The sequence below is a fragment of the Notamacropus eugenii genome, chromosome 5 (genome assembly GCF_028372415.1).
Source record: "Notamacropus eugenii isolate mMacEug1 chromosome 5, mMacEug1.pri_v2, whole genome shotgun sequence".
Classification (NCBI taxonomy): domain Eukaryota; kingdom Metazoa; phylum Chordata; class Mammalia; order Diprotodontia; family Macropodidae; genus Notamacropus; species Notamacropus eugenii.
The window spans coordinates 27,031,695-27,103,783 of record NC_092876.1 but is presented as its reverse complement, the minus strand read 5'-3'; the positions used below and the strand labels follow the sequence as shown (position 1 = coordinate 27,103,783).

General features: G+C 41.8%; 2 protein-coding genes across 3 annotated transcripts in view; one reads left to right on the top strand and one right to left on the bottom strand.

Moving 5' to 3' along the window:
* The window catches only part of LOC140503741 (cell adhesion molecule CEACAM21-like), a 14,762-nt gene extending 5,876 nt beyond the window's left edge, over positions 1-8,886 (bottom strand). The window contains exons 1-4 of one of the 2 annotated variants that reach the window (XM_072607974.1): positions 8,650-8,886; positions 7,399-7,755; positions 3,834-3,945; positions 2,079-2,143 (exon numbers count right to left, since the gene is read on the bottom strand). In XM_072607974.1, the coding sequence (XP_072464075.1) occupies positions 2,079-2,143; positions 3,834-3,945; positions 7,399-7,755; positions 8,650-8,713 (598 nt within the window). In that variant the 5' untranslated portion in view covers positions 8,714-8,886. The remainder of the gene's footprint in view (positions 1-2,078; positions 2,144-3,833; positions 3,946-7,398; positions 7,756-8,649) is intronic. The other variant, XM_072607975.1, reaches the window with a different exon arrangement.
* A 16,993-nt stretch (positions 8,887-25,879) lies between these two features.
* LOC140503739 (cell adhesion molecule CEACAM21-like) lies at positions 25,880-42,035 on the top strand. Its single transcript, XM_072607973.1, has 8 exons — positions 25,880-26,137; positions 26,975-27,346; positions 31,364-31,475; positions 32,139-32,203; positions 35,171-35,223; positions 38,434-38,487; positions 38,699-38,822; positions 39,081-42,035. Exons 1-7 carry the CDS (start codon positions 26,074-26,076, stop codon positions 38,783-38,785), a joined length of 807 nt encoding a protein of 268 aa, XP_072464074.1. The 5' UTR covers positions 25,880-26,073; the 3' UTR covers positions 38,786-38,822; positions 39,081-42,035.
* The last annotated feature ends 30,054 nt before the right edge of the window (positions 42,036-72,089 follow it).

Sequence of the window (72,089 nt, the reverse complement as noted above, 5' to 3'; positions counted from 1 at the left end):
GGCTTGTTACCTCCCTTCTGTCTTTCCTCAAATTCCCCGCAGCTACCAGTTCCAACAAGATTTCTATGTCTATGGTTCTAGGAATCTCTGGTTGCAGAGTTCATAGTTATAGGGTCTGAGATTCCATGGTGGCCCCTTCCTGAGCAGCTCCTCTCAGTTCTTAGTCCTCTTTCCAATGAAACTCCAGGAAAATGGGCAAGGACTAGATCTCACTTTGATCATAAAGTTCTATTCTGATGGGTGCCTCATCATGGCATGGAGGGAACCCCAAGTCCTCCAAGGCTGTGCCCATAAAAAGAGATTTCCAATACAGTTCCAGTGAAAATCTGTATCTGTTTTCTGATAACCACCCTTGCTAAATAAGCATTTCCAAAGAAATTATCAGGGGGATAATGACCATTTCTGTATTTTCAGTAGTTGTAAAGAATGAGGAACAAAAGAAATTCTACTAAGAACTTAATAAAGTCTACCAAATTAAGTTAATATCCACTTTCCAACTCAGTGACTTCAATGCCAACAGCAGGATGAAGGAGGAAAACATGGCTCAGAAATAAGAAATAAAGAGACCATTTCTACATTTCAAGAAGGGAATTGGGAAGTGCCCAAGCACCGAAAAACACCACAAACCTGGAAACTGGTTATATTCTAACAGAAAGGAAATGATTGGTTACTCATGTGGTCAGTGTAGAGCCAGACCATGAAAATCAAAAGCAGATGAAAATAAAAGTTGAAAGACATGGTATGCAAAGGAGACAACTCTAACCTGACCTTTTTAATACACCTGTTGATGCTGAAACATGGGAAATGGATAAAGGAACTAACATCAACATCAACACAGAATATTGCCATTTTTAATGGAATTTAAATGAAACAAATCAGTTGCTACAAGGAGGAGGCTAAAGGTACCTAGAAACCCTAGAGGCAAACACTTATCAAAAAGAAAATTAAGACAATAGCAACTGACAATGAAGTCTTAAAAAAAAAGAAGTGGAGTTTAATGATAAAAAAGGGATTTGAAATGTTAGAGAGAAACAACTTCTGTCAGGAAAAAGAAAAAAATGGAAGGAAAATAAAGAAAACACAAGTTTGCACTTGAACTTAGATGGATGTTGACTGCCAGAGATGAGTAGTAGTATTAACCAATAAATTCAATGTGCACTATCAGCCAGGGAGGTGAAGATACTCTATCTTATAGACCCTAAGTTTGCATGGCCATGGTGGTACCCATGGAAGGGGTGAAGGCCATCTGTGCCACATAGGCAGCTAGACTCCTATACCCTGAGAGTGAAGCTGGGTCTGGAACTTCTTCAGGAGAAGACATCAGAGGGAGTAAAATTTGTAGCCCTTGCTCAGTCTCTGCCATGTTTGATCTTAAATGACTGGTGACAGGAGTGGCTGCAAAATGAAAGTCTATGTGAAGAGATATAGACCAAGAAAAGGAGGAATTATCCCCAGAAACTTTGACTTCATTCCCCAGAGATCATCCTACTGTTGAAAGAGAAAGATAGAAGTTGGAGCAAAGTAATGAAGCCCTGGACTGGGCTGCAAGCATTCTAACTAAGGAAAGAGAAAATAGTTGATGAGATCCAAGGCAGACTCTTCCATGTCCATGACAATATTTAGTGTAAACAGATTCTATTGATTCAAGATAGTGGCAGGAAGTGTGAGACCTAAGTTCACTTCTCCAAAGGCTGCTAACTTATACTGCTAGCACTGGCCTGTGAAAGCACTCATTTTACACATGGGGAAGCTGAGGCCCAGGGAGCTGAAGTGCTTCCCCAAAGGTCACATAGTTACTAAATAGAAACACTGTGTTACCTCTTTTGTGAAGGAGAAGCTCCAAGAAGCTTCAGTGATGTGAGGATGAGAATGTAGGTCCTCCTGGTACATCATATATTCATAAAATATTGGGGTGAAAAGGGCCCCAAGAGATTGTCTAGTCTAACTGCTTAATTTTACATTTGATTTAATTGAAACCTAGAGAAGGGTCTTACCCAAAGTCACAGGATCAATCGACGGCCAGATGCTATTTCCCTATTTTTTCTGTGGTATCACACTACCTGTTGGGGCATACTCACCTTCTTTCTGGGTTGTAAGAATTCTCCTTCCTAGACTTGTATCTCCTAGAATACCTCGAGAGACCCTAAAACAGCAGGACAGGAGAGTCATGAGTGGTCATTTTCCTTGGGGAACCCCTGACTTGGGGGTAAGTGAAAGGGAGGTCCCTGGATACCTGGCATTGGGAAGGTCCAGTAACCATGGGGATAAGATGTTTACAGTTATCCCTTAACACTGTGACCTGTCCTTCAACAATCTGCTTGTCATATCCTCCTAGATGAAGGTGCCATGGGACTCTCAGCCTCCATAGTTCATATCTGAACTCACTATTTCCCACTCCATGCACATTCTTTCCCCTTCAACTTCCTTATTTCTGCTGAAAATACTATCACCCAGGCTAGGAACTGCAGGGCAGATCTTCTCTCCCCCTCACACCCCAGTCAGTCAGTTACCTCGATTTGCCAATTCTCTCTCAATGAGGTTCTGCTTTCCATTTGTGCTGTCCCTGCCCTACTTTGGAGTCTCATCTCCCCATTTAGACTTCTGTCTTTCTACTTCCTGAGTCTCTTCTTTCCAGACCATGCTTCCCATAGCTGATCAAAATCCTTCTAAGGTCCAAGTCTGACCTCCTCACTCCCTTGCTCAAGTACCTTCCAGGAGTGCTAACCTCTAGAATAAAATATAATCCCCTGAGACCAGCATTCAAAGCCCTTTCCTTTTGGATTCTGACCGTGAAACTGGTGATTCACTTCCTAGGTGCTTCTCTTCATACAGCTCAAGAACACTGCAGATTTTTCAGCTACCATGTCAAACTGTTGATTCCTACTGAGCTTTCAAAGGATGAAAACCCCCAGATTTTTTCACATGAACCCCTGTTTACCCATACCTACACCAGCTTTTTCACCTGTGAGATTAACTTTATGAACTGAATTGTAAGATTTTACATTCAACCATATTAAAATTATTTCTGCCTCCCTCCCTTCCTTCTTCCCTCCCCCTCTCCTTTCCTCTTTTCCTTCCTTCCTTCCTTCCTTCCTTCCTTCCTTCCTTCCTTCCTTCCTTCCTTCCTTCCTTCCTTCCTTCCTTCCTTCCTTCCTTTATTCTTTCCTTCCCTCCCTCCTTTCCTCCCTCCCTCCTTCCTTCTTATCTCTGCCTTACTGAACCTTGACTCCTTTGTTTTGGTGAGTAGGATGGAGCTGGGTTGATAACTGGTTCTCCTTCCCTGCCTTCCTCCTTTGAGGAATTGAGAGACTGTTTCTAAGAGATGATTAAATGTGGGGGAGGAGAGGGAAATGAAAAACCTAGAAAGGAGGAGGAGACCCCAGAAGTAGGCAATAGTGCATAGAAACAGTAGTTTGGGAAGGAAGTGAAGCCAGCACATAGAAGCTATTGCACGGCGCTGGAAGTGCTGATGCAGGCCTCTCACTTGGGTTACTAGGGAGGCTGAGGCTGATGGATGGCTTGAGCTTGGGAGTTTGAAATGACAGCACCCTAAGGTGATTTCTTACATTTGTTTTCAGCATTGTCCAGAAATGATGTGGAAGGCCCTTGGGGAATGAGTGTCCTTCAGCTTATGAATGAGTGTCCCAGGTGGAAAATGGAGTTGGTGTCTAGGTGATCAGCCCATGCATTGGCACTTCCAGCCAGGGTAAAGTAGGGAGACCCAGCTTAAAAAAATAAATGAGTGGAAGGAGTGGAAGACAGTTCTGGGTTCTCTCCATCAATTTTGGGAGAAGATCTTGGAGAGAGGGAAAACCAAGGAAATCCCATCCTACCGTCTGGCCTTTCTGAGGCACAGAATATAGATGAAGACCCCAACCATGGCCACCTCGGTCACAACACCAACCAAAATGCCGGCTTTGATACCTCCTCTGGACCGCAGATCTGCTATGGAGAGGGACAGAGTGAATAAGCATTTACTATGCACCTGCTTACTATGTGTCAGGCTTTGGGCTAAGCCCTTTTACAAATACTATATCATTTCAGTTTCACAACAGCCCTGGGAGGTAGGTGCTATTGTGATCCTTATCTTAGGTGAGGGGAAAAAACTGAGGTAGACAGGTTCAGTGACTTGTCCAGGGTCATACTGCTAGTAAGTATCTGAGTCTGGATTTGAACTCAGGTCTTCCTGACTCCAAGACCAGTGCTCTGTCTACTTTTTTACCTTGAGAAAGAGAAAAGAAGCCTATACTGATATTTTGTGGGTGTGAGTGTGGTGAATGGGTGGAGCCTGGGCAAATATTCCCTCTCACAGTAGTGAGTGTTCCTTGCTAGGGCTGTATCGTGAATGTCTGGAAAACATTCAGAGACAACCGAGTGTTGTGCAGCACATTAGAACCAACAAGCTCAACCTCAAGTCTCCTTTTCATTCCCCTCTCTTATTTTTCTATCCCTGAAGTTTGAACTAGAATTCTCTTTGGATTTCTCTCTCTGCCCTGTCTCTTCACTCCCACATCCAACCAATGGCTGTGATGTTCTCCCTAACGTCATCGGTATTTGTGCTGATTTTTCTCCCTTGTCTCTACTTCTATGATGGGTCTCCATCTCTTTTTCCCTTGTGATAATAATTTCCCCCATCTTCCGGCTCCTGGGCACTTGACTCTCTCCATTGCAACCTTCTCACCCCTTCCTAAATAATCTTTCCCACTCCCTATTAGGACTATGTGACTCATCTTAACCCCCTGAATCCTTCAATGGCTCCCAACCTGTACAGAGTACATGACAAATTCTGGTATTCAAGCACCTTCACAACCAGGCTCCCACCAACCAGCTGGATCCTTTGGTGTATTTCCATCCGTAGCCTCATTATCAAGCAACCTTATGTCGCTATGCCCTTGCTTAATCCAATCCCTATGTCTTGAACGGACTTCTCCTCTCCTTCCCCCAACACTTCCTTCAAGGTTAAACCCTGGTGGCTGCTGCCTCTTGCAAGAAGTCTTCCTTGGCTCCCAGACCTTCCCCACTTAATTGAATTGAAAGCGCTAATGGAGGAACAGTAATCACTCACATATCCTTGGATTTCCTACAGCGTTTCTCTGTGAAGCAGAGAATACCAGGATTAGTTTTCCCACTTTACAAAGAAGCAAACTGAGGTTCTGGGAGGCGAGGTGACTTGCTTGTTGAATGTCAGAGCTGAGATTCGAGTGCTGGATTCCTGAGCCCAAGTCTAGAACTGTTCCCATTATATTATGCAGCCTGTTCTAGCATGAAGTTAGAATCAGAACCTGGGACAGCTGCTAATTCTTTTTCTTGGCAAAGGGTCCCAGACATTTGGTTGCTTCTGGTCTTCCCTTTGCTAGTTATTTATCTTCTATACCTCGCTTGTACATAATTGGTGGCAGGTTATTTCTCCTACTAGAGTGTAAGCTTCTTGAAGGCAGGGACCATCTTTTGCCTCACAGCAGGCCCTTAATAAATGCTTATCTATTGACTGACTGGTGAGAAGCCCGTTGAGAGGAAGGGGCAGGATAGGTTCCATTTCTCAGACTCTTCTCCTCCCTTGGTCTCCCTCATCGTCTCCTTTCTGGCCCCTGAAGGAGTCTGGGAGCCTCAATTTCTTTTCCCCATCCCCCCTCCTGCAATGTTGTGCCGTATACTCATGAGGTGCCCAGTAAGGGCTTGTGAAAGGCAGTCTGGTAGGGCCCTCTCCCAGCTGTGATGTGCTCTGGCCCCCTTCCCACCACAATTTAACCAGAGAATTGTGAGTGCTACTTCTCAAGATGCGGAAGCAAGCCTGAGGACACCTGTAGCTTCTAGCTATAACTGCTCCCCACCCCTCAGATACCAAAATCTCAAGTGACCTCTGTAGCACCTTCCACTTCTGAGTTTCTATGACTCTGTGACTCAGAAGTAATCTAGTTTAAACCATAGCAGTAGGAATCCCCTCTCCATTTTCCCCGACAAATCAGCTAGTGTTTCCTTGAATACCTCTAAAAATGGGGAACTCACTACCTATGGAGCGAGTCCATTCCCTGATGGATGGCTCTCATTGTTGTGGTCTTGATCTGGAGCCCAGATCTGGACTGGAGTCCAGTTTCTCTGGAACTTTCCTCTGCTGCATAGTCTACTCAACTATAAGCACACCATCTCTTCCAGCTGAGGTTCAGTGGGTCCCCTCTTTGAGAAGCCTGGCTGTTTCTCTGGAAGATGGAATCAACCTGGTGTATAACTCACCCCAAAACACACAAGTATTCACCCCACCTCATCCTGACTGAGATCCAGCTTCTCCCCCTCAGGGCACTGGGAGTCCAGGCATGGGACTGGATCTGGCTGATCTCCGGTCCCAGGCAGCCAGTCTACTCTGACCCCTGGGGAAGAAAGTAGTCTGGGTCTGAACCCCACTAGGCCAAGCAGGCCAGTGAATCCCCCAAGAAATGCTCCTGTCCTTGTGGCCTTTGACATACCTGGGAGGGATCAATCCAGTTCCCTCTCCTGGCCAAGGAGAATTGGGGAGAGGAAGACAATTGATTACCTCCCAACTACTGGCCGCCCCTCATGGTGCTCAAACCCAGCTGTGCCACTTACTGCCTATGTCCCCTGGGGCAATTTTTCCTTTACCATCTCTGGGCCTCAGTTTCCTCCTCTGTAAAATTAGACCCTTGAGTTAGGTGGCTTAGTGGATAGAGCATGGTCCTGGAGTCAAGACCTGAGTTTAAATCCAGCCTCAGATGCTTATTAGCTGTGTTATGTTGGGCAAGTCACTTCCTCCCTGTTTGCTTCAGTTTCCTCATCTATTAAATGGGGATCATAATAGCTTCTACCTCCCAGGGTTCAAATAAAAGAACTGGAAAGTGCTTAGTGTAATTCCTGGCACATAGTAGGAACTTTATAGGAATGTTAACTACTGTTATTTCTAAGCTTCCTCCTACCTTTAAATGAATGATTCCATTGAACCATTTTTACCCACAGAGGACTTGTGTCCTATCTGACTGTCTCAGGTTTTCTAGTGGGACCAAGGCAGGACCTGGAAGCCTGTGTCCAGACCTGGGGTGGCTCCTATCTCTCTAACATAGGAAAGATTTGTCAGTGTCAAAGTGATTTCACTTTGGATGGCATGTGGAGGGGGCAGCTCCTGAGTCACTTCTCAGGGTTCCAGAGAGCAATCCGCAAGTCTGCTCTCCTGATGTACTTCCAGAAACTTGTCCAAGCCCTCTGGCCCCTGTGAGCCCTTCCCCAGGGAGATCTAGGCTTGGGGGATCTCCACTCTCAGGACTCCTCTCCCTGGGACAGGTCCTGGCTTCTCCTTGCTTCTGGGAGGAGAAGCTTAGGGAGGTCTCTTGCCCCACACAGAGGAAGGCTATCTCTGAACTGTGGCAGCCAGGGAAGGGTGGTGGCACTTACCATACACCTGTAAATGTGTGCGAACTGTTGTGACTTCATGTTCCGAGTGAACAACTTGTATAATGTAGTCATCATTGTCACTGAGGGTGAGGTTGGGAATGAGCAGAGAGCCATTGAGGAATATCATCTCCCGGCTATTTTTTGGTGTCTGCTCTTTGGACAGGACGTGGTAGCTAATGATCAGGTTGGAGGATTCTGCTGATTTTCTGTACCAGGTATACCTGTAGGCAACCTTTGAGAACCCCTGGATGGACAAGGTGACTTCGCTGCCCACCATCCCATAGGGTGGGTTTGGCACTACACTGATGGGATCAGCTTGAGTAGACATTGACTGAATCAAGCAGCTGAGGATGGAGGCTGAGAAGGAAGGAAGGAGGCAGAGGTCAGCAGGGTCTCCTTATCTTCCTGAGGGACCTGGGTTACTGAGAGATGTGAGGGTGTGAGTGTCTGTCTGTCTCCATTCCCGCAGAAGAGCCAAGCATTTGGTCTTTAACAAAAAATCATTTCCAAGTTTTACCTAAATTGGCTACCCTCCATTAGGAGGGAACTTGATTCAGAAAGTGACTGATAGAATATTAGTCCAAACATGGCAGGGAGAAATTGGTCAGCAAAATGGTAGGGCTGAGGCTGAAATGGGCTCTTAAATGACAGGATCCAGGGTTGGATGTGTCCTTAAAGACACCATGGATGGAGTCCAATACCATTTTGCAGATTAGGAAACTGAGGCTCAGAAACTTTTATCTGATCTGCCTGATGTCCCACAGAGCAGCATTTGAACTCAGACCTTCTGGCTCCCAATTCAAAGTCTTTTCCTCTACACCTTGTGCATACATTAGGGCTGTCAGCGTTTTACTCCTAAATGGCCTTGGGAGGGAGGTTGGGCTGGTATAATTCTCCCCACTTTGCCAGTGAAGAAATGGGTTCAGAGAAAGTCAGAGTCATACAATTAATTGGTAAATATTAGAGCTGGACTTTGAACCCAAATCTCCTCCGACTCTATATCCATTCCTTTGCCTCTGTAAAGATGCCCTGAGTCTTGTCTCAGACAAGGGGTATGGCCCTAAGCTGCTAGTTCCACCTCTGCCCCAGATCAAGAAAGGCTCCCAGGCCTCCATTTGGAGAGACTGTTTCTGGGATAAGCCCCCAAGGACTAGTCTGGAGCTTGGGTTAATTCTCTTATCTGGACAGAATCTGCCAGCCTCTGTCTCTCTCTTCTTGTCACCCCCTCATCCCCCAGAGTTGGTCTCTCACCTGTGATCAGGAGCCTTTTATAGGGACTGTCTCTCCTGTGGGGAGCTTCTGAGAGGGGATCCATAGGTCTGTGTAATTACGCTTGTCACTCCCAGGAGTCTCTGCTTCCCTGTCCTGAACCGCAGAACAGACTCTGGATGTGTCCTTGCAGGCTTAGAGCTGCCTTTGCCTGGGAGCCCAGAGTAGTCTCTGCTTTATCTCCCTCTCCTTCTCTACGGGACTGAGCCCTCTGTCTCTCCAGGCCAAAGCTCTACTCTCTGCAGGGATCACATGGGCTTTACAGGGCAGGGACTAGGTCTCTGACTTTCTCCTCCCTTGCCAGTGACTGTGGTTTCCTGTCTTCACCAGACAGCCCCTCCCCTGCTCAGATCCCACCCACTGTCCATGGAGAAGGAGTTCCCCCTCCCAGGGAAACAGGTATCGCTCGGTGTTTCCTACTGCTCATTTTTGGTCATACTTATTTCCCTAGACCTGCTCAATTATCTTTTTCTCATCTAGGACAGGGAAGCTTTGACTGATCCCAGAGCCCTAGGAGAGCTGGATTCTTGTTTTGTCTTCTCTCAGGACCTGCCTGTGAAGCCTCCCTATATCAGGCCATGCCAGGGTACCCTGGCACTCCAGGAAACTCTTTGCCGTGGCTTCTGTGATAGTCCAGTAGGGCAGAGTTGTAGGGTAAGATTGTTGTCAGAATATTATGGAGTGCCAAATAGGGCTACCCTGCTCTATAGTGGGGGACAGATGCATGATTTTCTCCCTCCTAGAGTATAAAAGGAGCTTCTCTGGTGAAAATGGAAGGGCCCCAAAGGGTTGATACTAACTCCTTGGATGTCCATAGGACTCAGGGTGTCTCTGGATGCTCTCCCCATGCATGACCTTCATTCTTGGGCTTCTCCCTAAATTTGGAACTGAGTGCAAAATATAATAAGTTAACATTTAGATAACGCCTTAAAGTTTGTTAATCTCTTTACAAATATCTCATTTTATCCTTACAACATACCTGGCAGATAGGTGTTAACATTATCCCCATTTTGCAAATAAGGAAACAGGTAGGAAGAGATTAAATGACTTTGCCCAAGGTACTAAGTGTCTCAGGCATTTGAACTCAGGTCTTTCTAACTTAATGATCTACAAACTGTGGTGCCTCCTAACTGCTGCAATGCAAATGAGAATTAATGCTGGAGCCCTAAGTGGTGACGTGACTTTAACAGCAGCTGGCATTGATAGTCACTCCCTGGAGAGGTGCATACTCACCTTGGAGGTCTGCTCATGCCCTACTATGCAGAAATGCTGAGTTAGTGCAAAGCTGTCTGTGGTCCCCATGGAGTCTTCAGTTATCTACCTCTCATCTCCATTCCTCTCCATGAAAACAGCATAGACTTACTGTCAAAGATTGTATGAATTTGAATTTAGCTCTGAGCCCCCACCCAGGCACAGGTTAACCACACCACTACTCTGAATGGAAGCTGATAATGTAACAGGAAAGGTCAATAATCAATGCCTTGAGTGCTTTACTTGCTTTGCTTATCATTTATCAGCTACAATCACCTTGATAGGATAAGAAATATAGTCCCAGATAAAAACCTGTGTATAACTGAAACCAGGATGTAGCCCCTGATGAACACCGGTGTTAGTTATCCTTAGAAGTGTAACTGAATCATTATAAAGTGTGTATCTTAAGTATGTGACCATAATAATCATACCTATGTATTAATATTTATATTAAAATGAAGAAGTAAGAAAGCCCTGTCAAGAGCTAATTGAAACATCATGAAAAGAGCAAAGTTAGGACATCATAAAGTTAGAACATATAGACTGCAAAATGTAACTGATTCATGTATGGATCTATAAATAACTATGAATTTTGGATCTCAGAATCTCAGACTGTACTGGGTGGATTGTAGAGCTCACCTTTGTTTCTCTCAAAAAAAGGTTGGTTTCTTTGCCCAGAAAGGCTTCCCAATCCCTTCCCTTCCCTTCCCTTCCCTTCCCTTCCCTTCCCTTCCCTTCCCTTCCCTTCCCTTCCCTTCCCTTCTTTTCCTTCCCTTCCTTTCCCTTCTTTTCCTTCCCTTCCTTTCCTTTTTCCTTTCTTTTCCTTCCTTTCCTTTTTCCATTCCTTCTTCCATTTTTTTACAGTAGAGAAGCTTCAATTCTGAGTAAGTTTTAAAAAAACTTCAACATAAGACTCATAAGCTAATAAGAGGCATTCATTATCAAGAGAATAAGGCATAATAGTCAAACATTGTGAGCTTGCCTGTCTTTTTACTCCAGGGGAAGCCTGCCAGATACATGGGAACCCAGGAATCCTTAGAAAAGATAGTTTGAATGTGCCCCTGAGCTAGTAAAGGAATGTAACAACTCGTCTCCCTCAGCTCATTTCTCATCTCTGCTCTCCATTAAGTCGGTCAGTCAACAAGCCCCACCATTCAGCAGATCAATCAAGCGATAAACTTTAAAATTTCTACTGTGAAAAAAATATAAAATGTCCACTGTGTACCAGACACTGTGTTAGACACTGGGGATGCAAAAATAAAGAAAGAAACAAGCCACACTCTCAAGGAGAAGACATTCTAGAGGGGGAGGTGAAATAAATACATGTAAAATATACACAGCATCAATTTAAAGTTAATAAAGGCATACATGGGTGATGCATAGTTAATGACTTTGTATACATATGTATGTGTATATATGTATACAAAGTAGCTGAGAAGGAAGGGCACTAGTTGTAGGGGGACCAGCAAAATATAGTACCTGGGTTACGTCTAAAAAGAAGAGAGGGTTTCTATGAGACAGAGGTAAGAGCGGATGCCAGTGCAAAGTCACAGAGACAGCAGATGGAGTGTCGTGTGTGAAGAATGGAGAGAGGGCCCATTTGGCTAGACTGGAAAGTAATAAAAATAATAAATTAGCATTTTTATAGCATTTTAAGGTTTGCAAAGTACTTTGTAAACACCATCTTTATCATTATAATAACTCTGGAAGGTAGGTACTATTATTAACCTCATTTTACCAGTGAGGAAACTGAGGCTAAGAGAAGTTAAGTGTCTTGCCCAGGGCTACTCAGCTATTATAGATTTAAGGCAGGATTTCACCTTGGCTCTTCTTCCATCACTGCTCCACCTGACTGTGTATAGGAGGGGAAAAAGGGAAAAATAGCCAGTGAGGTTGGAAAGACAGTGTAGAGTCAGGTTGTATAGGGCTTTTAAAGCTAGGCAGAGAACTTTATATCTTATTCTGGAGGCAATAGGAAGCTACTGGAGTTGGTTGAATGGGGAGTAGAGGTGGGGAGGGTGTCACATTTACTCTTAAGGAAAGATATTTGGGTTTGTAGAATTGATTGGGATGGGGAGAAACTCAAGGCAGAGAGACTAATTAGGAGACTGTTGCAATAAGCTAGATGAGAAGTGATGACGGTTTGAATTAATGGGAGCAACATGTGTCGAGAGAAGGGGCTGGATATCAGAGATGTAGTAAAGGTAGAAGTCCAACATGACAATTGTTTGGAAATGTGGGTTGAGGGAGAGTGAGGAGTTTTTGATAATACTCAGATTACGAAACTGAGAACGTTTTCCATCTCCTCACAGTAAAATATTTTTGGTCCCTTGCAAATACACAGGTATTTTCATGACATATGATGAATATCTCTGAATATACACTATGAATATCACAGATTAGCCTATAGTCATAAGCAAACTAACCCAACTGCGAAGCAGCTTGTACATGGTATATATACAAGTGCACACACATGCACAACATTCACAGTAGGATCACATGGAACCAATATTGGTGTGTGCATACAACATAACACAAAACATCAGACTAATCTTTGTTTACACTGACCAAATCAATGTATGGAAACATACAGCAGAATAATGTACTTATATTCTACCATGAAGAGCAAAGAATCCTAACACCACAATAATGTCCTATGGCTTGCTCTGGCCCCATCCTCTCTAGGTCAGATTTGCTATATCTTGTCAGGTTGCTCAGTTACTTGAGGAAGTTGGGGTCTCTGCCATCAGTTGAACCCCTGCTGTAACATATGTTCCACTCATTTTGGAAAGTCCAGTGACTGGGACCTTAGTTTTGTATAACCACTTAATAGTTGGCTTTTTACAAAGTGATATTTATTTCACAGATAAAATAAGAATAGACATACATTTTCCCTACATCTTGATAGCATCCTCTGCCCCTACCCCACCTTGTGTGGGATGGGGAGATTCAACTCAAAATTTAGCTCAGTTCCTACATAGCTTTGGTCCCAAGTCCAAGTCCAAAGCCAACACTGTGACCATCTTCGGTTGGGTCAGAGTTCTTGATCTTTGCTCCTCAGGATAATAAAGTTGGACTGGCTGCATCACCTACCCTGAATTTTGGACTCCTTGGTCTTTGTGGTTTTTCTCTGAGCCCTCTCTACACACCCTCCACACTCTCCACAGTTTCTGGCACATCACTTAATAGGAACTTAACAAACGCTTTTTTCACTGTATCCACCTTCTGAGACACCAAAGCACAAGTCAATGAATAGACCCAGTTTTCATTTGAAAATTAGCAGGGATGGTGGAAAACTCTTGGTGTGACCTCTGGTAGCATTGTATGCCTATACTAGAAATGTCACTTGGTAAGTCTTTTGCTCAGTGAGGAGTTGAATGTCTCAGGCTTGTGGGCGTCCTTGAAGGTGCTAATGATAATAATAAGAGCTAACATTTACATGGCACTTTAAGGTTTGTAAATCACTTTTTGTGCTATCTCATTTGATCCTCATAACAACCTTAGTGCTATTATTATTCCCATTTTACAGACAAGTAAACTGAGGCAGAAGCAGGTTAAGGGACTTGGGTCACACAGCTAAGTAGGTGCCTGATGCTGGATTTGAACTCTTCCTAAGTCATCCAGCCACCTCTGGTAAGATCTAGTTCTCGACTTCTTGGTTTTTGTTCTTAATAGGTTTGCTTTTAATATCTCTGCCTTGGTCACAGTAGATGCTGGCAGGGAAACCATTTACAAATTTAACCACCAGGTAGAATTGATCATACTCATTGGGCAGTGCCAAGCTCCCCCTTAGAATGTGTGGCACTGTGAGAGGCAGAAGTGTGGGCTAGATGCTGGTTTCTCTTGGTACTCAGAGAGTCCATGACCATCCATCTCTCATCTCTGCCTCTGCCTGTGGGAAACACCAATTCCTTGTCAAAGGATGGGTATGCATTGAGTTTTATCCAACTGGAACTTAGTGCTAGGTACCCACTGTCAACTTCTGTCTACTTTATTTTTGAGTCACTTAGGTGGTATTATGGAGAGAGGGCTTGGACTTGGAGTCAGGAGGACCTGAGTTTGAATCTTGATTTAGACATTTGCTAGCTGTGTGACCCTGGACAAGTCACTTTACCTCTCAACCTCAGTTTCATCATCTATATAATGGGGATAACCATGTCATCTACCTTCCAGGGGCATTGTGAGTATTTAATGAGATAACCCACGTACAGAACATGGCAAACCTTAAAATGCTGTACAAATGCTAGTCATTATTCTTTATTTTGAGTTTATCATATGTCAGTGAGCTCAAGTCTTGGAGTAGGGAATAAGGGAATCCGAGGGGACAGTCTGCATAGAAGTGGACAAGCATGACAGCTAACAGAATACAGCTCAAAGATGGCCCAGTGACCAGAAAACAATAAACAGCTGTACAGGAGTTGCAAGCTGACATCTTTCTTGGATCCTTCTTTCAAACGTAGGCTCAATGGGAACTGAGGAATGCGAGGCAATGGACAGTTGGAAACCTCCCTTGAGCCCTCAGAAGACTGTAACACTAGCATTCTCCCAGAATATTTGGCTCCCATTTTCAGGAGAACTAATCATCAGGTTGCAATGTCAAAACTCTGAGGTGACACTATGTCTTGGACTCACACCATGGGGATGGACTCAGCGGATCATGTTCTTCAATCTATGATGTAAAACCTGTCTTTGATGCCTTGTCTGACCTCATTCAGGAGCAGCTAGCTCATTATGGAGTGAGATAAGTGAACTTGGTGACTGGTTCCAGGAAAAGGAAATCTAGCACCACCACTGTGCCCTAGAGTGCTATGGGACCTTGCTCCTGATTGAAGAGGAGAGGGAGGGAGGTGAGAGCTGGGTGGGATGCCAATCAGGTGGGATGGGGTCTGTCAGGTGTGCTACCTGATTCATGGAGGGTACCAAAGAGCTCTCAGTCAGCCAGCCCATCTTATCTCACTTCCTTCTTTTCCCTTACCCTAGCCAGAGGACAGATATGGTTGAGGGGCAGGGCCTAGTACTGTCTTGCCTAAGAGGATTTCTTCACTCACTATTTCCCCTGTGATGTGGTTGATGATCTTTGTCTCCCTGGTACCTCAAAGAATCTTAGAATACTGGGATGGGAACTAGACAAATCACCCATTTTTCCATATGGGAAAACAGAGCTCCAGAGAATGGAAGGAGCTAGTCCAAAGTCCTACAATCAGTCAGTGGTAGAATCAGGGCCAGATCGCAGCTTTCTTGACATCTGGTCCATGTTCTCTTTACTGGATGGCGCTACTTCTCAAGGGACATACTCACTGGGTTCTTTGGCTGAACCTGGACCTAACAACCTTTATGAGACTGTTAGAAAGAACTGGGCAGCTAGGTGGTGCAGTGGATGCAGCCCTGGAGTCAGGAGGATCTGAGTTCAAATCTAGCCTCAGACACTTACCGGCTTCATGACCATGTCACTTAACCCCAATTTCCTCTGGGAAAAAAAAAGAACTTATGATGAAAAATGCTGTCCACCTCCAGAGAAAGAACTGATGGCATCTGAATGCAGATGGAAGCATCCTATTTTTCATTTTTCACATTTTTTCCCCTTCAGATCTGTGTCTTCTTTTGCAACACGACTAATATGGTAACATGTTTTGCATGATTGATTATGTATAACCTATATCAAATTGCTTACTGTCTCAGGGAAGGGGGAGGTGAGGGAGGGAGAGAAAAAATTTAGAACTCAAAAATTTAAAAAATGAATGTTAAATTGTCTTTACATGTAATTGGGGAAAAACACAATATTCTTTTTCAAAAAGGTCAGGAGAGTCATAAACCTCCTTTGGGACCATCTGACCTGGGGGCAAATAGAAGGGAGGTCTCCCAACACTCTGCATTCAGTATCTAAGAGCCACAGAGAGGGGACCATGACAGCTATCATTCAAGACCCTGTCCAGCATCTCACACTGCCTGATGGGCATCTCTGCCTGGATTAATATTCCAGTGGCACCTTAAACTCCATATATTCAAAGCAGAACACTCAGTAAGCCTGTCTTTGACTTCCCTATTCTGTTGGAGATACCATCACTTTCATTTACGGAAGCTTCAAATCTCAGATGACATATTTTTTTCCTCTCTGCACCCCCTTCCCCCCAATCGTTTGTTGATTCCACATTCATGCCATCTCTCTTATCCATCCCCACCTTTTCACCAACATGGTCACTATCTTGGTTCAGCACTTCATCACTGTTCTTGTCTAGATTTTTATAAGAACTCTTAATTGGTCTTTCTGCCTTCTACTTTAGTCTCTTTCCTGTCTATCCATGCAGCCAATAAAGAGAACTTCCTAATGCCCACAACTGGCTATACCACTACTGTGCTCAAAGTTCTTCACTAAGATGTTATTGTCTCTGTATTAAAATACCAGCTTCAAAGATTGACATTCAAAGCCTTCATTATTTGGTGCCAGTTTGATGCAGAATACAGACATACATCCAGTCGCTTCTTTCCAACGCTATGCTTTCTTCATGCAGCCCATGATTCCTGAAGCCTTTTTTGACCATCATGTACTTAGGTGATTCATATTGAGCTTGCATTTCTTTCACTAACCCCCCACCCCTATTAAAAACTCCCTAGCTGTGCCCTCTCCACCTTGTACTTAAAAAATTGATTTTTGAACCTGTTGAAGTGTTTCCACTTATCTACGTTCAAGTTCTTTTTTCCCCCTGCCTTGCTTATTTTCCTTCCCTCTGTATCTCACTCCTTTCATTCTTTTTGCCCTCAAGTCCTCCGAATCTCCTTGGTGTTTCTTCTCTTTCATGTTCAATGCTCTAAATCTATGATCCTCTCATCTCATTTTCCTTTCCTTCTTTTCTTAACTCCTCCCTCCTCCCCAAACTCAGGCTACGTCCTCCAGGGAGCCTGTCTTGACCCTTCATCCTTTCATTTCTGAAATCCCTTCACTTTTCACCTGTCTTCTAGGTCTTGCTTTCCCCTGCAGACTCTCCATTCTTCTAGGGTATTTCTCAGAGATAGGCTCTGCCCTTTTTCCCTGAGTTCCCACCTATAATCTCTCCACTTTTCTTGTTGATTTCTCAGTGATTTGCCTCTCATGATATTCTGCACTGGGGAGGGTAGGAAACCTATGTTTTGTCTCAACTCAATAGGGGAAGTGAGACAACTATTTTTAAGACAAAATAAATGGATGAAAAGGAAAAGGCAGAACTTGTGGTGAGAACAGGATTTTGAGAAGGAAGTAAAATCAGGGTCAGGAGTGGATGTAGATGGTGATCAGTTCTAGTTTCTCTGCCCCATTTGATGATTCAGACTGAGAGGGAAGAGAGAGATGCCAGAGGACAATTTCCTAATGAAGAAGAAATAGATGAGGCCATTGCCAGTCCTACCAACTGCTATGCTCATGGTGGCCTCTCCAGAGAAGCCTCTGATGATGGAGACAGAAGAAAAAAGGACCCTAAGCACTTAGTGCTGGGGCTAGTTCTCTCTGGCACTCTTAGAAGGGTTGGGTCACCCCCATTTTGCCCTAACACTTCTGTAGAATAGAGGCATCAGTTGCTGCTGAGCATAGTGAGGTAGCTGATATGATAGCTCATTCACTACCTCCCATCCCTGGCTCCTGACTCAGTGTCCTGGTTACCTCCTGTGAGGTTCTGACCTCGGACAGTTTCTGTTTTCTTGCACGATCTCCATTCAAGAGCTGATCCCATCCTCTGCTGTGGTCTGGACGTTGCTCAGTGGGATCCTGGTTGCCTTAGACCTCCTGCACAGCCCCTTTGTGCTGGCTCTCTCAGTTGACCCTGTCTCATGTGGTTCTCAATACTCTGGGGAGTACCTAACTGGGTCCTAATCTAGACCTCCTTATTCAGGCTTTCATCTTTTTCCTAGGCTATGATGATTGTCTTCTGGCTGATTTTCTTCTTGTCCCTGGTCCCTTAGCACTCCCATGCATCCCTCTTACCCCAGACCAAAGACATCTTTCTAACATATCATTCTGACCCTCAAAAATCTTCTGTGACTCCCATTGTCCCCAGAGTAAAGTATAAAGTCCTCATCCTGGTATTTCAGGTGCTCCACAATTTGACACCATCCTGCTTTTCTAGTCCTATCATACTTTCCCCTCCCCATACTTTCCATGCCACACAGCTTTTGGCATAGACAGCTCTATCTATCTTCTTTGGGTATTTGCTCACATTATATCCTATGCATGTGATGCCTCTCCTCTCTCTTTGCCTCTTGAATCTCTATCCATCCTCAACTATGATGTCAATCATCTCCAAGAAGTCTTCCCTGGCCATTCCCTGCATTCTTATCAGTGAGTTCCTTTGCCCTCATGTCTCATGTGACACTTTTGTATCATTTACCATATAATTTTGATTCTTTCACCCTATCATTTGTGTAGTATGGATATGGGGATCTATGTCTAATCCCTTCACTAGCCTATAGCCTCAGCTGAAAGTTCTATTTACCCCAGTGGCATGCACACTCCTCCCATGAAGCATTCAATTAGTCATTGAGTGAATGAAATTTAGAGAATTCACTCCAAATAGTCACATAGACTATTTGTGCCTGTAGAATATTCTGAGCTCATACTGGTCTGATCAGCCACAGTTGGGCACACATAACTTGACTCTAGCATAGTGAAGCCATTTTGGTCCTCTGCTAGAAGGGAGGACAGCAAGCAACCAAAGAGTGAATGAATGAGATTGTAATGTAGTCTAGGCCAGTGGTGTCAAACTCAAATACAAAACAGGGACCACTAAACTATACGTAAGGATCCTTACAGGTCACATATTGACTTCGAAAACATTAACATTATCTATGCTTGATTGTATTTTTGTTAAGTACCTCCTAATTACATTTTAATCTAGCTTGGATCACGCTTGTGGGTGTTGTTGTCAACACATGGCCCCATGTATTGAACACTTCTGGTCTAGAATGTCTAAGCTTATAACAAGAGCTGGAGTGGGTGGCTATCTGGCCTCTATTTCTACTGAGGACAAATTGCATTTCCTGCAGTTCGTATGTTTCTACATGTCTCTGCTGTAAAAAAATCTGCCCTCTCCCCACAGTGGGCCTGAGAGTTACATTTTTCAGACTCTTTATTTATTTATTTATTTTCTATATTTAGCCTTCTTATTCTACCCCAGGTCACTTTTCTAGATAGTCCCCTGGCATTGCATGGCCAACACAAGCCAGAAGACCAGGTCCTTATATGGGTCTTTCAGTGGAAAACTTTATTGATCTCCAGTAGAAGAGGCTCTGTCTAAGGACCAATGTACTTATTACTATCCTATACTTTTACCATCTTGTACTAAGGGTTTGAATTCTGGCCTGTTAACAGTGGCCCCTGGACTCTCCCAGTAAGGCTGGTCATGTGAGACTGGATGAAGATCTCTACAAAGGCATGAGGGACTGTGTGAAGATGCAAGACCCATCTAGGGACACAAACTAGGGGAAGGGTATTATACCCTGGAGTGAGGAGACTAGCCACTGTTCATGTTTACAGGACAAGATGCAAGGACCATATTTCCCTTCTGCCTACCTAATATCCCTTGTGTTTTTAACTTCTATGCTCTGGAGAGCAGCTAGTTTGTATTGCGACACAAAAGGTGGCCTTTCCTATTCCCTCTCATCAATTCTACCCATCATGCAACTGTTTCTTATTCTAGTTGTTCTCCGTTTAACTTGCTCTCTTCAAAACCCTGAAAGATGACCCAACAGTCCTAGGGGGTCAGTCTTCAGAACCCAGAGCAGATCAGGGAGCAGTTACCCTCATGGCTGTCCATATGTCAACTGGTCTGTTCCCACTGAGACTAATATTGATCAGATCTCCAAAATTATGGTCCTCCATTAGACTTCAGAAAAGACCTCAAGGCTGGTTCCCTTAATTGGGACTCTTGGTCCTGGATGATCCCATCACCAGAAGAGGGAAGTTCATTCTTCATGGACTTTTTAGAGGGAGGGGAGAAATCCTGGCAGATGGCCTTGGTCCAGAAATCCTTCGGAGAGGATCAGTTGAACTTCTTTGCCATTTCACAGGGTATCCTTTGCCTTTTACAGGACAAAAAGAGAGATATTGGAGAACCAAGCATAGCATACATTCTTCCATCTTTATAAAATGTCTTGGAGGCAGAATCACAATAAGCCCATTTTTCTCTCCTTCCTTAATAATTGCAAGCTATTTCACTTCTCTTTGTGCAGAAAAGTATTCACCACATCATCCTGTTCCTGCTGATAGAAACTCACTTGCCCTTCCTCTGAAACTATTTAGATATTCTCTGAAAATAGAGGCCATCTCCCACCTGTTTATTAAACTTTTAGCAATCTCACCCACCAGCCAGAGAATGGTTGATGTTCTACAACATCTGCAAGCAGAAGCATCTGGAAGAACTCACTAGCCACAGTCAATCAGTCAAATAGCTTTTGTTAAATACCTACTGTTTGCCAAGCACTGTGTGAAAACAGTCACTGTCCTTAAAAATCTTCCAGTCTAACTGGGATATCTCTTCAACAAGGACTATGTGCTGGACCCTTCCGCCGATACCTTTGGCCCCATTCATCTCCCAATTTTACGTCTCATGTGGTATTTTTGATTAGTAAGGTCTTTGAGCAGAATATTTCTATTGTTAACTCTTCCAAGGAATTTTGAATGATTTGGATGTTTGGATGGGAGACATTTTGTAACAAAAGAGCCTGGAAGGAGATCTTTTGTTTGAGTAAGTCGAATGTTTTTTCACAATTAACAAACGATAAGCACAATGTAATATTATGTTCTCTACAATGTTAAATTGATTGTGAAATGGTAAAGATGCTGTAGGGGGCAGTAAGGTGGTGCAGTGGATAGAGCATTGAGCTGGGAATCATCTTCCCGAGTTAAATAGAAAAGAGAAATGAAAAGATATTCAAGAAGGTTAAACTGTTTGCATTCCTACGTGGGAAAGTGATACTTGTTAACTCCTGGAACTTTCTCTTTACTAAGATAGTTAGAAGGAGTATACATAGACAGAAGGCATGGGTGTGACTTGACTATGGTAGGATGATATTCAAAAAATAACATTAAGGGATGAGATACAGGATTGCATTGGGAGAAAGGGAGAAGTAGAATAGGGTAAATTATCTCACGTAAAAGAGGAACAAAAGAGCTTTTACAGTAGAGGGGAAGTTGGGGGGTGGGCAACACTTTAGCCTTATTGTCATTGGTATTGGCTCAAACATTCACACTCAGGTATAAAGGTCTACATTGCCCTACAGGGAAATGGGAAGGTAAAGGAAGGGAAAACAGGAGGGGAGATTATTAGAAGGGAGGGTGAATTAGGGGAGGTGTTGATCAGAAGCAAAATACTTTTGAGGAGGGACAGGGTGAAAGGACATAGAAAGAAGAATGAACAAGGGGAAAATAGGATGAAAAGAAATACAAAGTTAATAGTTGCAATTGTGAATATGAATGGATGAACTCATCCATAAAATGGAAATGACTAACAGAGTGGATTGCATGATTTAGACATAAAGAATGCTACCACAAGTAAATTACAGGATTGTGGAATTCTTTACCTCTCAGATCTATAGATAAGGGAAAAATTTATGACCAAATGAGGGATAGAGAGTATTACAGGGTGTAAAATGGATACTTTTGATTACATTAAATTAAAAAATTCTTGCACCAACAAAACCAACACAGCCAAGATTAGAAGGAAAGCAGGAAATGGGGAAAATACTACAGTAAGTTTCTCTTCTATCAAATGTACAGACAACTGAGTCAAATTTATAAGAAATCAAGTCATTCCCCAGTTGGTAAATAGTCAAAGGATGTGAACAGGTGGTTTTCAGATGAAGGAATCAAAGCTATCTATAGTCATTTAAAAAAAATGTTCTAAATCACTATTGACTAAAGAAATGCAAATTAAAACAACTCTGAAGTACTACCTTACACTTATCATATTGGTTAATATGACAGAAAAGAAAGATGATAAATGTTGGAGGGGATGTAGAAAATTGGGACACTAATGAATTGTTGTTGGAGTTGTGAACTCATCCAACCTTTCTGGAGAGCAATTTGGAACTGTACCCAAAGGGCATATGTATACCCTTTGACCCAGTAATATCACTACTAGGTCTGTAACCCAAAGAGTTAAAAAAAGAGAAAAGGACTTATATGTAAAAAGATATTTATAACAGCTCTTTTTGTGTTGGCAAAGAATTGGAAATTGAGGGGATGCCCATCCATTGAGGGAATGGATGAACAAGTTGTAGTATACGATTTGTGATGGAATATTTTTGTACTATAAGAAACAGGATGCTTTCAGGAAAATCTGGAAAGACTTACATGAACTGATGCAAAGTGAAGTGAGAAGAACCAGGAGAACATTGTATACAGTAATAGCAGTATTATATGATGATCATCTGTGAATGACATAACTATTCTCAGAAATACAATGATATAAGACAATTCCAAAAGACTCATGACAAAAATTATTATCCAATTCCAGAGAAAGAATGGATGAAGTCTGAATGTAGATTAAAGCATACCTTTTTTTTAAAGTTCATTTTTCTTGTTTTGGTCTATGTTCTTTTTCGCAATATGACTAGTATGGGAATACCTTTTGCGAGACTGTACATGTATAACCTATATTGAATTGCCTTTTAATGAAAGGGGAGAGGAGAGAGGGGGGAGAAAAATTGGAAAATTTTAAAAATAAGTGTAAAAATTGCTTTTACATGTAATTAGAAAAAATAAAATATTAAACTAAAAACGGAATAACTATATTTCTGAAACATGACTGTACCCAATTCATTGGGATTCCACCTAGTTTTTTATATTTATGAAGGTGATAAGCACCTGATCTGGGCTATCAATCAAGGAACTATCACTCAAGTTTTGAATGAAATATACCTAAGACAGATCTTATGGAGTTATTCTACTAGGCATTCCTGAATGACCAAGTTTGTGAGATGTTGAATGTCCCTAGTTGGAATTGTGTTTAGACCATTAAGTCTATTTGAGGATTATTTTCTAAAGCCAAAGGTGAAGAAGAGGGACTAGTCTACTCTTACAGAGTGTCTGAGAGTTTAGATTGATATATAACCAAAGCCTGAAACAAAGATTTGATGGAGAAACTATCTGATATAGTTTTGGTGTGGTTAAAAAAAAAAAAGACAGTTCAAAGTTTAGGGCACCAGTAAGTAAGAAAAGTTTTATTGACGTTACAAACCATGGCAGGGAGAAATGCCACTTGGTTTGGCTCTCCCTCATACAATTTCTAGTCAGGTCTCAGTGCAAGCAACAAATCTGTGAAGCATTCAAATCTGCATTATTCAAAGTTATAATAATATAAAGATCAGTGGAAATATGCAGTGTGAACTAGAGAATGAAAAAGTAACTCTCAGTTATGTTGGGCTACAACATAACGTGCTAAGCATCAAGAAAAGACAAAATGTTTAATTCTCCATCTCCCACTTCCATGCCTTTGTATTAACTAGGACTGACCCACATGCGTGGAATTCATTTCCTTCTTACCTGCACATCATGGAATTCCTCTCTTCCTTCAAGATTTAAAAGGAATAGCAAGTTATACATAATAGATTTGTAGTTTTCTAGGCAATTATCTTTTTTATTCTAATATGTTATGGAAATGGTTGTTTTAGTTTATAAATTAAAAAAAAGATGTAGTTCAAGCTGTTCTTTGAATTCTTTCTTAGTTCCTCCTCCCCACAAATGTTGGTGTCCTTCCTTCCTAACTACCTTATATTTAATTGCCTTGTATCTTGTCTCTTCATATTTACTCTTGCATGCATTTATTTGTCTGATTCTTTATCTCTATCTCCATCCATCCATCCATCCATCCATCCATCCATCCATCCATCCATCCATCTCTCTCTCTCTCTCTCTCTCTCTCTCTCTCTCTCTCTCTCTCTCTCTCTCTCTCTCTCTCTCTCTCTCTCTCTCGGAGATTGTCTCCCTATTTAGTCCAGGCTAGAAGCTCATCAGCTACTCATGCTCTGATCCCTCTTTTGACTGACATGGAAGCTTAGACTGGCTCTCCCTTCCTAGCCAGGCTGTTTCATCCATCCTTAGGCATTCTGATGCCCAACACTACCTCCTGGAGATTCGGTGCATTGCAGCTCAACTTAGTGCTGACAACCAATGGTTTAATCCTTCTGTAGCTCAAAACTTCTGGCTCAAGAGATTCATCAGTCTCAACCTTCCCATACTGAGGATTATAGATGAGTGTCACCATGACTCTCTCTCTCTCTCCCTCCACATGTTTATGACAAATATATACACACAACATATATGGATGTGTGTCCACACACATACAGGTACAAGCACGTATATTGGTACCCACCTGTATATGTATGTATGTACACAAATAGTTATATATGTACTTGTGTGTATACATACACATTCACACATTTGTGTTCCCCATTGGAGAGTAGGGATTATTTCATTTTTTGTCACATACTGTCAGCGTTGAGCACACTATCCTTCCTCCTAAACCCTGTTCCCCTACCTTTCTTATTGTTGTTGATGGTATCACCATCTTCCCAGTCCCTTCAGCTTCCAGTCCAGGAGTCATCCTAGACTCCTCACTCTCTCTACTCCCTCCTCCCCCCCCCATATCCAATATGGTGCCAAAGCTTCTTAATGTCACCTTTGTAACATCTATCCAATACAGCTCCTTCTGTCCTCTGACACAGTCACCCCCGATGACCCTGGTACAGGACCTAATCACCTCATCTAATTTCTATCCATTTCTTCCAGAAACTCTTTTAGTGACAGTAATGAAATCTGATAATTGGTGCCAGGAGTAGGATGTTTGCATAGAACAAGTATAGATCGCATGTTTAGCCAAGAAGGTATCATTCTTTCTCTTTCTCCTCCTGCACTTCTCCCTTCATCTCTAGCTGGCATGGTGGCTAGAACACTGAGCGCAGATTTAGGAAGACTTGAGTTCAAATATGGTCCCAGACACTTACTAACTTTATGACCCTGAGCAGTTCACTTAACCTCAGTCTGCCTCAATTTTATCAACTATAAAATGGGGATAATAACAGCGCCCACTTCCCAGGGTTATTGTGAGTTTCCATTGAGGTCATATTTATGAAGCACCAAGCATAGTGCCTGGCACACAGTAGATATTTAATAAGTGCTGATTCTCCCCATTCTCTCTTACACACATGTGCATACGCACCTTCCCTCCTTCTGCTTTTTTCGACTCTGAAGTTTATTGTAGTTTTACTGTTGTAAGAGAGGGAAAAATGATGTTACAGGCTCTATACCTGACTGGTCCACATTTTGGAATTGCCTGATGCAGTATGAGTCTTTCCCCTAGGATTCCCTTGGAACCAGATAAGATCCCTTTAGATACTGAAAAACCGCCTGAGCCAATGATCCTAGTGGCCCAGTATGGAAATGCAGCTAACTGAAAGGCTCTTGGATCAAGTGGGTTGTTATCAACTGACCTCAGGGTGTTGAAAGAGGAAGACACTGCTTCCAAGCCCACAGCAAGGACCCTGCAAGGATTCATGCCCCCTCTTGGCTCCCTGCTTACATTCACCTCAGAAAATAAATGTGCAAACCTGAAACTGTTGGAGAAGGTATTTGGAGAGAGGGAGACAGTATCCTCTTCTGACTCACAGCACCTTTGGGCTGTGTGTCAGCAACGCAGTAGGTCACTAGGGACCCAAAGATAACCAATCTCTTTCTGCCCCCTGGGACCTTACATTCTTCATTACATTCTCCACCAGGCAAGTAAATGCTGAGAGTATATAAAGGAATTCAAAACAATCTGAAGCAGGAGGGAACATTAGCAGTCAAGGTTACGGTGCTGGAGACTGTGAAGACCTCATGGAGGAAATGGTGCAAAGCCCATGGACAGGGGAGGGGCTCCTTGGGGAGGCAGGAAACCACCGTAGCTGCGAGGAGAAGAGAGGGAAGGAGAGTCAGACGTTCACTTCCTGCCCTCTCTTCAGTCCTGATGAGAGAGGACTTAATCCTCTAGGGAAGGACAGGGAGATAGGCTGCATGCGGGCACAGCTCGGAACCTGGAGACCACTTCCAGGCTTTGCATGTGGGCTCCATATTGGGAAGACCCAGCTCAGGAGGGCGAGACAGAGCTTCCTGGGAGGGCAGAGGCTCTCACACCTTGTGGATGACACGGACACATGGAGAGCCCCTCACAAGCCACCCACAGTGGGGGCAGCTCCTGGAAGGGGCTCCTGCTCACAGGTGAGCTCATCGGTTCTCCTAGGGAGGTAGGGAAGGGAATGAGAGGGAAAAACATAAAGTCTAGGGAATTCTTCGCAGACAAGTGAATCAGCCCAAGGACCCAGAGTAATTTCTTCCAGAGACAGTCTCTGCAGAGCCAGTTAATGGGAGGATGAACATAGTTCAGGCCAGGACAATGTCCTGGAGCCAAGGAATCTCTGGAGAGGCAAAGGAAGGAGGCTTGGGCTGGGATCCCAGCTCTGACATTTACTGAGTGTGTTCTTTGGGCTCCTCTCCTATTAAATAGAATCCTATTTGCAGTTTTCCCTCAAAGGGTTGTTTGGGATCCACGTGCTCTGTGAAGGTTTAAACATGTGTGTGGCATGTTGGAAAAGGCATCAATTAGGCTAGAGTCGGACACTCAGAGGTGTAATCATATTTCTGCTTGTTACCTGCTTAGGCATGCCAGGTAACTCCCTCAGGTCTCAGTTTCCTTCCCTGCAAAAATGAGTGCACTAGACTTGGGGATCTGTAGGGTTCTGTCTGACTCAGAATCCTGTGATATCTGATCTAATCTTTAACTTCAGCAGCACCCCTTTATACAATCGTTATACACTGGTATACACTGCCTCAGAGTCCTGCCCACCACAACACGATGTCAGACAATAGATCGTGTTACTGAAAAAATTCTCAGACTCTGCAGTGCCCAGGACAGAGATATAAACAAGCTCCACTGAAACATGCCACACCAAACACCCAGCAGGCTTAAATCAGGCTTAGCAGCTCCCATCCTCCCTTTTTAAACCACCCTGGTTCCTGACAGACAGGCTGATCTATTCTTTCTTCCTCTGGTCTCAGCTGCTATCCTCAGCACCTGGATCCAGTTGGTGTCTACTCAATCTCCTAAAATGAAACTGGAGACCATCCCACCCTATGGGGTGGTGGGGGGCAACATCACCTTTTCCATTGTGGGGTTCTCTAAGGAATCTCGAAGATACACTTGGTTCAGAAAGAAGGCAGATGAGTCCAACAGGATTGTGACCTACAATGTTCAGACAAGACAGCAGACACCAGCCCATGGTCGACAGACTGTGTTCCCAAATGGCTCTCTGCTCATGACCAACCTTACCCTTAGTGACAGCGGTGAATACATAGTGGAGATTTTTTCTATAGTTGATGTTCCGAGAAACTATCAATTATCTTTTCTAAGTGCACATCTGGAAGTCTATGGTAAGTTCTCATCTCCCTTGGCCACCATACCACTAAGACCATTCCCCCAACATTTCCTCTTCATCTGGGGGTGACAGACTTCCCAAAGACAGCAGGGAAAATCAGAGACGTGCCCCACGGAGAGAAGGCCTGGGAGCTAAGAACTCCCAAACTCAGGTTTGCCTGGGGATGGGTCACAGAGGTGAGATGGCATGGGGATCTACATACTTTCCTTCTCTGTGGACCCTAGATGTGAGATGTGGGAATGAGACCTGAGGTTTGTGCCCTGGGGGAAACTCTCTCTCAGACTCTGGATAGCAGAAAGATCAGGATGACTGTTTTCTGGAAGTGAAGGGAAAGGCACAGATGATAGACCACAGGAGTAATTTTAGGGAACCACCCCAGGGTCCAGTTCAGATAGGGCCAAGAACAAGACCCTGTTTGCCTCACACTTACCTAAAGGATCCTTAGTTCTCATGGTACCACCAATACCTTCAGTTCTTGGGGAGAGACAGGATGAGCTTGGAGCCCCTGAAATAATTCTCATTAATTCCAGGAAGCCTAGCAGGAAAAGAGTAAGGAAAGGTCTAAGGGAGGGGGTCTGGGCTGAATCAATGCATGTTTCCTACATGGGTTATCCAAACTCTTGGGGGGCAGTTTGTCACAGACTTTCTCAGAAGCTAAGAAATCATCCCAGACAGGAAAAGTCAAAGAGAGAGGGGGCGTTTGAACTTGCCTTGGTTCCATTAAAAAATCCAGGGACAGACAAGGATCCTGGAGATTTTGGTGCATAAAAAGGATTTATAGGGATCATATATTTTTAGAATGGAAAGTAACCTTATAAGGCATGTAGTCCAACCTTCTTATAACTGGGGGCCAGAGAGGTTAGTAACTTGCTAGGGGCCACACAGGGAGTAAGTAGCAGAGACACATTCGAACTGAACTGAGCTGAATCCTCTCATATCCTCCCCAATCCAACACCCTGGAACAAGTAATTGATGTTTCTCTTTCTTCCTCCACCCTCCCAATTTTCCTTGGTCAGGCTGAGGATTAGACTGACCCCTCCGGGGCTCAGAGAGGTCTCTGATCTCTCCCATCCTGCTCAGGCAAACAAGCTGGTCTGATCCAGGACACATCAAAGACAGCACCAGGTGGTAAGAACAGAGTGGCTACCTGGGGACTGTGACCAATGCTATCCAGACCCATATATGGGTTCCAGGTGCCCTAAGGGGAAGGAAACTAAGCTAGGTAGGGAGAACTAGAGTGTGTCTACAGGTGATAGGGTCTAGACCAACCCACTCTATCATTCCAGGGAATGTCCAGGAGGGACTCAAATTTTGCTTTCAGCTGGAGGAGGGATAAACATGGAGGTCAAGGGGTGACGCAATAGGTGGAAACTGCAAAGAGGCTCCTTTGGTCTCCAAATAAGGACACTTTTCCTATCAGAGAAAGTTATCTGATGGGAGATGGGCTGCCTCAAGAGGTGGTAAGCTCCCAATCTCTGGAACTATTCAAGGAAAATCTAGACCACTTGTCAGGGAAGTTGGAGAGAGGATGCCTATTCAGATCTGGGTCCTATTAGATGATGTCTGAGATAGAAAACCATAGAACATGGAGTCCGAAGAGAGTTGAGAGGTCTTCTGCCTTCCTTTTGAAGTCTGAGAGTCTGCTAGATTTGATGTTGGAGCTGGGCTAGTGGGAAGGCTGGGAGCAGCTACTGAGGCTTGCAGTGTGCTCCCCCATGCTCTCTCCTATAGTCCATGTAATGGGAGGCATCCCTAGCCTTCTGTGGCTAGCTGGGGCAAATTTCAGCTTGGAGAGAGCCTTGTTGGGTATCCCACACCATTGCTTCTGCCCCTCACAAGCACTCAACAGAGCACAAGGAATGATGGACATTCACTGTGGCAAGGGGAAGGACTCTCAGTCTTCCAACTTTTTGAAAAGTCTAAAAAAATGAAGACAGAAAGAGATCCCCAGGAACTCCTGAAGCTGAATCTGTGACAAAACAGATCTTTAGGACTGAGACTAAACAACTTTCTCCACATGTGGGTTTATGCCTTGTTGTTCAGTCATTTTCAGTTATTTCCAATCTGTGACCCCATTTTGGGGTTTTCTTGGTAGAGATACAAGAGTAGATTGCCATTTACTTCTCATTTTACATATGAGGAAATTGAGGCAAACAGGGTGAAGTGACTTGTCCAGGGTCACTCAGCTAATAAGTGTCTGAGGCCAGATTTGAACTCAGGAAGCTGAGTCTTCTGGTGCCCATTGACTGCGCCATCTAGCTGCCCTTCTTATTCCCAGAGGCAGCCTGAAGTTTGCCCAACAGAAGCTGAGCTGGACTCCTCTGACTTCCAACTACAGCAACCTGGGCAGCCCCATGAGATGGCGAGAACACCAGAGTGGAAGTCTGGAGGCCCAGAAGGAGATCCAACTTCTGACATTAATCTGTGGTTTGGAGCACGTTGTACCACCTTGGAGTCTCTGTTGCCTCACCTTAGAGTGGGGATATTATTCCTGGCTTTACCTCAGAATAACCTTGTTGTCATTCAGCATGATCCGCTGCATTGGATGTAAGCCTCTTCAGTAGGACTAGGATTGTTTCATTCTTTGTGTGTATCCCTAGAACTTAGCACAGGGCCTCTCACCAAGGAGGTGCTTGGTAAATGCTTGTCAATTTATTGGTTACCTGCCTCAAAATTGTTATGAGGGAAGCACCTTAGAATGCTATAGGAAGGTGAGTTGTTTGCACCTCCTAGATTCTTTCAAGTTAATCCAATTCAACAATTTTATAAGGACCAGGGAAGCATCAAGGTTGCCTTCACAGAAGAAGGTGAATATGAATTCAACCTTTAAGGATAAGAGAGACAGAGAGAGAGAGAGAAAGAGAGAGGGAGAGAGAGAGAGAGAAGAAGAGAGAGAGAGGGAGAAAGGAAGAAGAAGAAGAAGATGGAGGAGGAGGAGGTGGTATAAAAATAGGAGACAGACAATGATCCAATTTGGATGGAATGTAAAATATCACACTCAGGAGTTACTGCATTATTCCGTTGGCAATGAGGAACCACTGGAGGTCTTTTAGCATGGGAGAGTCATGGTCAAAATAGTGCATTAGGAAGCTTACTTGGGCCGGGATTTAAAGGATGGATTGGAGAAGTGAGATAACCCAGAGTCAGGAAGACTGGCTGGAGGTTATTGCCATGGTAAGTGGGGAAAGAGCTGAAGGTGTCTGAGGTAGAAGCTGCAGGTGGGGTTGGATGGAGAGCTATCGCACACAGGGAATGAACACAAATTAAAGGGATGCAAGGGAGAACATCAAAGTCATTGGATGTGAGGGCGGATTCACTCTTTTCGGAAGCCATCTTTGATACTTTTTTGGATCTTTAGTAAGTGTTGCCTGGATTGGGTTAAATGGAAAGAGCCAAGCAGAGGGGCCCAGGGTACAAATGACTTCCATTTCCATTTTATTTTGAGGTGATTTGCTCACAAGAGTTTGTGAGACAGGCAACCAATATTAAGGGAAGGAAGAAAATAAATGCTTGTTTCTTATTTATTTATTCATTCACTTTATTTGTTTGGTTGTTAATTAATTAATTTCATTATTTAATTTTTATCTGTCTATTTATCTATCTACCTATCCATCTGTTTGTTTCGAATGTTTATTTCCTCCAACACTCCTGCTCTGTTCCAGATACTTTACAAATGTTATCTCATTTGAGACTCACGACAACCCCGGGAGGGAGGTGCTAGCTACTATGATCTCCACTTTATAGTTGAGGAAGCTGAGATAGACAGTGACTAAGTGACTTGTCCAGAATGAGAGGAGCAGAGTTGGGGGTACAGGGAAAGATAATGAGTTCAGTCTCAGGGACCGAATCACAGAGATTGATGTATTGGCTCTGTATCCAAGAAATCCCAGATTATCTCTCAGACATCTCCCGATCTGAACCTTCAGGCCAGGTCTGCTTCCTGTCTGCTTCCTTCCAGATCCTCCCACTTCTGTCTTCCAAAGCCTTCAGTGATCTTTTTCTCTTTCCACAGCAGATTCGAATTCCAGAGGAGCGGCCATCGCTGGCATTGTAATTGGAGTCCTGGCTGCGGTGGCTCTCACTACTGCCCTCATCTATTTCCTGTTCATCAGAAAGATTGGAGGGTAGGATAGAGGTTCCCTTGAGTCTGTCTCCCTGAAACCAGGGAGAAACCAGGACTGTCCATTATCCCCTGGTACAGCTGCTTCCCTCCCTTAGCCTCTGAAATGTGCCCCTCCTGTTATTTTCATGTCAATCAGGGAGGATTTGGAAGAGGTTAGTTGAGATTTTCTTTCTGAGACAGTTCATTCCCTCTCCTCACTAGTGGGTTTTCTCCTTGTGTGGAGCCTAAGTCCACTTTATTGTAACTGCTGCCCATTATTCAAGAAGAGGGAGTTGAACATCTAAGTGACAGGGCAGTTATCACTCCTGGCCCTGGAGCTCTTGGACCCTTTGTGCACAATAATAATAACAGCTAACGTTGATATCGTTTATATTATACCATATCTAAATGATTTACAATTATATCTCATTTGATCCTCACAATAACCCTGGGAAGTAGGTGCTATTATTATCCCCATTTTACAAATGAGGAAACTGAGATGAAATGATTTGCTCAGGGTCACATAGTTAGAAAGTGTCTGGGGTTGGATTTGAACTTAGGTCTCCCTGAGCCCAGGCCCAGAACTCTATCCACTGCACTGTCTAGCTGACCTCCTTTGCACTTAATGCTCAGGCTAGGTGACCCCACAGAGGAAGACTGCTCATGGTTCTTCTTGATTTTTCAGAGCCTCACAAGGGATGCTGGAAGAACTTGAACCAGGAGGGAAGACTCATCCAACTCAGAAACTTCGTGAGTATGGCCCCCAGGAGTTAATGTGATGCAGTAGAACAAATATGAACTGAGGACTCTAGGGTTTCCATCTGGCTCTGCCTTTGACTCTGTGACTGTGGGCAATTCCCTCATTCCAGGTCTCAGTTTCCTCATGATCAGGTATGGCTTGTCCATTTCTTGACCTGTACAGCCTCTCAGAGACCTGTCCCATGCAGTGGCTCTAGTCATCAGTTATCTAGGGAAAACATGTCAGAGTTGGCCCCATTGAACCCCACTTCTGTTTTTTTTAAAGGAAAACTTCCTTGACAACTGATAGTTCCACATCTCTGCTTGTCAAGTATTTGATTTTTTTGGTCTCCTCATCATTATGATTGATTTACGTTGGTAAATCCTTTCTTAGGATTTGAAGACTCTATATGGTAATGTCTGTTCCTTTATCCACTTTACAAACTTTCAATATTTCAACCTCAGGAATTACTTTAAATAGGTCAGGTTATAGTTACCTTTGTTACTCACAATCTCTTCCTAGGTGGTGCAGTAGGTAAAGTACTAGAGGCAGAATCAGGAAGACCTGAGTTTGAAGCAGACACTCTCTGTGCAACCCTGGATAAGTCATTCACCTTGATTTCTAAAGTGGAAATTACAATAACATCTATCTCCCAGGGTTCTTATGAGGATCAGATTATTTCTAGTTTTACAAATGGTTCTCATCTGTAAAATGGGTATTACAGTAGCACCCATCTTTAGGATTCTTGTGAGGATCAAGCGAGTTCATATTTGCAAACTGTTCTGCAAACTTTAAAGTGCTTATACAAATGTTAGCTAATATTTATTCTACTTTGGTAATGATTCTGCATTTAAGAATCTGGTGGTGTAACTGTTCACAGGTAGATGATTTAGAAATAACTCTCATGTTGGATACTAGTCATTTGTTTTCTATTAGCATAAAATAGTGAAATTTGGTTCTTTCTTGTCAACACTGTCATTCTTCTAGAAGAAAGTAGTCATGTTTCCTGCATAGCCCCCAGTCTGTAGAATCTCTTGTTTCTTACTCCATGAAAAATGTTTTCTGACCCTACATTCACCCCATTTTGCATTGAAGTTGTTGAATGGGAAGGTATATGTTTCTTTCCATTGGAGTTCTTACTGAGTTCTTGATAGGGTGTCTCTCTCTCTCAAGCAGACAACAGAACATGAAACATCATGATCTCCCTGGTGTCTATTTGAAGACGTTCATCATGAGCCCTGAGTAGGAGATGACTAAATAGTTTCCCAGACAATGATACTTCTCAATGTCTTGGGATGGAATCCCTTCTCCAGCTCCTTTAATAATAGCTAATCATTTTATATCCCTACGATAATCCTAGGAGGGAATTGCTATTATTGTTTCAATTTTCAAATAAAGGAATTGAGATAGACGGAGGTTAAGAGACTTGCCCAGGGTCATACAGCTCATGTCTGAGGCTAGAATTGAATTCAAATCTTTCTGATTCCAGGACCAGTGCCCTGTGTCATGCCCATGAACTATCATTCTACAATTATCCTTTCCACACTGTGACTTTCCCCATTGTGGCTTCAATATATGGCAGGTTGGCATAAGAAATTAAATGGGATGTTTTTGGAATTTTGTGGAAGCTGCAGATGACATGTGAAGATCTGTAAATGACACAGAAAATGTTTAGAAGCTCAACGATGAGTGACATACATGTATAGTATCATACTAGCCCAAACTTTACAATAAGGTACTGTAAACACCACATAAAAGAAAAAAAAATCCAGACTTTTCATCTGGTACAAAGAGAAGGCCAAAAAATTTTATGTGGCTTTTCTGGATCACAGGGATGCTGTGCCCCTGACTCCTGTGATGTGGGAGGGATAACTGTATTTAGTTCTAGCTTCCTTTTCTCTTCTAGTTGCTTTGATAGTGAGTAAGACAGTAAGAGACATCATGGACAGTAAAAACATTAAGACTGAAACAATTCTAATTCTTCCAACAATGGCAGTATCAATTCTACCAATAATCTAGTTCTTCCAGTAGTATTGAATTTAATTCAATAATCATTCATTGGTCTGCCTACTTATTGGCCATTGAACAAGGATCTCACATTTAGAGGACCAGCACCTAAGGTTTATAAGCATTCCAAAAAGTGTGGGACTCTGGGTACCCTTTGGTCCCTGAACTTATTAGTGTTTTGTTGTTTCAGCAGTTTTACAAATTTATGATTTTACTTTTAAAAATATGATTGACATATTTCATGTTTATTTAGGAAATAGAGACAAGTCTTTTTTTAGACACTAGTGCCATAAACTCTTTTTTGGTTGTTTTTTTTCACACTAAATTTGTCAAATTGACTGACAGTGCCTAGCCTACCCTGCCTGTTTGTGCCCCCTTTTGACCTTCTTTCTACTCTCTTCCATATATTTTAAAAAATTGAATTAAATTAATTTTTTGTTGCATTTTAAGTTCCAAACTACCTCCCTCCCCTCATACATTAGAAAAGGCCACCATTTCACACCACACACACACACACACACACACGTTTGTGTATATGTATATATGTGTGTGTGTGTGGGGGGGGTAGCTAAATGGAACAATGGATAGAGCACTGGGTCTGAAGTTAGGAACACCTGAATTCAAATTTTCTCTCAGACACATGCTAGCTGTGTAACCCTGGGCAAATCATTTAATGCAGTTTGCCTCAATTTCCTCATCTGTAAAATAAGCTGAAGTAGGAAATGACAAACACTCCAGTTTCATTTCCAAGAAAACCCCAAATAGGGTCACAAAGAGTTGGGCATGACTGAAATCACTCAACAACACGTACATATGTTTGCATTTGCATTTGTAGATATATCAGTGGCGGAGATGCAAAGGAGAGAATTCCCCATCTTCTCTCTTCTCCTTGAGGAGAATCAGTTTCTCATAGAATTCAGACTCAGGACATACCAAGAAGACTTACTGTCTTGGTTTCTCTTTCTCTGTAGGCCAGATTCTGGAAAATATCTACTCGCTTAAAGACTCAACTCCTTCTGCACAGGTAGGGACAGAGAGCTTCTTTCACTGACTGTCACTGAGGTTTTTTTGGATGCTTAGCAGAGGCTAGGAAGGGAGTCCTACATGAATAACAGGAGACTAGACTCTGAATGTTAAGCACTTTGATAGTCATAGAAGTTGGATGGGATTTCTGAAGAAAGCTGCTGATGGGAAAGAAGACACCCCAAGATCATGGCCCATGAGGATTCATGGAAAGATTTGATGCTGGTCAATGTGGAAAAGAGAAAAGATTTAGAGGGGAGCATGGTCATGATCTTCCAAGGTTTTAAGTATAGTCAAATGCTTGTGTCCAGAAAGAAAAACTTTGGGAGAGGGAAGTTGCAATGGGAGGGGGAGAGGTGCAGATAGGTTAAATAGGACAATTTAGGTTAAATGGAAACAAAAGCTTATTAACAACAGGATGTATTGAAAGTAGAATGGGCTGCATTGAGAGACAGTGGAGATACTATTCAAAGAGCAAATGATGGGAGACCCCTTATCAGAGGTATGGGAAAGTGGACTTTTGTTCTTTTGTGTTTTGGACTAGATGGCTTTTGGGATGCCCTGAAGTCTGAGATTCTGGGATCTCTAAAAATCCTTGGTATCTGATGTTCCATGTTCTAATGTCCCTCCTACTTCAGACATTCCATGTTCTAAGGCCATTTCCAGATCTGAATTCTATGTTCTGATATCCTTTCTTTTCACCTCAAATAAGTAGTTTAGACTAGTAAGATCTGAAAGCATCAGACATTTGTATCAGAATGTAACATTCCAAAACACTTCTCAATTTCAACACCCAAGATAAAATATCACTTTAAGGTTGGGATTCCATTTTCCCTCACTTAATTCTCCAATGTGGCAGGAAGGAAGGGTAGCCCAGATGTTCAGTATTTTAAACTGTCCCCTATTTCAATGGAAGAGAAATACTTGGTTTGCCTCCCACCAGGATTATGACTGAGGACTGGGGAGCATTCAAAGAGTATCCAGATAAACTCATGGTTGTAGTTGTTTAGGTGAGCACTGGGTCCAGGTTTTCAGAGTTCTATCCTCTTGCTATTAATCAATGAACAAGTATTTAATAAGTGACTATTGCATCTCAGGCATTTTACTTGGTGCTGAGGATAAGAATGCAAAGATGAAACAATGAACTTATATTCTAATGGAGAGAGAAGTACACATTGCATATATATACATATACATATAAAGTTAATATTACATAAATATGCCTAAAATAATTAAAAATAAGAAGTTTGGGAGGAGGGCACTAGTGGATGGGAGATGAGGAAAAGCTACATGAAAATGATTTTTAAGTGGTACCTTAAAGGAAGAGAGGAATTCCTTGAGGCAGAGGAAAGAAGGAAGTTAATTTTAGGAATTGGGAATGGCTATTGTGAAGCCTTAGAGGCAGGAAGCACAATGTCATACATGAGGACCAGAGAGAAGGACAATTTGGCTGGATTACAGAGTAAAGGAAGAAGAATACTGTCCAATGAGATTAGAAAGACAGGTTAGGGCCAGGCTGTAAGGTGTTTTATTTTAGATTTATTTTTAGCATTCGTTTTTTAAAAATTGGGTTCTGAATTCTTTCCCTCCCTTTCTTCTCCCTCCCCCTATTGTAAATGCAAGAAATCTGATACCAATGACATATCTGAAATCATTCAAATATTAGCCATGTTGTCTCCCTGTCCCAAAAGGCAAGAAAAATGAGGAACGTGAAAGACAGTATACTTTGATCTGCAGTCAAACTCCAACAGTTCTTAACTGGAGGTGGATAGAATTTTTTATCATGAGACCTGCAGAATGGTCTTGGATCAGAGTTGTATTTATCAGAATAACTAAGTCATTCACAGCTGATCATCATATAATGTCAGTGTTCCTCTGCACAATATTATCATGGTTCTGCTTACTTCACTTTGCATTAGTTCATGTAAGTCTTTCCAGGTTTTTCTGTTATATCTTAGAGCACAATAGTATTCAGTTACAGTTATATACCACAATTTGTTCAACCATTCCCCAATTGATGGACATTTCTTCAAATTCCAATTTCCAAAGAATTTTCTCATTTTGCAATTCTTTGCCATCACAAAAAGAGCTGCTAAAAATATTTTTGTACAAAGAGATCTTTTCCCTTTCCTTTGATTTCTTTGAGATGTAGACCTACTAGGGATATACTGGAGCAGCTGGGTGGAGCAGTCTGTAGTCAGACTTGAGTTCAAATCTGATCTCAGAAACATACTAGATGTGTGAGCCTGGGCAAATCACTTAATCCTGTTTGCTTCAGTTTCCTCATCTGTAAAATGAGCTAGGATAGGAAATGACAAGCCATTCCAGTATCTCTCTGAAGAAAATTCCAAAAAGGGTCACAAGGAGAAAGACAATGATATTGCTGGATCAAAGGATATGCATGGTTTTATAGCCCTTTGGACATTGTTCCAAATTGCTCTCCAGAATGGTTGGATCAGTTCACAATTCCACCAGCACTGCATTAGTGTCCCTATTTTTCCACACCCTTGTCCACATTTGTCACTTTTTCCCTTTGTAATGTTAACTAGTCTAATAGGTGTGAGGTGATACCTTAGAGTTGTTTTAATTTGCATTTCTCTAATAACTAGTGATTTAGAGCATTTTATTTGACTATAGATAGTGCTGATTTCTTCTTCTGAAAACAGCTTGTTCATATCTTTCGACTATTTATTAATTGAGGAATGACTCATATTCTTAAAAATTTGAATTAGTTCTCTATATATTTGGGAAATGAGGGCTTTATCAGAGATACTTGCTGCAAAACATTTTCTATGGTTTCCTGCTTTCCTTATAATGTTGGCTGCATTGGTTTTGTTTGTGCGAAAAGTTTTCCACATAATCTGTATTATCCATTTTATATTTTGTAGTGTTCTCTATCTCTTGTTTGGTCATAAACTCTTCCCTTATCCACAGATCTGACAGGTAAAATTTTCCATGCTCCTTTAGTTTGCTTATTTCAGCCTTTATATCTAATGAACACATTTTGACCAGATCTTGGTATGCAGTGTGAGATATTGGTCTATACTTAGTTTTTGCCAAACTGCTTTCCAGTTTGCCCCGCAATTTTTGTCAAAGGGTAATGTTTGATGAGTTCAGTTGAATTCCTGTCTGTCTTCCTCCATCTTCCTAATATTCTTTTGAACTCTGATATCTACAAGACTGTGACTGACTGCTTTTTCCCCCTCTGTAGGGTCTGAGCCCCACACCTGTCTCCTCTACAGCAGCCCCTGAAAATCCCTACCAGGTATATGCACAGCGGGGAGGGAAGGTCTCATTTTTGGTCCAAGGGAGAGACAAAAATACTGATTGATGATGAGTCTGGTCAGTGATAGAGTCCAGTAATAGGACTGGGATGGAGGAAATGAGATGAAGGATGTGGCAGAAAGGAGCACCTCCTAGGCTTCACCTCCCCTTTTCCCCCTGAAGTTAATGATGCCTCCTGTTTCCATCTCCAGGCACTGGATGTTTCCAGAGTGGATGTATATGACAGCCTTGATATCATGAGTAAGTCTCAAACCAAGGAAAGTGGGAGGAATCCCTAGAGATGATGTTGCAACCTGACTGCTTCCCTTGATTAAGGTGAGATTCACAGGCAACTCTCAGGGGAGAAAGAGACCAGGAGTGGAAGAGAGAAAGGGGTCAGGTTTGAGACTTCCAAGGTACCAGGGGTATTCAAACCTTACAAGAGAAAAAAGAAACTTGTGATGTGTGTACCTGAGCTGGTTGGTCATCCAGGTACCTATTGATTGAACTTTAGGTAAAGAATCTGTGTCCTGGGAACTGGACTGGACTGCTTCAATAACATAATCTTTTCCCATCTTCTTTCTCTCCCTATAGTTTCTAAGGAAAAATTTAGTCTGAACAGTTCCATCCTTGTTTCTGCTGAGCTAACAGGGAGACAACCATCAGGCCCCTTTCAACTGGACAATTCTATAATCCTTGGAGGCTGAAGTACTCGACCATTCCTAGCCCACCAAGGTCCCCTCTACTCTGGATCTAGGTGGTTTGAATTAGGCTCCTACCTGAGGGAGCCTGGTCTCTAATGAGAAGGAGGAGCTAGACTAATTTTTCCCACACTGTCGTTTATATAATCTGTAAAATCTCAAGGAACAAATTTAGTCATAGCTTAGGTTACGGCTTAGGTATGGGATATCCCCCAAAGGGATGAGGAGTAGAAGACTACTTGATTTACAAGATGACTTAAGTGTGGGACAAGTATTTATTTTTCTACATATGAAAAAAAATGAGAGATCCAAAAGACTCATGGAGCACATTGACAGAACATCTTAAAAGAGGATTCATCAACTTCACATGTAACTACTATTGTAACCTGCTGTGGGAGGAGGACATTTAAACCATTATAACATAAAGCAGTGTACAGGACTGTTGATTAGCCATTTTGAAATATGTCTGGTTCTGCAGTTTCCAAACAAGTCTTGGTGCATGTCTGCTAGTAAAACAATTAGTTTTGGACCAATGCTCTTCTCCTATGCACATGGAGATTCAGGATGAGAAGACAAACAATATTTCAAACAAAAATTATTTAGGAAAGAAATCTCTATTTGTTTAAAAAAACTGTTGGGAAAACCAGAAAGCATTTTAGCAGAAATTAGGCTTAGACTAATGCCTTAGACCAGTCTTTTACAATAAACTCTGAATGGATATAATACATTAATATTCAAGATCATACTATAAGAAATTAGAAGAGAAACATACATTATAGCAAAAGGCAGGACATGCATTCTTAACAAAGTAAAGATTACAAGCAATTACAAAAGATAAAATAAATCTCTTTAATTACATAAAACTGAAAAGCTTATACTTATTCAGCTAGGTAGTACAGTGCCTAGTGTGTTGAAAGTGGAGGTCAGAAGATCTGAGTTCAAATCCAGACACTGTATGACCCTGAGCAAGTCACTTATGTTCTGTTTTTCTCCATTTCCTCATCCATAAAATGGGTATAATAACAATGCTTACTACCCAGGATTGTTGCGAAGCTAAAATAAGATAATCATTGCAAAACTCTCAGCACAGTGCCTGGTGTATGGTCAGTGCTATATGGTAATTATTATTCTTTGTAGGACACTTTGCACATTTTAAAGCACCACATAAGTGCTAGCCATTATTGGGATGCGTAGACAACATGAGTGTCATTAGCATGAGAAGGGAATTAACTGAATGGGAAAAATGTTTGGATCAAATTTCACTGATAAGAATTTGGTATACAAGATATATTAACAATTAGCAGATATATTTATGTATATGTATGCACACACATATAAATATATTTGTAGGTAAATATGTATTTACACATATTTTAATATATAGATGTATGTATATAAGTAGATATAAAACCAAAAGCCACTCCTCAACAGATAAGTGGTCAAAGAATATTAACAAATAATTCTCAAAAGAAGAATTGCAAAGAATTAACAATCACATGGAAGAATGCTCCAAATTACTTGCAATAAAAGTAATGCAAACCAAACAACTCCAAGCTTTCACCTCACACCCGCAAATTGCAAAGGTGACAAAAGATAAAAAATAATTTCGAGGAGTTGTAGAAAATAAGTGCACTGGTGCTTTGTTGGTGGAACTGTGAATTGGCACAAACATTTTGGAAAGTGATTTGGAATTATGCAAATAAAAAGTCACTACTATGTCCACACCCTTGACCCAGAATTCCATTATCAAACTTGTACTCTAAGAAGGCCACCGATAAGAAGAAAGTCCCCACATACACCAAAATATTTCTAGCAGCATTTTATGACAGCAAAAATTTGTAAACAAAGTCGATACCCATCGATGGGGGAATGACTTACGAAATGTGATGCATGAATGTAATGGAACATGACTACACTGTAAGAAATGATGAATACATGATGACTGCAGAGAAGCATGGGAAGATCTACAAAAATTGATGTAGAATGAAGCCAGAAGAGCCAAGAAAACAATATTCGCTGGGACTACAACAACGTAAACGAAAAGAATAACCACAACCTTCTCCCCTCCAAGTGAAAAGTGAATGGGAAAAAAAATGATAAAGATCAATCAGGACTCAGATTAAGAGAGATGAGGAGACGCTCCTAATTCATTCCTTTGCAGAAATGGCAGGTCCACAGATGGTGCACATTTTCAAACTTTTTTTGATATATCCATCAAATTTTGTCAAAATCTTTGCTTTTACCCTCTCCTCCTCCTTCTTTTTAAAAAAGTATTATTTATTATAAGGGGCTCTCTGGAAGTGGGGGAAGAGACACTGGGAGAAACTCTAGGGGAAACTATGGCTATGTAAGGAAACAAAAGACATCAAAAAAACCGATTATTATTGTTTTATTGAAAGGCTATGGAATAAGTAGGGTCCTCTTCTTTCATGTCTCTGGACTCTTCCTCTGGTCATTCCTCAAGTGATCACTACCTTTATCTCCTCCCTGTTTCTCTCTTCTGGGGAAGGTGTTGGTGGGATTGCCTCTCCAGTTTGTCCTTCATACCAATAATGTAGTAATTGGTCTTAAGCAGTGATGTCACTCTTCTGTTCAAAATTGTTCAGTTACCTTCTAGTGCTTCCTTCCCTCCTACTGGCCTAGACTCCAAGATCCTCCTCCTTAAACTGACCCAGAATCAGCCAGAATTTTCAGTTGGGGCTCAGGTCCCAGGCTCTCCAACTGCCTCCTGATATCATAACCCTGCCTTTGGTCTCAGCCTCCCCATCTCTGGATCCTGCGTGGGGGAATCCAAAAAGAATTCATTTTAATCAATTGTTCAATAAACATTTGTTAAGCAGTTACTACATTCTAGGCACTATGCTAAATGTTAGATGAATTCAATTTAATTCAACTTTAATGCAATTCAACTCAAACAATTTCCATCTGAATTACTCACTATGTGTGAACCATAGCACTAGTCCTTGGAGACACAAAGATAGACATGACATAGACCTTTCCATCAAGAGGTTTGCAAAAATGAGAATAAGACAAGGGGGAGTGAGATGAATACTTTGACCAGGCCAAATGCTATGAGAAATTTGAAAAAGGATGGATCATTCTTACCTGGGGGTTCATGGAAGAGGTTGAGTTTGATTGGGCACCTATGGAAGAGATCTCAACAAAGCAAGATTTGTAGTGGAGGGGCAATCTTTTCCAGATCTGGGGGTGAGTGTGAGCAAACACTTAGAGAAAGAGCTGGGACAGGGCAGGGCATCACCATGAGTGAAATGTAGGTAATATGAGGCACAAAATTCTGAGCACATTCAATTCATTGGTAAGTTGGCAGTTACCAATAGAAGGGGTCTCTCAACTTCTCAGTCAGCCAAAATGCCACAAGGTAGCCTTCATATAGTTTTGGGAAATGCAAAAGAACAAGGTAGAGGAAACATCACAGATTGAAAACAATATGATTGATTACAAAGTCTGAAGTATCATAATTGGCAAAAACAATATGATTGACTGGACATTTGGGCTAGAAACAGCCCCCTCCCCCATCTTGCTGTCAGGAAAAGCTGATTGATAGAGTCCATCAGTTCATTGGTTAAACAAAGATAACAGACTTTTTTGGTTCTTGCCTGCATTCTGTAAGGTTAGTTAGTAATGTAACATCTTCCTTAATTGTAGATGAGCATGCAAGGCCATTTAAAGATAATACATTTCTTTGAGTTAAGGAGTTTCATGGGACAACTGAATTTTAAACTAGCTCAGAGAGGGAAACTGAACTTCTGGACTCATGACCTTCTGAATTTTACTGAGAAACAAAGAAACATGGCTCAGACAGTTACAGAATAGAATCGCATAATGTAGAGAATCAATATTTGCTTTTCCTCAGCATGGAGAGGAGATGGAGAATAATCCAGCATGGGAGCGTCTTATAAGATTGAGTAGCCACCAAACCCCTGGGATTTGTAGTTCTTCCCAGTTTGGGAAGGGATGAATCTAACATGAGAAGAGTCCTCGTGTTTGGATTCTCATGGAGAACAAGGAAAGGAGAAGGGAGAGGGAGAGGTCATCTTATGATAGCAATGATATTTTGGACAGTAACCAATGCCAGCCATATCTGATCTTCTTCAAGACTATGAGAAATGATGACCTTAATTGAAAGGGATAAAATAGCAAGTGTATGACTGTATTTCTTATTTTTTTTTTTTTATCACTGTACTGTGTTCTAGGAACAAGGGTGCTGAGAGAGACAGGACAACCAAGAGGGATGAACAGTTCCTACTCCACCCCTCTCTCATGTCCACTTAGTTGTGTGGATATTTTATTTTGTTAAAGAATACATTTGGAGAGAGGATTCTAGGAAGATGGTGGAGTAGGTCAGAGAATTCCAAATTCTCCAGATTTTCCCCACAAACAAGACAAAATTGAGCCTCAGGACCAATGTAGAGTGATAAAAATAAACAAGCGTTGGGCCAGAGCAGTAGTCCTTCTGGGACAACAAGAGAAGATCTGAAGAAAAATCCCAGGACTCAATTTAGTCCAAGTGAAGTGTAAACACCTCAAGGATGGTTTCATGAGTTCTTTCTGGGCTTGAGACCACTTCACATTTTTCTCTGGGGCTTTGCCCATCGGTGTTTTGACATTTCTGCCCTCTTCTGAGTTTGTGTCTTGACCTCCCTTATCACCATAATAACTTTTTATGGTCAGATTCTTTCTTTGCTGTTTTGCACTCATCTTTTTGGCCTTTTTCATTTCTTTTAAATTTGAACTCTGCTCCCAAGGTGGAAGGGGCACTATCTCAGGCTTCTTGTACTATGGGCTTCAGGCTTTAGCTGTTTACCTGGTGTTGCACTGATGATGCCTTATGGGGGACCCTCTTATCTGAGGCAGTGGGATAGGGGATGAGGGGTGCTGCTGGAGGCTGTAGGAGTCTGGCAGTTTACCTGGTGTTGAGCCAGAGTCTTAGTGCTGGTATCTGGGAGTGGGGGGTGTTTCTGCAATTTCCATGGGGCTACACTGAAGCATATGAAAGTCTGGCCTCTGGAGGTTGCTTGTTTGCCCAGGGCTATGCTGGAGCACGTGGAGCTGGAATCTGACCATTCCTTGCTATGCTGAAGCACCTGGGGAGGCCTGGTGTTGGCATTTGCCCACTGCACTCTAGATCATGATCTCCTGCTCATTTGCTGAGCTGTGGCTTGCTGCTGGTTTTCTGGAATGCTTCCTGTTCTGGACCATACTCCCTTTTTTACCTGAGTGAGTACCTGATTTTCCTGACAGTTTTTCAAGTTTCTTGGGTTAAAAGATTGTTTTACCTTGTCTTTTTTGCTGGTTATGCTGTACCGGGATTTGTTTTGGGCTGCTATCTTATGGTTGTTTGGAGGTGAACATAGATGAGTTATTGCCTACTCTGCCATTTTGGCTCTGGAAGTCCCTGGTTACACACATCATTTTTTTTAAAAAGAAGAGCATGGTTTCCAAGGTGTCCCCTGGAGATGGGTCCTGATACCATGGGGAGGAAAATGCCTAATGGTTCAATAGCTTGTCTATAGAACTAAACAGCAGTTTTATTGTGGGGCTCTGTTACCTTGGATACAACCTGCCTCACTGATGAGGAATAATGAATGTAGACTTGGAGGTGTCAGAATATATGGCTGATGGGAAGGAGGGGGCGAAAGAGAACAAACTACTTACGAGTCAGCAATCATTTTAAGCCACTAACTACAAGAGAAGGAAGGTGAGTCTTCTATCTCTAGGGATATTATGCTTCTACAGAGAAGCAAAACTCAGAAGCAATGGAGCTCTTTGGGTCTTTCTTGTCTCATGGCATCACCAATGAAAGTTGGATGTGTGTGTGGGAAGGTTGCAAGTTACTCCCCTTTTCCATTTCACCTCAAATAACCCAGAGGGATTGGTTAACCTCTAGTTGAACAAAGACTGTATCCTTTCACTTATCATGAATATCAAGAGAAGAGATCTTACCTCCATTTCTTTCAAACCTACAGGAGACCTTAGATTTATAGGAAGACAGATTCTTTTCCAAGTGTGTCAATCATATTAACATTTCCATATTGGCAGTGAAAGTGTCAAGGAATTCCTTTGGGTGATGTTCGTTTTCCTTTGAGTTGTCTTTGACATGCCCTGGGTAGGGCAGTAAGATCTTGGCAGAATGTCAGGGGCCAAGGGTCTCTCTGAGCCCTTAATGGTCAATGCAGTTTCATAGCCTGACCAGAGATACTTGATAGGAAGCAATTAAAGCCTACTTCTGGGTGCTAGATTGACACCATCTCCCTTTTAGTCCTCTGAAGTCAGGGATCTCCGAGCTGGGGCAGGGGGAACTTCCAGGGCACAAACCTCAGGTCTGATTCCCAACCCATGCTCTCAGAACTTTATTGCAGGGACAGAGAGCCCCACACCTCTAGTCTCTGTAACTCATCTCCAGACAGGGTTTTGCTTGGGGCTCTAGTCTCCCAAAGCTCCTTTTTTCTATAGCACCTTCTGGATCCTACCCACCTCCTGAGAAAGGAATTTAGGGGAGGCCCCTCACCTCATACTGAGGGATGATATTTCAGAAATGGTTTAAACAGTGGTGGAAGGGGAATACTTATCATACACTTGCAAATATCCTGATGCTAATATAGAATCAGTGACAGGAAGACACTTGAAATATATCAATATCTATCTATCTATCTATCTATCTATCTATCTATCTATCTATCTATCTATCTATCTTTCTATCTATCTATCTATCTATCTATCTTTCTATCTATCTATCTATCTATCTATCTATCTATCTATCTATCTGTCTGTCTGTCTGTCTGTCTGTCTGTCTGTCTGTCTGTCTGTCTGTCTACCTATCTACCTACCTACCTACCTACCTACCTATCTATCTATCTATCTATCTATCTATCTATCTATCTATCTATCTATCTATCTATCTATCTATCTCTCTGAGGTTGGTGATAAACAGAGAGACACTGGGGAGCATAATTTTCCAAGTGGCCACTTGTGTCTGCTGCCCATTCTGGACATTGTAGGTGAGAATTCTGTCATAGCTGACAACTGCCTATCTGTACCAGGCATACCTCCCAACCACTCTAGAGAGTCCCAGGATGCACAAGGTGATGCTGCTTCCCACAGTCCCATACTGTGGGCTTGGCACAAAGCTGAGTGGAGCAAACACTGACTGGATGAAATCTCTGAGGATGGAGGCTGACAGAGGAGAAAGGGAGCAGAGGTCAGCTGTGTCCCTCCTACCTGCCTGGGATATCCCCAGGTTGGGGGGTGGTGAGGGCTGCTGCTACCTGAAGGTCTAACTGATAGCTCCAGGAAGCGTGCTTGAAAAGGGAGTTGTGTTTGTGTCTGTATGTGTCCAAGATACGTGAGCATGTTAGCTGTTAGTCTGTCTCTGTACCAGCAGGGGGAGTGAGAGTTAAGCCTAATAAGTAGCTTCAGTACAGGCAGGTAACTGATTCTTAAATTATTTGACATTGGAGGCAGGGTATTGAAGGGACAATTGGGTGAATAAAGTGGTCAGGCCAATGACAGAAACGAGATGCTGGATCACAGAGTTTAGAGCTGAATGGGGGCTCTGGATTATTGCACCCAATGCTCACGTTTTGCAGATGAGGAAACTGACACAGGGAGAAGTTAATTGATTTAACAAAGCAGGAAATAACAAAGGTGGGATTCCAACACACATTCTGCCTGTAAATCAAATGATTCCTTCAACCACCCACATTGGAAGACTGAGACAGAACTTTGTTCCCGGACTTGAAGAAGGAGAGGCTGTCACTTGCTCTTGGATAGACAACTAATAAATGGTGATAATGAATGGAATCCAAATTCCTGACTCTACTTTTCCTTCTGCCTCTCCTAGGGCTCTTGGCCTTCGGGGTTTATCATTGCCTTGGGTCTGAGGGGTATGGACCAATGGTCCTGAGCTGCTTTATCTCTGGCTCACAGAAGGTTCTTATGGTCAACTCTATGGAGATTGTCTCTGGGATAGACCCCCAAGGACTGGTCCCCCTTCCCCTGGTCCTTGAGTTGATTCACCTCCAGTGCCCATCACCAACCCCAAACAGAGCTACCTGTGATCAGGAGACCCTTCAAGGTGCTGCCCCACACTGTGGGGAGCTTCTGAGGGGTGCTACCCACTGCACGTGACCATTGCCATCCTTCCCAGAAATCTCCTCCTCTCTGTCCTGAGCCCAAGTGCAGAGCCTGGGAACATCCCTGGTGGTCTCCAGGCTCAGGGTTGCTCTGGCCTGAGGTCTCAGAGTTGTCTCTATTCTGTCTGGGGGAATCTTGTTTCTTTAGGAATGAAAGATTTCTTTGCATAGATCATAACAGGGCAGGGATTGAGCCTTTGGCTCTCTCCTTCCCTGCCCTCCCAGAAGCTATGGTTTCTTGCTTCCTTCATAGAGCTCCTCCCTTGCTTAGATCCTGTCCACTACCTAAAGAGAAGGGGGTTTTGCACCCTAATGTACTAAGGATCACTCAGTGTTTCCCATTGACTAATGATAGTCATATTTGTTTTGCCTCACCTGTTTTCCTCCCAAGACATAGAAAAAGAGAGGGATGCAAGATAAGAAAGACAATTAGGAGACCATTACAATAGTCTGGGTGAGGTGAGAGGTGAGCTAGAGTGATGGCTGTATGAGTGGGGAGAAGTGATGCATTGAAAGAAAGTGTATCAAACTTTGGCAATGGGTTGGATATATGTGGAGACGGAGAATGGAAGAGTCAAGGATAACACTGAGGTTGCGAACCTGGACACAGAGGAGGATGGTAGTGCCCTCAAAAGTGCTAGGGAAGTTCATAAAGTCAGGGATGGGGATAGGGGAGGACAACAATGAGTTCTTTTCTGGACATAAGTCTATGATGCCTATGGGACATCTGATTTGAAATGTCCAGTAGTGATAAAAGACTAAACCTGGGGCTGGATATGTGGATCCAATACTCCTCAACAGAGAGATGGTAATTAAATCCATAAGTACTGATGAAGACTTGTGAGAGTATAGAAAGAGAGAAGAGAAGGGTGCTTGGAATAGAAATTTGAGAGGGAATGGTCAGGTGGAAAGAGGAGAACCAAGAGAGGACAATTCCCAAAACACAAAGATGGAAGAGGAGCCAGAAGGTAAAAAATGTTTGACCTAGTCAGAAGTTGAAATCATATCCAGAATGCTTCAGATTGAGAAAAGGCCATTAAGTTTGACAGTTAAGATAGCAGCTCAAAGATGCAAAATTAGCAAGGGTCTTAGAATCATAGATTTAAACCTGAGAAGCCAATGAGGTCAGTTTTGTCATGTTACAGATGTGGAGACTGAGGCCCAGAAATGTCAAATAACTAACTTGTTCATGGTCACATAGCTAGTTGAGTATCTGAGACAGGATTTGAGCTCAGATTTTCCTGGCTTCAAATCCCATTTTCTCTCTCATACCCCATATTGATAACTCTTCAGGGAACAAAATGGAGCAGAGGCAGAATCCCAGGGAAGTTTTCAGGTCCCAAATCTGGTGGTTTCTCCTCCATACAACTCTGCCTCAGATAGCTTGGTTGGTCTCATCCTCAGCTTAGAGACTTGGGAAGTATGGGATCCAGAAGGAAGCTGCAGTTCCCTTGGGCATCTGGAGAGAAGACTCCCATGACATGTCCTGGAAAGAACCAGTAGGGGCTTTGATGTTATGTGTTATAGTGTGACTGGGGCAATTTTGTATTGATTTTCCTTTTTCTCTACCCCCTCATCTGGTTCCTGTGTATTCTCTAATGTTCCTAGGAAGCTGAGGTCATTTTCCCAAGGGTTATGACCATATTCTATTCTAGGGAGGCTCAGGAATCCTGGAACACACAGAGGCTTCTAGGAGGGATCTGGGATAGGGCAGAGGGCTGGGGGTGGGGGGCAAGACTGATGGAGAGAATGAGAAAGAGTCCTTTGTGTGCTGATGCTGCCACCTGGAAGACATGAAGCCTGCATCCAGGGAAGGTGTCCTAGGATCAGGGATGTCCAAGGCTGCTTGATTTTCTAATCACAGGTGGCTCTTGTTCTCACCCACCAAGTACTCAGGTTGCTTGCACGGTTGCCCTATATTCTCAGTTCAACCATAGACCCAACTCAATAATCCTGTTCGGTTTAGATGCCAGAATGTCCTGGAACCCCATTAAGCAGAACTAAGCAGTGAGATGAGTCCAGCAAAGACATACCATCTTTGGCCTGTGGGGTCAACAGGAACCAAAGGGGCCAATGCTCAGTCCTCCAAGAGAGGACTTGTTGCCTGACTGGATCGTATGGTGTCATCCCCCATTTTTGGCCATTATTTCTAATGGATAATCTGTGGGAGAACCTGAGAACTCTCCCTCCCCAGAGGTAACCATGGCCCCCAAACATCCCCAGAGATTGAGTTTAGGGGAACTTGGATTTGTCCAAAACAATTATGTTGACACTGGAACTGAATGGATTTCTACTCTCCACTAATGATCTTCAGGCAGAAATTAGATGATCCCTTGTCAAAGAAGCTGTAGGGAACACTCCAGTCACTTTGGAGATCTCTGCCAATTTGGAGGTTGGGATTCTGTGGCACTGACCATTGTACCCTTCATGGCCTGGAGACAATGAGACCTGTTAGTACCGATGACTGCTCAGTCACCTGTGATATCTCACAGCAGAGCTATCTGGCTGGGGGAGCTGGTGGTCAGTGAGGTGTTTTAAAGACAAAATTCCCCAAGCTACCCATTTGGGTAATATCTCCCATCTGTACTATAGCAACAACTTAAAAGTAAACAATTTGGAAGACTCAGGAACTCTGATCAATGCAGAGATCACCCATGATTCCCAAGAACTCATGATAAATCATGCTACCCATCTACTGTCAGAGAGATGAAAGACTCAAGGTGCAGAGTGAGATGTGCACTCTTGGACATGTCTAATGTAGGATTTGCTTTGCTTGACTCTGTGTTAAAAGAGTTTGTATGCCACCCCCTCCCACCAGCATGGTGGGAGGGAGGGAAAAGAAAGATTGTTAACAGGAAAAAATAAAGTAAAAATTTTAAAAAGGAACAGTTGGGCAAAGAAGGAATGAAAAGAAAGTACTGATAAGCAAGAGGTGGAGAAGGAGAAGAAGACCAAGAAGGCTTTTGTTGTTGTCACTTTTTAAAAGTAATTTTTAAAGTTGTTTTTCAGTCATGTCCAACTCTCAGTGAACCCAGTTGGTGATACTGGAATAATTTACCATTTCCTTCTCCAGATCATGTTGCGGGTGAGGAAACTGAGGCAAACAGGGATAAGCAACTTGCCCAAGGTCACACAGCTTGCAAGTGTCTGAGACCAAATGTGAACTCAATGAAGAGGAGTCTAGTCTTCCTGACTCCAGGCCCAATGCTCTATCCACTGTGCCACCTTGCTGCCTGGAGCAAAAGGTGTAGATGAGCTCATTTTTGGGAACTTATTAGAATGACTTTTTTGAGGTCATGGGAAAACAATGATACCCAAATGCAATACCAAAAACACTTTTATTCCTTTTCCATTTGGGCATAGTTTGGCATACTTGTTCAATTTGTAGACTATGAAGCTGAGAAGGAAAGCTAACATACTGGATGACTGTGGAAGGTTAGGTGAAAGGCCATGATCCAAGGAGATGAGACTGAATAGGAGCAAACATAAAGAACTCTTGGGTTAAAACCAACCATCTTCACCAAGGGATGTACTAGAAAGAGTGAGTAGAGAGGATTGAGTAGGACTGAGTCTATCATTTGTTTATGAGTGTGTGTGTGTGTGTGCGCGCGCATGTAAAAGAGAAAGACAGAGACAGACAGAGAATGAGAGGGACAGACAGAGGCACTGAGACAGACAGAGACAAAGACACAGAGAGAGGGAGAGAGAGAAACAGATACGGAGAAAAAGACAGAGACAGACAGACAGGAAAAGAGAAACAAAGGGAAAAAGACAGAGAGAAAGACAGAGAGCTTTGTCATACCTGGAATTCTCTCCCTACCTGTCTCTACCTCCTGGATTCATTCCAGGAGGAATGAATGTTGTCTTCCAAAATCTCAGCTAAGAGAGAAGATTCGGGAAGATGTCAGAGTGGATCAGAAATTCCGAGCTCTCCAGATTTCCTCCACAAACAAGACAAAACAGCACCTCAGCGTCAATACAGAGTGGCAAAAATAAACAAGAGTTGGAGCAGGAGGGAGGAATGAAGGTCATAGCCACTGGAAGATTCTCAGGGAGCAAGAGCACTGGGGGCCTTAGCTATGGCTTGGAGAGGAAAAGGAGTGCATAGGTTGGGCCCAAGACAAAGCTCAAAAAATAGCATTAAGAAGGGCCAGAGGCTGGAGGCACCATCCCACATACCCCAGGATTAGAGGTGATTATAATAATAAGCTGCTAAAAAGAAAAAAAAATAAGCAGGCAAAGGAGAAAGAATCAGGTCTTGGAATACTATATATCAAAGAGCAAAAGAGCTAAAGTTGTGGCCAAAAATATCATGCCCAGCAAAGTTAAATATAATCCTGAACAACAAGAAAAAGATATTTAATGAATTGACAGACTTTCAGAATTTTATTACAAAAAGACAAGAATTAAATAGAAAATTTGACATACAAGATCCAGGAGAAATATAAGGCAAACATCAAAGACTAATTCATTACAAGGGACTCAGTAAAGACAAATTGTTTAATATGGATGTTTATATACATGGAAATGTAAACTGTATGTCTAGTCGTAATTGGAAGTTCAAAAGAAAGAGTGGAGCAGAGCTGAATATGATGTGAATTTAAAAAGCAAAAAGATGTTGAAAAAGGCAAAAAGAATTATTATTTCATTTAAATGAGGAACATCAAATACAGAGGAATTAGATGGGGGAGGGGGACAGGTAGTTCTCATCCTACTCTGTTTTCTGAGTTCTTTCAGTGAGAATTGGTCTATCTCATGAGTCTTCCAAAGGACACTCTGAGAAGGGAAGTGATGGGGAGTTGCAGCTCATCCTGGGCTAGCTCCATGACCTTGCCTGGGAAGCCCTGTGATCCCCACAACAGAGTTAAGGGGCATATCCTATGGATTCTCCTAAGGGCAGGCTAACTGGCAAACAGTGAACAGCAGAAGCCAGTCCACACTAACTCCCTGATCCTGCCTAGGAAGTCTTGTGATCCCATAACCATGTTTCTCACAAGGGGAAAGGCATAGGAAGGAGGGAGAGCATAAGGGAGGTATTCTTGGGTGGGGGGGGGGGTATGTTAAGGAATAGGAGAGCAAGGCAGTAGGTAGAAATAAAGTAGAGGAGTGAGGAGTGATAGGAAGTGGGTGAAAAAGATAGTGAAGAAAATAGGAAGGAGAAAAATACACAAGTAATTACAGCTTAGAACAGTGCTTCTTAAACTGTGGGTGGTCGCCCCACCTATGGCTGCAAAAAATTTGGCAACAATAAAAGATTTCTGAATGCAAAACAGTCAAAAATTAATTAATAGTCAAACATGCAATGAATGTGACAGCGCTTCTGGCAGCTCACCCTGTGTTGCAGTGCACAACTTCCCTGCAGCCTTGATTCTGAATACCAAACATGCACACTTTGCACTGCACATGCACTCAGGCCATGCAGTGCCAGAGAGGCCACCAAAATGCAAAAAGGAATCGAGAGTGGAAAAAGTTTAAGAAGCCCTGATTTACAATGTAAATGAGATTAATTTACCCACAAAATGGAAACTGATAGCCGATTAAAAATTTGAATTCAACAACATATTGCTTTTAGAAAATACTGTAAAAATGAGAGATACATACAAACATAAAATATAGGTCAGGAGCAAAAGTTATTACATAAAAAAGCAGGGATAGTAATCATGATCTCAGATAAAGTTAAAGTTAAAATCAAATATAACCAGAAGAGAAAAAGAAGGAAACTATACCATGTGTCAGCCATATTAATCAATGGTTTTAAACTATATAAAATCACTAGACAGTATTAAAAAAATGAGAGTTTACCTGCCAAAACAAACACAGGAGCCATATGAATGCAAACACAAAACTTCTTTTATACAAACTTCTATACAAAGTTAGATCTAAATAATTGAAGTAATATTTATCGGGCTTGAGTAGATAAAGCTGATATAATATAAAAATTGACAACTGGTTAGGTAATCTATTTTTGCAATACCATTCCAATTAAATTACTAAAACATTATATTACTGAGTCAGAAAAAATAATAACAGGCTTCATTTGGAAGAGCAGAGGGTCAGGAACTTCAAGGAAATCAGGGGGAAAAGATTCAATAGTATTAGACCTTAAACCATATAATAAGATGAACATGGTACTGAAGTGTAAAATGGATAATTTTGATTATTTCAAATTAAAATCTTCCTGTATAAAATCTATGTAGCCAAGAATAGAGGGAATGCAGTAATATTAGGGGAAAAACTCTCATAGACAGTCTCCCACGTAGAATGTGATTGGGTTGGAATATTGTTGTGGTGTAGGAAATGATGAGCTGGTGAATTTAGAAAAATATGGAAAGACTTGACTTATAAAGAAAGGTGCTATTCATTTACAGAGAAACAGATAACAAGTAGAAACAAGTATAATGCAGTCTTACATAATGCATATACATATATGAGTTTATATGTGTACATATGTGTATGTTTATGTATCTGTGTGTGTGTGTATCCAAGCTTAATTGTAACCTTGGTGAGTGAGGGGGAAAGGAAAAAAAAAGTAAAAAGTTACAGCAGAGGACAAAAGAATACACACAAGGAAGTAAAGAAAAGATGGACAGCTTTGAAAATAATGTGTACTATTTATTATATGTTTTCTTGGAATGGTAATTTATTGCTTTAAATTGAATCTTCTCTTATGTTCTGCTGTGTACATGACAATGTTTTTTTTTCTTTCCTTATTTTATATTTAAGTTTAAAATAAATTCAAATATAATGAAATAAATCTAAGCTAAAATTTCACTTTCTAGAGGAAGCTTTTTCTAATCCTCTGAATTCTAATGCCTTCCCTCCATTGATTGCCTCCAGTTTCTCATATATATATATATCACATATATGTATATATATGTGATATATATGGAAGATAGTTTATCCTATATCTATATCTATATCTATCTATCTATCTATCTATCTATCTATCTATCTATCTATCTATCTATCTATCTATCTATATCTTCTTTTTACTTGATTGTTTCCCCATTGGACTGTGAACTGGAAGGCAAGGGGCTGTCTTGTGCTTTTCTATTTTAACTTCACTGCTTGAAACACTGTTCCAGGGACACACTAGGACATAAACCCTTATTGATTTGACTTGTGAGAGGGGTAATTTTAGAGAAAAGATGATGGGCTTCATTTTGATCATTTGAATTCATAGAGTAGTGATGCTGAGTTCAAAGAATGATAGAATTTCCAACTGGAGAGAACCTTAGAGATGATCTCTGTTTTCTAGAACCTAAGATTGTTGATTCCAGAGGGTCTTATAGCACATTATAGACAATATAGTTTATTATGACTATAGAATCTTAGTGTAAGGGTGAATCCCTTTCTTGAAGGTTGTAAGAGGCAAATTAAATAAGAAAATAAGTTGTAGCACCATATTTCATGAGGACCATTTTCAAGTATTTTCTTCACTCCTGGGTTTCTTCTCACCAGCAGCCACGCTGCTTGGTTCAGAAACCAAGCACTGGTGAACTTCTCCCTTTTGTTCCTAGAACAAATGCCCTTGGCTCTCCCCATTCTGGACTGGTGGTTGCCTCAGTGACCAATTTTATACATCTAGACCTGGACTCTAGAATATGCTTCCCTTCTCTCCCAGGACTTCTCTTAACCAGCTGTCATGCACTCCCCCCACTCCTTCCTAATAACCTCCCCTTTCCCCACTTGAGATCCTGAAATCATAATGAAATCAACTTTGACACTGTTTCTAGAAAAGGTATTTTCTCTATTTCTCTAAAAAAAAAAAAAGGCGATCTAGAAAAGGTAATTTCTTTAAAAACTTCTATTTCCCATACGGTTTCATTCACTAGCCCTGTAACTTTCTAAATCAAAACATCCCTCCATGACCACCATTCATCTATACCTGTGTCTATCAGGTGTGTACTGGAGTCAGTTTGAAAGCCTGTTTAATTTTCACTTTGAGAATTTACACCTCACAAATCAATAAATTCTGTTGATTGTCTAGACTTCAGAAAATATTAATGATGCAGATTAAGCTTAAAAGTGTATTCTGTATACATCCTCACCTCAGCTGTTAAATATTTACCAGTTATCTTTGAGTCTGACCCATTGGAAAGTAAGCTCTTAAAGAGTAAGGACCATCTTCATGTTTGTATTCATTTCCTAGAGCTCAGTACACTGCTAGTTTATTAAAGTAATGGAAGGATTTCAAGGAGTCTGTGACCTGGATGGAAAAAAAAAATCATTATTTTAATTAACTTCTAACTGAAATTTATAATTACTTTCAATTATGAATTAAAAAAAAAAGATTGAGAAGAGATTACTAGGCTTTACCAGACTACTCTAGGGGCCCATAACACAACTGACAACTTTGATTGGGCTTATTAGTACCTTGTAAAAGATAGGTTGGGGTGAGTGGCTCATTTGCATGCAAAAAAGTGACAAAGAATTTGACCTCAAGGCATAGATTGCCTAAGTACTTTTCCCAGTCCTTTCATTTACATAGACCAAATGAAGAAACTTAAAAGTTAAAAAAAACCCCAACCCTGGGACACCCGCATCACATCCTAGAACTGGGCAAATATTCATTGCCTCATTTTAACCTTGTGAGGCAATTAAAACAGGAAGGGGTTAATTGTGGGCATTGAGTGAACCACACTGACTCAGCCTAATGACTCCTTTCCAGAGCTAGCTCAGTTCTCTTTCTTCTCAACTGTAGGTCTAGTCCTACTTCTGTCTTTTGAGAAAGTTTATCACATTGCTTGAAATCTGGCCCTACATGGTTGGGAAACTGTATCACCTCTGTCTGTTGCTTAGAGACTCCAACCTAAGGACCTAGAGTATATTGACCAGAAACCAAGTCAAGTCTGAGTTTTGATAAAAAGAGTTTTCTCACAATTGCACATCTCAAGCAACGCATGAGTCTTGCCTGAAAATTGGCTCAGTACTGGTCACTCAGCTATTGTTTCCATGTTCTTTGACTGAATACAGACAGTTGAATTCCTGATTTCAGAGAATTGCATCTGTTCACTTTTTCCCTCCCAAATCTGAAAGTGCCTAATTTTTCCTCCCACTAGAAATTAGATTGCCTAATTTTGCATCCTGGTTAATTGTTTTTCTTTTAATTAATTGGTTTTATTTGATTTTTTTAACACATAAAAATTCGTCTCTCTTTGTATTTGGAGTCCAGTGTCAAAGCTGAGGAGATCCAGTCCATATTTAGTATGAAATTGGTATGCATTGCTTAATAATTAATAGAGTTGGAATCCTGAGCCCTTGTTTTCTTAGTTACTCCACCTTTCACCTGACACAGTTTACAGAGATGGAAGATTTAGAAAATGTACTGGATGGTTACCACAAGAATCTCTCTGTCTTTATCTCTGTCTCTTGGCTGTTTTCATAGTGTAAACATTTATAGATCACCCTACATATATGCATACACATATACATACATATACATACACACATATATATATGTCTATAAACATACACATATTTAATGCTAACAGAATTTTATCGAGCCAGTCTCTAACTTGAGAATGAAGAAACAGCAGGTCAGAGACAAAGTGCCAGTCATCAGGTAACCATTTAATTTGTTTCATCATGAGGGATAGGTTTGAAAATCGAAATACTCCTGATCAGAGTTCTACTTTGTTGAAGTGAAGACAGAGATTATATATGAGTGATTTCCCAGACAAACCCACAAACCTCACAGTACAATTCTTTGCAAGTTTGGGAACAGGTTCTACAATCTTTGATTAACTTTACTTAAGATATACAGGCCCAAAATGCAAGTAATTGTAGGATTGTTGTCAAGGATTTGATTGATCATTTCAAGCTGCACTGTAACTGACTTACGAGAGAGGCAAATCTAATCTATTAGCATATCCATTACACATATCATATTGATTACTATGAAAATCATAATTCCTTTCACTATATATATATACACACATATATATGCACTCATACACATATATGTAAGACTGTACTATGCTAATTTCCTCCTGTCATCTCTTTCTATGAATGTGGACAGTATCTTACTTCCTAAGTCTAAGTCTTTCCATATTTTTCTGAATCAATCCACTCATCATTTCCAACATTTCCTACAGAAATATTCGTATGGATTCAAACAGCCTAAATACTGCCTGACCAGGTTCTCCCCTCCAAAAGGTTGGGTCATTAGCCAGTGTCTGAAAATTGACTGATGCCAGGTCCAGAGGGTGATAGGTTATGGTACTGGGCAGCAGTTGGTACTAGCCTGAGTGGTCATCTGCAAGTAGAGGGCACTGAGCCTAGAAGAGACAAATCTGGCAAGGAGATAAAGCAAACAAGGACTAAAAAGGTGTAGGAGGAAAATAACTAGAAGTGGAGAGAGTATGGGAATACTGTCAAATTTCCTCTCTCAGCATTCTTAAACCATCTGAAACTGGCAATCAAAACTATTTATCTTTCCAATGCTTTTAAACCCATTGCTCAAACAACTTTCCTTTCCATTTCTGCCATAGACAAGACAGCTCATAAGTTACTCCTCTTCACTAACACACCAACATAACATGTACTGCCTTAAAAGAGGTTCCTGACTTTAACTTCACAACTGAATAGATACATCCTTGTTTCACAAGTTTTTTTATTCTTCAGTAAACTTCAGATGACATTAGCTGCATTTCCAAATCATCACATATGAAAATGATTGAGGGTGATTGACTTCTAACCTCTTACTATCCTGGCCCATCCCCTTTTTCTCCTCCCCTCACAGTTCCAGAATCTGATTGTGGACTCAGGGGCTTTGAGAGAAGTTCATCTGTTTGTCCAGAGAGGTGGGCTTCAGGGTGCCCAGGGCTGTTCCTAATGCCTGCTCTCTCCTTTTGTCAGGTAGGGGAGAGTAACTCAAATTCCCTACCATTCTTCAGCACTCTGTTTCCTTAATCTGATCTGGATGAGAGTACCCCATCAGTTCTAGATCTCTTTTCAAAATGGTTGGGTTAGCACAATTCTCTGACCTGTTTCTGAACTCCCACTCAAACACTTCTCAGTAACAGAAAAGGAAAGTGTGGAGAGTGAAGTGAGTAGACTCAGAAAAATAATTTCTACAATAACAGCAATATTATAAAAACAAACTACTTTGGAAGACTTGGGAACTCCAATTAAGACAATGGCCCTCCACAATTCCAAAGGACTCATGGTGAAATATGCTATCCACCATCTAACACCCCAATCAAAGGAGAAAAGAGGCTAAGGGAGATGGGAATAATGCAGTTTGGGGTTGCTGGGGCTGTATCTGACTGGAATGAATTCATGCACTCAAATCATCTTCCCTTCAGTGACAAAGTTTATTGTAATGCCAGTGGAAGCAGGCAGGGTTCCTATTGAATATGCAACTTGATGGGGGTGAGAGGGATGCTTATTTACAAAAAGGACAGTGAAAGAGTGGGATTATGGAGTGGTAAGTAGTCTGGGGTGGGCCAAGTGTGATAGAGAAAGGACTGTCAAGTAAGCTAAGTCAAGTCAATGATGATCTAGGTGTGCTTGGGTGAGCCAGTTGCCTTGATTGGAGGCAAGTGATCTGGGCTGTTCAAATGCTTGGGAAAAATCAGGGACTGGGCTGCTTTCAAAGACATGATCTTTCCCTTTTAGGTATCTGAGTCTCATCAACCACCAGGAAGATGTTGAGGTTCCAAGGATTGAGTTAGCATCAGAGTGACGAGATCTGATGTGATCTGTTTATCTCGGGAAGGACATCTTGTTCAAGTATTGAAATCAAGCAGTGATGCAGATGGAGAGTGGAGAACAAAAGCGTTCTATTTGTGTTTTTTCCTTCCCTCTTCTTTCTTTTTCTTCTCTAAGTGTACATTTTTTATTGTCTGCTCTTTAGTTTTACAATTCCGTACTCAGTGACTACAATCTCTCCCTCCCCATCCTCAGTTAAAGTCCTCTCTTGTAACAAATAGGTATAGCCAAGAAAAACCACTGTGTCTAAGTTCATGCATCATCGCTCTGTCAAAGGATAAAAGGTACATTTCATTATCCATCTTTTGAAGTCATGGTTACTCAATGCTTTCGTCAGAGCTCTGAGGTTTTCCTGGAATTCTTTCTTTCCTTACTACTGCTATGACCATTGTATGAACTGGTCCCCCTGTTTAGCTCTCTTCACTCTTCATCAGTTTATACAAATCTCTCCTTATTTCTTTGATGCTATGTTCCTCATTTCGTGTGACACAATAATATTCCAGCCTATTGGATAGCGTGATGGGACCTAGACCCCTAAAAGGAAAAGACCATGTCTTTGAAAACAGTCCAGTACCTGAATTTTCCCATTAATTTCAGTAACCCAGATCACTGGTGCCTCTGCTCAAGGCATCTGGCTCAGTTCAGCCCAGTTAGATCACTTAATTAGCTTACTTTGCAGTGCCCACCCCAGACTACTTAATACACCATTCACTATTGCTTCTGACCCACCACAGACTACTTACTACTCCTTAATCCCATCCACATCCTTTCACTGCCCTTTTTGTATGTAAACATCATTCTCACTCACATCAAGTCAGAAGATCCCCTAGGAATCCTGCCTGCCTCTATTGGCATTACAATAAATTACCTCTAGACTGGAAGATTGTTTGCATGAATTCATTCCAGACAGACACTTCCTTGTACCCAGACATTTTGGGGTTCCCAGTAATCCCAAACCACATCATATTCACATGTCAGTCTGTCAACCATGCTCAATTTGATGAGCATCTATTTTGTTTACAATTCTTTGCCACAAAAAAAGTGTGACTATAAATATTACTTTACAAATTAGTTTGAGGGGTGTGGATAATGCAAAGAAAATCAGAATAGCTCTGAGCCCTCAACTGCCAGAAATCCTGCTTCATCCATGTCTGTTCCATTTCACTGAGATCAGGTCATGTGACCTTGGCATATTGAAGTTGCCCTCCCCGTCCATGTCAACAGCCAGATTTGCTTCTCTTCCTTCAGAGTTTTTATCACCGCATGGGTCCATTAAAGAGGGGAATGACCCATCGAATTTCTTCGGTCAAGCTGCATGATGTCAGTTTCTCCAAGACTCATGTCTTCTACAAACCATAAATAAGGAGGGTCCACCACAAGAGTTTAAGGAAGAACAGTTAAATGGTTTTAGGATTTCCTTGAGACTACTCTTTCTGTGATGACACATCAGGGAGAAAGATCAACAGTTTTCTTATCCTGAGGCCCATGAAGACTTTCTAGAAGCAGGTGAGACTGACCTCCTCCCCAAGGTCACAGGATTTCTTCATGATAATCCTCAATTCCAAACAGATTAATCCCAGCATCTTTGGGGAGGGCAGCCTCCAGCTGTGCCTCTCCCCTCCAAGGCCTCAGATCTTGCCCTCCAGACTAGCTCCCAAAGTGCCATGCCTGACATGGAAGAGGTAGGAGAAACTCAGGTGTGACCTGTGTCTGAGATTAGCAAAGAAATTTGTGTCAGAGGAAGAAATTAAAACTCTCTTTAGTCACATAAAAATGTTCTAAATCACTACTGATTAGAGAGATGCAAATCAAAACAACTCTGAACTACCACATCATGCTTATCAGACTGGCTAACATGACAAAACAGGAGGATGATAAATGTTGAAGAAGATGTGGGAGAGTTAGAACACATTCATTGTTGGTGAAGCTGTGAGCTAATCCAACCATTCTGGAGAGCAATTTGGAACTATGCCCAAAGGGCTACAAAAATGTGAATACCCTTTGACCTAGCAATATTGCTTCTAGGACTGTATCCCAAAGAGATCATAAAAATGGGAAAGGGTCCCACATGCACAAAAGTATTTATAGCAGTTCTCTTTGTGGTGGCCAAGAACTGGAAACTGAAGGGATGCCCATCAATTGGGGAATGGCTGAACAAGTTGTAGTATAGGAATGTAATGGAATCTTATTGTGGTATAAGAAATGATGACCAGGAAGAATTCAGAGAGACCTGGAAGGAATTATATGAACTGATGCTGGATGAAATGAGCAGAACCAGAACACTGTACATTGTAACAACCACAGTATGCTAGGAATTTTTCTGGTAAACTTAGCCCTTCACAGCAATGCAACGTCCTAAAACATTCCCAAATGACTCTTGAGGCAAAATGCCATCCACATCCAGAGAAAGAACTATGGAATCAGAACACAGAATGAAGCAGAATCTTTTCTCTTGTGTTATGATTTGTTTTAGTTTTTCTCATGGTTTCTCCCATTCATTTTAATTCTTCTATGCAGCATGACTAATGTGAAAATGTGTTTAATAAGAATGTATGTTTAGAACCCATATAAGATTGCATGCCATCTCAAGGAGGGAGGGGAGGAGGGGGAGAAAATCTAAGACTTACAGAAGTGACTGCGGAAAACTGAAAACAAATAAATTAATATAGCTTAAAAAATCAATTTTTTATTATTATAAGAAAAAGAAATTTGTAAGTGAAGGTCCTTATACAGGCTGAACAAAATCTGTTAAATAAAAAATCCAACCCAGGCTGTCTGTTTTACTGGCTGAAGGTGAAGAGTGAAGAGACCCAGACTCCCTGAGACCTTTCAGCCAGAGATTTCCTGTGGGTTAGAAATCTTCCTTATTCTCTGCCACACATTCTGCCACCTAAGTCTGATGTTGTCTCCCATGTGACACTCAGTTCTTGATCACTAAGGCCCAGCTTTCAAAGCCCCCACAATCTCATGTCATGCTATATTTCTTTTTTTAATTAAATTAATTTTATTCTGAACTTAAGAAATAAGACAAGCACTTCCATACGATAGTAGAATAGAAAAAAGATGATTATAAAAATCTCAAATCTATTATGTACACCTTACTATTCCTTTTAAATATTTAATAAAGGTTCACATAATTTTCTTTTTATTTTCTTCCCTCACCCTACCCAATGGTAGAGAGATGGCTACCATTAGACACAAATATCTATGTATCTGTCTATCTATCTATCTATCTATCTATCTATCTATCTATCTATCTATCTATCTATCTCTCTATCTACCTATCTATCTACTTATCTCTCTGTCTGTGTCTGTCTGTCTATCTGTCTGCCTGTCTGTCTGTCTCTCTGTCTGTTTGCCTCTCTATCTATATATATATATCTATCCATTTATCTATCTCTATCTATGTAAAATTACTCTATACATACTTCTATTTATCACTTCTTTCTTTGAATGCCCATAGTCTCTTCCTTCATATGTCCTTGGTAATTAATTTGGAGAATTATAATAATCAAAATAACTTAGTCATTCAGAGTTGTTCTTGACTGATTCTTGATGTCTCATAGAATCCTTAACTTCTGTTTGCCCAATTCTACTTTTTAAGAAGTTGTTTTCTTTTTCCAAGCTGTTGACTCTTTTTCATGTTTCTCTTGGATCACTCTTATTCCTTTTACCAATTTTTCTTCTTCCTCTCACATTTGATTTTTAAAATCCTTTTTGATCTCTTCCAAGAGGACTTTTTGAGACTGAGACCAATTCATATTCTTCTTTGAGGCTTTGCTTGTAGGTGCTTTGACATTGTGGTTTTCTTCTGAGTTTTGCTTTAATCTTCTCTGTCACCACAGTAACTTTCTATGGCCAGGGCTTTTTTTGTTTTGGGGTTTTTTTTTTGCTCATTTATAGACTATTTTGTGACTTTTCAAATCAAACTCTGCTCCTACTGTATAGGAGGCATTGTCACAAGCTTCTTGCCCTGGGGGCTAGGGGCCACTCACTGGTTTTCTGCTCTGGGAGATTACCCACTACATTAGGATGCCTGGCCTAGTCACGCCTATTTTGCCAGGGGTTATGGGGCTGGCAGTTTGCCTGCTGGAGGCTTCACAGTTGGCCTGCTGTGCTGCTGGCCTGCTGAGCTAAAACCATGGGGCTTGGGCTGCTAATGCGTGCTGTGGTTAGAAGCCTCCCACTGGCTTGTTGGGACACCACCCATACTCTCCCTTTACCCAAGTGAGACAGACCTTTCCTGCAGTTCCTAAGTTATCTTGGCCTGGAAAATCATTCCACTCTCTCTTTTTGTGCTTCCCATTGCTCAAGAGTCCATTTAGAGGCTTGATTTAAAGTTGATTTGAGGGAAACCAGGAGGAGCTCAGATAACCTACTGGTTCCTCTCTGTCTTGTCTCTGTCCTCCAAAATTCTTCTTTTTTTTTGGTGGTCAATTAATCTTTAACAGAATCCAGTTAATAAAATATCGAGTAAATTGAAAACCACAAATACAACTCTTAAAAAAAGAATCAGGGTTGTAACTAGAGTAAGACAGTCAAACTGTTGTCACAGAGTACAGAATTTTTAAGCACTTTGACTGCATTTATTCTGCATCTGCAGATAAAACAGAATATTGAGTTTAGCCCCTAGACAGAATAATTAGTTAAGATAAGAAGCTACAGCTGTTTTCTTTTTTTTTTTATTTAACTTTTAACATTTATCTTCACACAATTTTGGGTTACAGATTTTCTCCCCTTTTATCCCCTCCCCCCCCAAACCCAAGCTTTCTAATTGCCCCTGTGACCAATCTGCTCTCTCCTCTATCCTCCCTCCCTGCCCTTGTTTCCGTCTTCTCTTTTGTCCTGTAGGGCCAGATAGCTTTCTTGACCCCTTAACCTGTATTTCTTGTTACCCAGTGGTAAGAACATTACATTTGGTCCTAACACTTTGAGTTCCAACTTCTTTAGCTCCCTCCCTCTCCACCCCCTCCCCCTGGAAGACAGGCAACTCAATATAGGCCATATCCGTTTAGTTCTGCAAATGATCTCCATACTAGTTGTGTTGTATAGGACTAACCATATTTCCCTCCATCCCATCCTGTCCCCCATCACCTCTATTTTCTTATGGTCCTTTCCCTCCCCATGAGTGTCGACCTCGCATTGCATTCTCCTCCCCATGCCCTCCCCTCCATCCTCCCCCCCACCCTGCCCGTGCCCCTGTCCCCCACTCTCCTGTATTATGAGATAGGTTTTCCTATCAAAATGAGTGTGCATTATATTCTTTCCTTTAGTGGAATGTGATGAGAGTAGACCCCATGTTTTTCTCTTGCCTCCCCTCTTTATCCCACCACCAATAAGTCCTTTGCTTGCCTCCTCCATGAGAGACAATTTGCCCCATATAACTTCTCCCTTTCTCCTCCCAACATTTCTCTCTCACTGCTTGACTTCATTTCCTTTTTTTTTTTAAGATATGATCCCATCCTCTTCAATCCACTCTGTGCACTCTGTCTCCATGTATGTGTGCATGTGTGCATGTGTGTGTGTGTGTACTCCCACCCAGCACCCAGATACTGAAATGCTTCAAGAGCCACAAATACTGTCCCTCCATGTAGGAATGCAAACAGTTCAACTCCAGTAAGTCCCCTATGACTTCTCCTCGCTGTTCACCCCTTCATGGTTCTCTTTATTCTTGTGTTAGAAAGTCAAATTTTCTTTCCAGCTCTGGTCTTTTCATCAGGAAAATTTGAAAGTCCTCTATTTCATTGAAAGACCATTTTTTCTCCTGAAGTATTATACTCAGTTTTGCTGGGTAGGTGATTCTTGGCTTCAGTCCTAGTTCCTTTGACTTCTGGAATATCCTATTCCATTCCCTTCGATCCCTCAATGTAGAGGGTGCCAGATCTTGTGCTATCCTGATTGTATTTCCACAATACTTGAATTGTTTCTTTCTAGCTGCTTGCAATATTTTCTCTTTCACCTGGGAATTCTGGAATTTGGCCACAATGCTCCTAGGAGTTTCTCTTTTTGGATCTCTTTCATGCGGTGTTCTGCAGATTCCTTGAATATTTATTTTGCCTTCTGGTTCTAGAATCTCAGGGCAGTTTTCCTTGATAATTTCATGGAAGATGATGTCTAGGCTCTTCTTTTGGTCATGGTTTTCAGGTAGTCCCAGAATTTTTACATTGTCTCTCCTGATTCTATTTTCCAGGTCAGTTGTTTTTCCAATAAGATATTTCACTTTATCTTCCATTTTTCGAATCTGCGCGGTATGTTCTGAGATATCTGTCTTTCTCATAAAGTCCTTTGCGTCCATCTGTACCATTCCAGTTTTGAAAGATCTATTTTCTTCAGTGAGCTTTTGAATCTCCTTTTCCATTTGGTTAATTCTGCTTTTGAAAGCATTCTTCTCCTCATTGGCCCCTTGCACCTCCCTTGCCAGCTGAGTTAGGCTAGTTCTCAAGGTGCCAATTTCTTCAAGATTTTTTTGGTTCTCCTTTAGCAGGGAGCTGATCTGCTTTTCATGCTTCTCCCTCATCCCTCTCATTTCCCTTCCCAGTCTTTCCTCCACCTCTCTAACTTGATTTTCAAAATTCCTCTTGAGCTCTTCCATGGCCCGAGCCCATTGGGTGGGCTGGGACACAGAATCCTCGATTTCTGTGTCTTTGCCTGATGGCAAGCATTGTTCCTCCCCACCAGAAAGGAAGGGAGGAAGTGTCTTTTCTCCGATAAAGTACCCTTCAATAGTTTTATTTCTTTTCCCTTTTCTTGGCATTCTCTCCAACCAGTGACCTGACCTCTGAATGTTCTCCTCATACCCACCTCGCCTCCTGGTCCTCCCAGCCAGCGTTTGGGGACTGAGATTCAAATGCTGCTTCCCGCCTTAGGGTTTTGGTGGGGGCAGGGCTGCTCTTCAGTGTGAGAATTAAGTTCAAATGGTCAGGTTGGGGCAGGGCCACCTCTCAGGCTCTGTTCCCTCAGGGGGTTTATGCACAGACCTTCCACAATGGATCCAGGCTCCTGCCCGCTTGGGGAGCCCCTGTCTGCAGCCGCCTCTCAGCTTCTATCTCCCGGGGGGCCTGAGTTATGGGGGCACCCCACTCCCCTCTCGACCCGCCAAAGACACTCTCTCACCTACCCCTGTCAGTCACCTGTTGGTGGTGGGGCTTGTGCCGCCGCTGGAGATCCCGTCTCTGGAGCCTTCTCAGATCTGTGCCTCTCGGAGCTGCGGCTGCCTCAGGTCCGGGCTGGGCTCCGCGTCTGCAGCGCGACGGACCTTTTGTGAGAGGTTTGCAGGTCCCTCTGTGGGTGGGGAGACCCGCGTGGCCGCCGGAGATCCCGTCCCCGTAGCCCTCTCGGATCTTTTCCTCACGGTGTCGTGGCCGCGGCAGGGCTGCCCTCTGCTCCCCGTCCCGGCGCCCAGTCCATGGCACGAAGGACCCCCCGCGAGAGGTTTGCAGGTCTCTCTGGAACAGAAATCTCCCTCGCTCCAATATTCCGTGGTCTCTGGGTGCAGAATTTGCCCTGGGTTAGTCCCCTCTAGCCGTTCTGTGGTTTGTGGGTTCGGAGCTATGTGTATGTGCGTCTTTCTACTTCGCCATCTTGGCTCCGCCCTCCTACACAGCTGTTTTCCAAGTGAACTTACCCTTGTCCTGTCCCCTATCAGATTTCCCCCACAAGTGCTGTCTCCCTAGAAGTTGCTTTGTGGTTGGTGTTCCTGAGTTTCCATCTATTGAGTCTAGTGGCCTGGGTTCACTCCCATTATTCCCCCCGAGTCTATGTCCATACTGAGGTCTCTCTCTACGTTTGTTCCCTGTTCCACTTTCAAGACAGAAATTCTGCACTGAGGTAGTGGTCATGTTAAGTAAAAAGAGCCCTTTCTGCAAAGTTGGCCCTAGGCTCAACCCCTCTTGCTGCCAGGTTACTGAACCCTCCAAACTAGAACATTAGCCCAGGACCATATTGTCCTCATTGGTGAAAGCCTGGTCCATCCATCTGGCCAGGAACCATTCATGTTTCTTTGCTTCTCTATTCTTTTTAAAAATTATTCTTAAAACAAAACTGTTGTTACAATATACAGTATTTTCTTGGTATCATTCTACTTTTCTAGCTCAATCTTATCCTACTCTTCTTTGGCTAAACCAGACAACTTTTATTCCTTAAGCATATCATGTAATTTCCCTCCTTTAGGCCTTTGCTCAAGCTGTTTGCCCATACCCAGAACATCCTTCCTCTCCCTTCTTATCTGTTGAAATTCTTTCCTTCCAGGAAAGCCTTACTCAAAGGATATCTTTTACAAGAAGTTGTCCTCAGTCCTTCTGGTCAGTAAGTGTCTTTCACCTGAGATGTGCAAAGGCATTTATTTTGTATCAAATGAGATAGCACAGATCAAATGCTTTCCAATCATTAAAACTTTATATCAATGCTATCATGATGATGATGATGGCTTATTACTATAAGTTTCTGAAATAACCTGTTCTAGACTTTGAGCTCAAAACTCTCAAGTACTAGTTGTGAAAATTTGATAGAGGGAACCTACATTGGCTTGAAGGGACCTCAGAAATCTTTCCCTCCCACATTTTCTTCAGTCTCGCTGAACATATTTTGTATTTACAGAGTTAACTGATTGTTGTCAACCCCATTAGAATGTAAACTTCTTGAAGGCCCAGCCATTTCTTTTAATCTCCACCACCTGGAAACAATTCACAGCAATCGTTCTTCTACTCTGGGCCAGACACTGAGCTAACATTTTACAAATATTATCTCCCTTGATCATGTGCTTATCAGAGCACCTGAGTGACAGACGAATTCCCAGGGAGTTGGAGATAAGCAAGGAGAGCATTTCAGGCAGAGAAGATGGCCTGTACAAAGGCACAGAGGTGGGAGATGGAGAGTCCTGTATGTGAGACAATGAGTCATCTTACTGGAAAATACTACATGGGAAAGGAATGATAGTGAAGGGCTTTACATGTCAAATAGGAGGCTGTCTTTTATCCTAAAGTCAATAGGGAGCTAGTTCTTGAACAATGGAATGATACGTTCAGTCCTGAGCTTTAGGAATATCAGTTTGGCAGTTTTGAGGGGGATAAGTTGGAGAACTGAGAGACTAGAGTCAGCAAGAGGAGGCCATTCTAGTAATTCAGGCAAAGAGTGATAGAAGCCTGAAACACTGGTGACTGTGTGAGGAGTGAAGAAGGGATGAATACAAGAAATGCTATAGGGACAGAATGGACAAGGGTTAGGAATGAATTAGACATGGGATGGGAGATGAAGAAGAGGGATGACTCAGGGTTACCTTGGAAAGGCAAACTTGGCTCCTCAGAGGGATGCTGCTAAGTGAATCCTTATCCCCAAAACTTAGATCTTTGCATTTATCAGACATAAGGTTACTATAATAGTTCATTGTATATCCACTCTATTCTGCTGATTCATTATTTTACTTCTTAACCAGTGCCAGATAATTTTGATAATTACCACATTATAATATAATATCAGATTTTGTACTGCTAGACCTCCTTCCTTTAAATTATTTCATCAATTCCTTTGATATTCTTTTTGCTCTTCCACATGAATTTTTGAATGATTAGTTCAACAAAATTTTTTTTGGTACCTTAATTGAGATAACATTGAACAAATGAATTAATTTAGGTAGAACTGTCATTTTTATTATATTGGCTCAGCCCACCCATGAACAATTAATATTTCTCCAGTTATTTAAATCTGACATTATTTATATAAATTTTTAAAAATATTTATGTTCATATAATTTCTGTGTTTTTCTTGGCAGATGTACTCCCAAGTTTTTTATATTGTCTATAGTTATTTTAAATTAATTTTGTCTGTTACCCATCTGAGTGTACATGGGGAAGAAGTGGTCAGGGATCCAGAGGAGAGGAGCCTGTCATTGGACAGGGAACAGAAAGAGAAACCAACTGGCAGTTCTGCAATCTGAGCTCAGATCTACATCACAGAATCAGTGCCAACAGAGGACGGGACTTATACTAAGAGGTGAGAGCAATTGTGGGCATAAGGCTATATAATGGACAAGGAGCTGGAGTTTCATCTCCTATCTTGGTCTGACATCTGCAACTGAGTAACTAGGGCAGAGAGCTCAGAACAAAGGGAAGTTTATAATTCTGTACTTACAGAGACTTGCAGCTAGTTGACAGGGGCTTAGGCCAGCAGTAGTCTGCTGAAACTCTAATTAAAGACAAATCTGCGGTGGTGTTGCCAAGACCCAAATCTAAGGTAAAATCCTGTAAAACTGAGACAAAGAGTTCAGTGATCAGAATTCAGTCTAAAAGAGACTTCTTTGGGCACAACAGAAGTTAGCAGGTCACCATCCTGAACCACTACTGATGTCCTTAAGAACACAACACTGAATGCCCAGAGAAAGCAATAGCAAGATATCACAGAATAAAAACCAAGACCAAATAAAGTGAAGATACTGCTTCCAGAAGAGTGCAGAGCCTGACCCTAAAAGAAAGTCCCAATTAAGGAAGTAATAATAGAAAGATTAAATGAATAGAAAAAATTCCCTTTAAAAAAGATATTATGGGGGGGGGTCTGTGAGGGAATCATTGAGTTGGCTGAATGAGTTTCAGAAGCTGCTTAACTCTATCTCATTGATCCAATGAAGGCATGTGTGTTTTTCAAATATAGGCACTCAGATGGGAATCTGTGTGTCAAAGTAAGAGATGATTTAGTTTGTCTGGTATGTAGGACAGATCAGGCCCAAGATGTAAAAAAAAAAATGAAAAATTCCATAGTGAACTAATGAGACTTATGGTAGTAAAGGAATCCTGAAGTGTTGCCATGGAAACAGATTGAAGGATTTGAAGTGAAAGCTCCGATGGTTACATTTTTAAGGAAGAAAATAACATTTGAAATCAAGAAAATATTGTGATAGAAGAGGCTTTATATAACTGAGTGGGCACTTAAAAAGTCTGGGAGCATTTTTTTTCTGTGTAGCTTAAAAAATTCTAAATATTAAAATATAAATATATATTCTTTCAACTGAAAACTTCCATTTATTTTGAAACTTAAAATATGCTGAAAAGTTTTTACAAGCTGTGTAATGTTGGGCAAAATTTGTAAATATGATCTGTCAATTTGCAACACTATTTGGAAGGGAGAAATCAGCCGCAGTTATTCTGTAAAATGCATCTGGCTTTTAAAGAAAATTAAATATTGTTTCTTTTAGTTTGCATTTCTACTTTAACTTAGATTTTAAGATAATTTTTATTGAATATGTTTCTCCATAGGTATAATTTTGTCTGACAAAACACATTTCTGATCAATCAATAAATATAAGACATGTTAATGGAAATTATATTTGAACCATAATGAAGATTATTATTTGTAGATATGAGACTAGAACTGAATTCAGAACTTCTTGACTGCAGGTTCAGCACTCTATACAATCTATATTCCTAGTTAGGGAGGAAAGACTTAGAAGGAGAAATAGCAGGTACCCAAGTAACAGACTCATGGAAAGTTAGGATGAACCAAAGAGAAGTTAATGATCCTATGAGACAACAAGAAATATTAAAATAAAGTCCAAGTTCTAAAAGTAAAAAAATATAAGGTATCTCAAAGCAAAAAGAGAAAACACACAAAAAAATCTTGCTAGCCATTGAAACTTTAAAACATTTGCCCAGTTTGCTAATGCCAGTATGTTTCAGAGGTCAGACCTGAAATCAGTTCTTGACTTGCAGGTCAAGTCTTTACCCACTACTGCTCTTTCAATGGCTCTTAGGTCATTGTCTCCACATTTATTACACTTTATTGTCTTTCCTGAACTCAAAGGTTCCATCTAATCATTGTTAGATGTTCCAAGGACTTCACCTCGCACTTGCCATCTTTGGGCCTCTGTTCAGGTTATATCCCAGACCTAGAAGGTGCTCCCTCCTCACTCTGTCATGGAATCCTGAACCTCTTGCTTAGTTCAGCTCAGGTGCCACCAACAGGAGCCTGCCTGGCCTTTTCCTGTTGTTCATGCCTTACCTCTGGTCATCCTTCTCTACATGTTTGGTATTTGATTGTGTCTTTACTAATGGTTTCCTCCCAAAAAGAATATTAGCTTGACTATTGACTGTAGGACTGTCTCATTCTTCTCTGTTCCAAGAATAAAGGAATGAAAAGTCATTCATTCAGTGAATGATTCATATGCAAATCATATTCAGTGCTTACTATGTGAAAAGCACTGGGATAAGTGAAGAATTTAGTAAGGCATGTAAAAGTGCTTATTGTCCACAAGGAGACTATGTTGAAATTGCAGGAGATTGCATGTATTGAGAAATGGCTGCCAGACAGGGACATTTTGCTTTGGGAAATAACAGATGATAATGGAATCAGAAGTCAGGCCAGAGTTGATTTGATTATGGTTCCAGAACTGGAAAGCAGAAGTGGGGGGGGGGGGGAAGGGAATGAAGGTGGGAGTGCCTAGGCTGAGGGTTTTGGAATGAAAGAGCCAAGTTCTGGTAATTTTGACCACTGGTGAGGAGCCTCTGGGGAAGGAAATGAGTCTATTCTGAGGTGCCTGTGGTATCTCTCCATCCCCAGCTGCTGGATATAGCCAGAGTAGAAGTTTATGACAAGATCATTCTTTGGAAGAACCCTCAAGCCTAAGGAAGAGGGAACAGTCCCTAGGGATGTTGTGACAAGTTCCCATGTTTTTCTGTTTCCCTTCATTAAGGAGTGTTCAGAGGCATCTCTCAGGGGAGAAAGTTGAGACATCTGGGCAAAATGGACAATGGGCAAAACCAATCAGAAGAGAGAGAAAGGAGCTGAATTGGGGAGAAGGAATGCTTCCAGGAACTCAGGGGCACCCAACCCTCCCAGAAAGGATGGAGAGATAGGAAAGAAGACAGAGTTGTGTCTGAGCTGGTTAGAAGCCAAGGTACCCTGTGGAATGAATTTGGGTGGACACTTTATTGGTCCCCAAATGCTTCAAATGCTTGGAATACCTCATATCTTCCTGTAATCTTTTTCTGATGAACTAAGGCATAGGTGATCCATCATATCTGGATAGTCCAAAGATGTTGAGATTCACA

Coding starts and splice junctions, on each gene's coding strand:
- LOC140503739 (XM_072607973.1), top strand. CDS start 26,074: ATGGAGAGCCCCTCACAAGCCACCCACAGTGGGGGCAGCTCCTGGAAG. Junction 26,138..26,974: donor GAAGGGGCTCCTGCTCACAG/GTGAGCTCATCG, acceptor CTCTGGTCTCAG/CTGCTATCCTCAGCACCTGG. Junction 35,224..38,433: donor ACTCAACTCCTTCTGCACAG/GTAGGGACAGAG, acceptor CCCCCTCTGTAG/GGTCTGAGCCCCACACCTGT.